The sequence below is a fragment of the Solanum lycopersicum genome, chromosome 9 (genome assembly GCF_036512215.1).
Source record: "Solanum lycopersicum chromosome 9, SLM_r2.1".
In the NCBI taxonomy this organism is placed as follows: Eukaryota; Viridiplantae; Streptophyta; class Magnoliopsida; order Solanales; family Solanaceae; genus Solanum; species Solanum lycopersicum.
The window spans coordinates 1,759,600-1,820,093 of NC_090808.1; the positions used below are offsets into that span (position 1 = coordinate 1,759,600).

Sequence of the window (60,494 nt, forward strand, 5' to 3'; positions counted from 1 at the left end):
TTATTATTTTTTAAAATGTTATAGGTCAACTATTTATTTAATATATTTTTGAAGTTGAGCTAAAATTATTTCTTTTGTATGTAATTAGTTGTACAAGTAGCTAGCTATTTAATTAGACTTCGCAACTATCAAATAATATGAAGAGGTGGCCAAGCTTTTTACTTTTGATAAAAATTTCGAATTTTAAAAATAGAATAACTATAGATCGAAATATAGGTTTTGTTATAATATTTTCAAATTGAATTCGAAATTAAATTTCAAATTAGAAAAAGTACTTCAAATTAAATTTTCAAACTCCATGTTTATAAATTTGAAATGACATGTTATTTTCTCAACTTTACAAAAAGTATAATCAAACATAATTCCAGAAAAATATTCTTTATGAAATATTCACTATTATTCAAATCCTATCATTTGCTGAGCTAGTTGAAATATTTAATTATATATATGAAATTGCAATTAATGGAAAAATAAAACACAATATTAGTTGGAGTAGTAGGTTAAGACAAAACATTTCAGAAAAAAGTTTGTAGTATTAAAAAGTTTTGTTCACAACAAAAACATAATTCACTTTTTTTGTTTTTCGAAAATATAATTTTAGAAAATTGTTTGAATAGAAAAATGTTAAAAATAATTTTTCCTCATAAATTTCACTCCAAACCACTCACGAAAATTATAACACAATTTCACTTTTAAAATATCACTTTCAACTAGAAAATATAGTTCTTACTTTATTTCAAATTTCATCCTTTTCGATGTCTAATCACTTGCTTAATCAATTTTTTTGAATTTAAACTCTACTAAATACTAAGTTGCATTTGTATTTAGTGCGTATCTCATGTGATCTACATATATTTAAAGATACAAGACTACCTCCCTCTCACACTCGCTCACCTCCCTATTTCGTTCGTTTCTCTTTATATTTAAGTGTATTTGATCACATAAATCTATGTTTATAGATGTATAATTCTCAATATATGATAAAAAATTCTTGATTGATTGTAAGAATCATAATTATTAGTACACATAGTATGAACATACGTCTAACAATATTGTATCGTTAAAATAAAACTTGTCGACAAATAAGAGAAATTACTCAGATAATAAATCTATCCAACCTTTAATCTTAAAATTATAATTTTGAGTCATGAAAAAACGATTGAATCCAAACTCCAAGGAAGTGGCAAAAAAGGAACTACGAAAAATAAATTTAATCGAATCTCAATATAAATAGTTGAACCAGATGCAAAATCAAACACAAAAATGTGTTGAAAGTCTTGTCTAAGAGTCAAAATATATGGGCAATGGCTTCAAATATATAATCAAAATTTAAAACTTCCCATGAAAACCTCTCCTTTGCCTTTCTCCTACTCCTAATTCTATGGAAATATTTATACAAAGTCCTATATCTTATGGGATTACAGTGGATCTGTTATTATTATTATGTATGAATAAATACATTTACATTTCAATTAATTAAAATGCGATTTTGATTTATTTACGTAGATAATATGTTATATTTAGACTACTTTCAGAATTATATCTTGCCCTTGATATGGAGTAATAATATATAAAACTAACATATCACAATAAATAACTTACATATACAATAATATTTTAGGAGAAAAAAAAAATCTTTAGTTGAGATAAATTTTTATGATTAATTAAGATCCAACTGAATTAGGTCCAGTAGGAACCTGTAGAAATAATTTGATTAGTAGTTTAACTTAACAAGATTATCATATGGATAATGATGTCTAATAAAAACAAGTAATTAATTAGTTCCTCATCTAATTTCCACATTCCAAATACGCATTCTTTTACTAAGAAAATTCTTACAATAAAACAATATAAATTAATAAAAATAATCAACTAAGTTCCAAAATAACCATCTTAATTTTTAAGGAATTCAGACAAATTCAAAGTCTTTTTTTTTACACATATTTAATGGCCTCTTGTACTAGTTAATTTTTTTTTCTTCTTCCTTAAAAACAATTTTAATATACTTTTCATGCTAGTGTGGAGTAATAAAGACATGCACGTAATAAATTAAAGATCAAGAGTATGATAAAGATTCAGCGGACGGTTTCAATAAATCGGTGACCTAAAATTAAATTTAAATAGAAGCCTTAAATTTCAATATATATTTTTTTATAAAGTTCATTATAAATAATTATTTAATTTTTCTCGAGACATAGTACTCATAATTTGTCAATCTTCTATTATTTTTTTTTACTCTTTTACGAAAAGTTTTAATTTTCTATAAATAATACTCGAAGTTTTTCAGAAAATACTTGTAACCTATTTTTTTTAAAAAAAAATGAGGCCATTCATATTTTTGAGACTTAAGGCAATTGCTTTTTTTTTCAAAGTTATATAGCCGCCCCTAATAAGATTATTGAAACTTTTCATTCATAACTAAAAATATTATATTCAAATCCAAAAAAAGGAAAATTTCTTGCATCACATTATAGTGATCGATCTAACACACAAGTTAGTTCACGTAAATTCAATAATAATTTTTATCAGTACTTACATATATGTTTAAGAAATTTAAATACTAGAAAATATCTATAACACATTTAACTATATGAACCATTTATTGTTATAATATTAATTTGAGATAATTGTAGAGATATATAAACTTCAAATAAGTTTATTGGATTCTAGTGATTTTATTATTTTTTTTTCAAAAAAAAAATATATATATATGCACGTACGCTGCAATTTCTAAAGCTTGGACTAATTATGATTATGGTCAGCTATGGCGACCTAAGATTTATTTAAATTCCTCTTCTGGAATTCTAAATTCCACATTTTTTTTCTTTTACGAAATTCCAAAATTGGTTAGAAAAATATCTATTAAAAGAATCTAAACATATTAACATGTAATGTAGGGACGGAGCTAAAAAACTTATCGTCAGATAATTACGATGTATATAAAGTTATACGTTATTTTCTTTTTGCAAGGCAAGTATATTAGATGTTAAATCAGTTTAATTTGGTGATAAACACTGGAGTTAAATTTTTCAAACAATCATTTATCAAAAAATAATATTTATCTCAAAAATAACTCGTACTTTTGTTTTATAACGTAAAATACTTCACTAAAAATAATTATCTCATAAAGTATATAAATTAATTTAATTTTGGTAATATAAAAATCACCTAGCTATTGTTAGTTGAACAACAAAATTACTCAATATTCATATTGATGATGTGAAAAGAAAAAAAAAAGTAATATTTATAAAAAAAAAAGTAATATACTTTGAGTATTTATTTTAAAACGAAATAAACTCTTATATAAAAATTATTAGTTGAGTTTTTATTCAAGAATTTAACTCAAATCCAAACATTGCTCACATGATTGAGATACAATAGATATAATCAAACCTTTTCGTAGTAATGATCTTTGATTAGATATATTTAACAGATATATTGAATTACGCGTTATAAATTAAAAAATATATATTAATAATATGATGTAAAAAAATTATTTCGATTTTTTATGATAAAGGGTGACATAAAGAGGGCGATTATAAATAAAATAATATAAGTATTCAATTGATCAAAACCTTAAACTCAATATACAAAATAATTCAATTTTGTTAACATGACTTTGATAAATGTTATTATAATGTTCCCAATGACGTGCAACAAAATCATATATACATCATAGATTTGCTTGTGTAATTAACTATTTTTATTTCCCAAAACTTATTTTTTTTCTAATTGACTTTTTATTTATACATTAAAAATGAATTTGCCAGCAGATTTCTCTAATTATGGGACTAATTAATTTAGTTGAAAAATAAAAATTGAGGGAAATTAGAGGGTAGCGGGTAAGCTATACTAACAATTACATCACAATGTATAAATATATAAAATTATATCACCTGTCTACCTAATTATTATTTTTAAAAATATTATAGGTCAATTTATTTATTTCATATATTTTTGAAGTTGAGCTAAAATTATTTCTTTTGTATGTAATTATACAAAGTAGCTAGGTATTTTATTAGACTTCACAACCATCAAATAATATGATGAGGTAGACAAACTTTTTACTTTTGATAGAAATTTCGAATTTTAAAAATAGAATAACTACGGAATCGAATACAGGGTGATTTATTTTGTTACAAAATTTTCAAATCCAAATTAGAAAAATTACTTCAAATTAAATTTTCATACTCTATCTTTATAAATTTGAAATAAAATGTTATTTTCTCATCCTTAAAAAAAGTATAACCAAAAGTAATTATATTTTTTGAAAAACATAAAAACAAGGATTTTTATTTTGAATTTATGGCCAAACGCCTACTTTATGATTGAGAGAATTCCAGAAAAATATTCTTTATGAAATATTCTCTATTATTCAAATCCTATCATTTGCTGAATTAGTTGAAGTATTTAATTACATATATGACATTGCAATTAATGGAAAAATAAAACAAAATGTTAGTTGGAGTAGGCCAAGACAAAACATTTCAGAAAAGAATTGTAGTATTAAAAAGTCTTGTTCACAATTAAAAAAAGTTCGAAAATATAATTTTAGAAAATGTTTTTGAATATAAAAATGTTAAATAAGTTTTCCTCAGAAATTTCACTCCAAACTACTCGTGAAAATTATGATACAACTTCAATTTTCAAAATATCATTTGAACTTAGAAAATATAACTCTACTTTATTTTAAATTTCACCTTTTTTAATGACTAATCGTCTATTTAATCATCATTTATGAATTTAAACTCTGCTAAATACTAAGTTATTTTTGTATCTACAGCCTATCTCATGTGATTCACGTATATTTGGAGATACAAGAATATCTCCCTCTCACACTCGCTTACCTCGCTTCTCATCTTGCTCGTCTCTCTTTCTATTTAAGCGTATATGATCGCAAAAATACATATATCTAGATGTATAATTCTCAATATATAATAGAAAACTCTTGATCAATTGTAAGATACATAATTATTGGTATATATAGTATGAATGTACGTCTAATAAAGTAGATTTCTAATATTTTATCCATAGTATAAAACTTTCTGACAAATAAGAAAAATTTCTCAGATACTAAACATATCTTACCTCCAATCTTAAAGATTACAATTTTGAGTCATAAAAAACGAATTAATCAAAACTCGTAGGAAGTGGTAAAACAAAGTTATTGAATAAGTCATGCAAATTTAATCGATCCTCAATATGAATAGCAGGAGCGGATAGAAAATCAAAGACAAAAATGTGTTGAAAGTCTTGTTTAGAGTCAAAATATATGGGCATGGCTTCAAGTATATAAACAAAATTTAAAACTTCCCATGAAAAACCTCTCCTTTGCCTTTCCCCTACTCCTAATTCTTCTTGCTTTTTTCACATTCTTTCTCCACTAATATTTTTTAAAAATTATTTCTTCATAAAAACTAAATTTCAAGAATCATGAAGTTTTCTTTTCCATTTATCTCATGTTTTAGCTCATCAGCAGATAATTTTGAAGGCAGCCAAATCCCATATGGTAAATTTCTCAAAACCCCTTTTTTGTTTTTTGCTTAAAAATCTCATCTTTTTTTTTTTTTATATATTTCTTAAGAATATCAAATTCTAAAAACAGGTGGACAAATTTCCCAGAATTTTACAGTGTACTCTTACAGTGAATTGAAAGCTGCAACTCATGGATTCAGAGCTTCAAATAAAATTGGAGAAGGAGGTTTTGGTTCTGTTTACAAGGTGAAAAAAAAGTTCTGTTTTTTTTTTTCAGTTGGGTTTGAAGAAAACGGAAAAAAGGGATGTGGGGTTTTGTTCTTTTTTATGAATTGACTATTTTTATGTTTTATTTGGGGGTTTTGTTGTAAAGGGTCGGCTGCAAGATGGAACCTTTATGGCTGTAAAAGTTCTTTCAGTTGAATTGGAATCAATGAGAGGGGAAAGGGAATTTGTATCAGAAATAGCTGCATTGTCTGATATCAAACATGAAAACCTTGTCAACCTCAGAGGATGTTGTGTTGATGGAGCACATAGACTTTTAGTCTATGATTACATGGAAAACAACAGTCTTTCCCTAACACTTTTAGGTAATTTCCTTGTTTTCATTGTCCTTGTTTTGGTTGATCCCCGACTTGTTTGAGATTGAGGCCTAGTTGTTGTTGTTTGTAGTTGTTTTAGCCTACCCCCGACTTGTTTGGAACTGAGGTTTAGTTATTGTTGTTTGCACTTGTTTTAGCCGATCCCGGCTTGTTTGAGATTGAGGTGTTGTTATTTGCCCTTGTTTTAGCCGGCCCCGATTTGTTTGTGATTGAGGCATGGATGTTGTTGTTTGCACTTATTAAAGCTGACCCCGTACTTATTTGGGACTGAGGCATAGTTGTTGTTGTTTGCACTCGTTTTAGACGACCCTCCACTTGTTTGGGACTCGGGCGTAGTTGTTGTTGTTTGAACTTGTTTTAGCCGACCCTGACTTGTTTAGTACTCAGGCGTAATTATAGTTATTTGCATTTGTTTCACTTTTGTATGTTCGTTGAGGTCGTGTCTGTTTGTTTTGACTAGCAGGTGGGGAGCAAAACAGAAGTAAATTTACATGGACGCTTAGGAAAGGAGTTTCAATAGGAATAGCAAAGGGACTTTCATATCTCCATGAAGAAGTGAGTCCACATGTCGTGCATAGAGATATTAAAACCAGCAACATACTCCTTGATGAGAATTTCACACCAAAAATTGCAGATTTCGGTTTGGCTAGGCTGTTTACAGAGAACATGTCCCATATTAGTACCCGAGTAGCCGGAACATTGTAAGTTACATAATTAAGATGTTCATTTGGAATTTTGATAGATTCGTTTGTGTCCTCCACTAGTCTTTGTTGCTGATCATGTTGTGAATTTCTTGAACTCATCTTATGCCTAAAGAGGCTATCTTTCTCCAGAATACGCCATCAGTGGACACTTAACACGCAAGTCAGATGTTTATAGCTTTGGAGTCGTGTTACTAGAAATAGTCAGCGGTTCACCAGTAGTTGCATTCGACATTACTCGAGGAGAGCATTTCCTTGTTAACAAGGTACATTTTTATTACTTTTGACTTATGTGTAGTCTACGATTAGTTTCAAACAACACTACATATATAGATGCTTATATGAAACTTATCGCTATTCGATGAAAATATGTACTATTATTATTACTATTATCAATGATTGACTTGTAACAGTCTAAAAACCAAACAAGTGGGAACCATGATTTTGACTCTTAATATAATGATAGTATTAGTTTGTTGGCTTGATATGACATGAAAGTTGTCAACTTGTGTTGTGTTTTTAGGCATGGGAAATGTACAATGCTGACCAACTGTTAGAGCTAGTAGACCCTGTTTTGGATAGAGAACTTCTGAATGACGATGAAGCTCTCCGATTCTTGAAGGTTGGCCTCCTCTGTGTGCAAGAGAACGCCAGCCTCCGCCCCAAAATGTCCATGGTCATCAAGATGTTGAGTCGTGATGGCGCGATAATAGTTGATGAAATGAAGATTACTCAGCCTGGGATTGTTGCTGATCTAATGGATGTTAAGATAGGCAGAAAACACTCTTCTCAAAGCTTTTTTTCTAAAGCTTCTACAAGCATGAGCCCAGGAAGCCCCTTCCAAATAGTTAATAGAAGAAAAAGTAATAGCTAGAAAATAGTCGAGGTACGCACAAGCTGGTTCAGACATCACGATTATAAAAAAAAAATAGAATATACTTGTACAAAGAGTATATTGTGCACACACATAGATACACTTGCACTAAGTTTGATCACTTTTTTTTTTTAATTGTTAGATCAGTTGTATATCAATGTGAGCAGCTAGGTCTTTAATTTTTTCAAATTTTTTTTCGGAATATTTGGTTCCATTTGATGTAAAAGCTACCTTTAATAACATTTTTTTTAGTTTTTCAATAATTGAGTAGGTATATAGAGCATTTTCATTTTGGTTTTCCACCCCGTATCTAGAGCTCATATTGGAGCTCCGACTAAATTCGGATCACGCACTGCAGGGCCCTTTCAGTGGTGGTGCTCCCAACAGAATTTTCTCCATATCCAGGGCTCGAACCCGAGACCTCTGGTTAAGAATGAAGCACTCCCACCAGTGCACCACGACACATATTGGTGAATTTTTCATTTTATTAGAAGGGATCAACAACTATTATCAAGTAGTACAAAAAATAACAAAATCACAAGGCATCTATTAATAAAAAAGTTTATCTACACTCGATATTTATATCAAAAACATATTAATTTACCATGTTTAAATCAAGAAAACTACCATAAAAAAGTGAGGATAGATATAAAATTACTGCTAATTGTGAAAGGGACATTAATCTATTAACCACTAATTAATTATTGATATGGTTGACAAATGATTCATTAGTGTTTAGATATGAAAAAGACATCAATATATAGTAGTAAAGGAAATTTATTAGGGGCTTGTGGCTGCTAACACCAAAAGAGTTGACATAGTATAGATAGATACGGTAGATATCGAATTATTATATTAGATTTTTATATTTTTGATACTTAGTAAGTATATTTTAAAAAAATGGAATTCAGTATACTAAAATATATAATACATATATATTATTATAATAATTGCAGATTTATATATTAGTATTAATATGAAATTAATTATTCAGACATTGAAACTTTGACTATTCTATCTTGATTGAAATATCTATTTTGTGTAATTGATTAACAAAGGGAATTCTTTGTACTATCTTTTGAATATTTTTATCTGTGTTAGTATGATATAATTGAGACGTTTCATGAAAAATCGAAATTATAAATTATTTAATTCTTTGTACTATCTTTTGAATATTTTTATCTGTGTTAGTATGATATAATTGAGATGTTTCTTGAAAAATTGAAATTACAAATTATTTAATTCTTTGTACTATCTTTTGAATATTTTTATCTGTGTTAGTATGATATAATTGAGACGTTTCTTGAAAAATCGAAATTATAAATTATTTATCATTAGATCATAATTCATTACTACACATTCTCATATGGGACAAAATTTTCTTCTCAATAGATTGTTTGTCAAAGATATTGTTTTTTATATATTTACATATAATTTACTATTATTTGTATTCAGATCAATTTAAGAGATTGTAGTGAAAGGGGGACAAACTTTTTAATTATTAAAAACAGAAAGAAAAAAAAAAGAAAAAGAACAACACAACTAAAAAACAGGTCATTTTGTTCTTATTCACCGCAAATAAAGGTGAAGTCAGAATCAAGAATTTGAGGTTCTAAATTTTCTTTAGAACTGTCAATCAATTTTGTCAAGAGTTCACAAATAAGGTACATATATATATAATTTACTTTCTAGTATAAATATTAGATCTACAAAAAAGCTAGAGGATTCGTCAAATCCCACGACTTCGCTACTGATCATAACTAACACTCTTATTCGGACTTATTTGCGAACAAAGGTGTTTTTTTCTAGTAAGAAGTGTTTTTTTTATTAGACCTAACGCGATACTTAGATATCTAAAAAAGATATACATATCATGTGGGGAAAAAAAGCTAAGGTTACATAGAATGATCACATATTTAACTAATTTAGGAACATAATTGCAATTGAAGTGTTAGAGATGTAAGTGATTAGTGACCTAACTAATTGGTAAACATAATAATCACCATTAGCATAAAATTTAGAATTAGCCTCAATTTTTGGGGTCAAAAAATATAAAAAAAAATTTAAAAAAATCTAGTACCAAAGAAAAATATTTTTTTTTGTCACTTATATTATCCTTCATTTCATAAATAATAATAGAGTCTCTTTGCCCAACAATTTTTATTGATTATTTTCAACCAAACCACCTTCAACCACTCACACAATTTATTTATTTATTTTGGAATATATTTATTATTATTTTTGTAAGAGGGATTGACCAAAGTGGAAAATGTGATGGCATGAAATTAAAGAAATATAAGTGCTACAACCCCAAATTCCAACTTTTTAGTTTTAATATTCAACCAATCAATTAATTTATGTGAATTTTTTAAATTATATCCAATCTACACTTTGGTATTAAAAAAGAAATATTGACACCCCATTTGAGTTTACATTTAATCTTGATCATAATCTTGTTTAGCTTAAAATAAGGAACACTACTAACTATACCAAGTAAATCACATTTTAAATGTTTTTATGAATACTTTGTGAATTGCTTTCTTAGTTGAAATGAATATTCATATCATTAAAATATCAGCGCAATAAAAAATTAAATGTCCATCTTATATTAAACAGTCTTAACAAAGAAAGTGTATATTCAAACCATTTAGATAACAACAAAAGTATTTTAATATATCGATTCTTTTCGTATAGTAGAGCGCAAATCTAACCCTTTTCCCTTTTATTATTACTACAAAGATTAATAAGCTGTGAGTTTTTGAATACTAAATGTCAAAAGAGGAGTCACAAAAATAAGAGAACTAGTCTAGAATCAAGACTTTGTCCTTAGTGTGACATAAATGTAAGTTTGGTCAATTGACCAAGTACCAACAAAATTAAACAATCTATGAGACCATGACTTGCTTTAAGAAAAAAGACTTTAATTTTGGACTTGGCCTTCATTAAAGTTTATAAAAAAAAAATTTCTATGACAAAATGAAATTCGCGGTTGCTATTTATTAGATGTGCACAGCGTACACTATCGCTCCTATGCAATAGCTCGCAAACTACACAAGAGAGGTAACCCGTACTAGGCTGAACTCGATCCAGAATGTAATCCCCTTGCTTTCGCTGGCAAGGGGTTTCGAGATTGAGACCTCCAATATGGAAGTTCCAAGCTCAAACCACTGGGTCATCCCAAAGGGTACTAAAGTTTATAAACTTCTATAACGATCTACGGTTAATAATACAGTATTAACCAGATTCACAATCAAATATCCAAGTATTGAGTGGATATTTTAACAAGAGAAAATTATACAATTCACTTGAACTTAAAAACCAAATAGTAAATTCACCCTTTATATGTTGAATAGTTCAAATACACACGATTGAGTGTAAGCAGATCTTATATTTCCGAGAGTAGTTCTAATATATGTTACTTTCAAGTAGGAAGATAGAATCCACTATTGACCATGATAACATGTTTTCTCCAATTTTTCTTTGCTAAGAACTGGTCATGCTAGCCCATATCTTTCTCTTTTAGAACAATTCTAGTTATAGCAATCATTTCAAACTAAAAATTGAGTGAAGGAAGAAAAAGTCTTCCAATTAGCCACTATATAAAAATTGGACCAAAATTGTCCACTTTTGCAAACTTGAGGAATATTTTATATTCAGTAGTTAAGTTTAGATAAAAGTTCAAAAAAAAAAAAACTCATACATCCATTACTTAAATGGACTATCTTGGTTTTCAATGTATAGACTAATTGAAAGAGAAAAAAAAAAAGAAACTAAGCTAGCTTGGGAGTAGATTTCGAAAAATTTATCTTCAAATATCGGTTTTGAAGTTCCCAGACCAAGTTTTGGGACTAGAAAACTTCAAGCAAAAACATAACTTCAAATTCCGAAAATCATAACTTCAAAATCTATGTTCAAACGGGAGTTTAATACATGTAAAGCATTAAAAGCATCATATTTTCTAGCCCTTAACTCACTTACTAACTGAATTGTGACAATAGACTAACGCCGCTTTCTCAAGATCTTGTGTACGGGACTTAAAAAGAGAAGCGAATCCAGAAATGGGTAGAGAAACTGTCTTTGATAGACCCTCGACTCACACTAAAAGAAGATTATGTAAGTTAACAAAAGGAATAACTTGTCTATGAAAATTTAAAGTAAATAAACAACTTTAGAAATGCTTGACATGAAACTCTATACATGCTTAGCTCCTAGAATGCCATCTGAAAAGGCCATCAATTCTTGGTGGAACAATGCAAATGGCATACAAGGAGCCAGGCATGTTGTGTTATCGATCACGAAAACAAGAAAACTTACCTTGCTGGAATTCCAGACTCGTTTAAGATCGAAATGAAACAACAACTTGACTTGATTTCCTCTATTAGCCAAGACTCTCTGCTGAAACTGCTACAATATGTTGTAGTTGAAGTGACCTCTGCAACAGAATATATAGGCAAAAGAAAAGGAAGACGCGACAAATAACTAAAATATGAAAATAACAAAGTGTAGATCATTTTGAATTTGAAACCGCCAGCTCGAAAAAAAGAGCTCCTGGTTTTCTTACTTTTCTTTTCCCCCCCTTTCATGTTGAAGTCCTAATCTTTTTACAACTTGTTTGGATGGTTGTTACATATCGTTTCATTAACTTATGTACTGTACTGTTGTATTGTTTTGATGTATATATCACTTGGATAGATTGTATTGTTTCTCGTCGTTTCACAATGTCTCACATCAACCTATCTGAAGCATAAGCTTACAGTATTATAAAGAAAAAGTAGGGCATGGGGTAGAGTTACTAACAAAAAGGGTAGGCAAAAGGATAAAATAGGATTAGTTAATAGTGCAACAAATGAAAAAAATAAGGTAACAGCACGATGATCACACAAAATGAGTCGCAGCATAACATGACACTTTCCATTGTTACGTAGTAATGGATTTGACAATACGATATAATAAAGTTTAAGTAATAATCAAAACAAACATATGATACAATACAATAGGCAATGACAATCCAGTCAACTGGTTAGTGGAGTTTCTACTCTTAAGAACAATAACAAAATACTCAGTATAGTCTCACAAAGTGGGGTCTGGGGAGGATGGAGTGTACATGACCGACCTTACCCCTATCTATGCTCAGAGGTAGAGAAGCAGTTCCCGATAGACACTCAGCTCAAAGGGTTTATGTTCTTAAGAAGCTGTCAATAAAAGCAGTTATCGACAGTCAAAAGCTAAAGGGCCATATGTTTGTTTCTTGTACCGTCCATATTTTCCAACTGTTTTGTTTTGGAAGTATTTGAATGAGAGGTGACTTGCTTAACAGTATCTCAGAATTTCAGGTAGAAAAGAATCAACTTTTTCTTTCCTTCATTTCACTTCTGTCAGTTCCTTCATGATCTCAACCTTTCGGCCACAAAAAAAGGGAAAGAAACATCGTCTAATACGATTTAACAGCTTTCCATTTTTGTCCGAAACTATAAAGGAAAAACGAGGAAAAGCATACTAGTTTCTATGTACTTTTCTTGATACTGCTTCTAACAGCTGCAACAGAGTTAACAACTAACTTGACTTCAGTTCTACACAAGAAAAAGCTTCTTCATTTATCTTTTCCACAGCCCACAGGAACAAAATTATGACTTCATTAGTTTTTGTCCCTCAATTTCTTTTACTACCAACTGTTTCTTGTTCTTTGGTTTCACATTAAATTGAAGTTGTTATCGTTCCTTTTCATGAAAAATGTATGTAATGCTTCCTCTCGTGTTTGTTATGCATTACCTTAGTTGAGAGTCTTTCGGAAACAACCTCTCTATCTCCAAGAGGTTGGAGTAAGGTATGCATACACTCTAGTCTCGACACACCCCAACTGTGGGATTACATTGTGTATGCTATTGTAGTTTGAGTAGGAAAAGCAAAGGTTCAACTATAGGACATGGCACTTTTTGATAACTAATTCCATAAAGTTATAGATATTGAATATTCTTATGAAAAAGACCATTCAATTGTAGCTTTATGGAATCACTTTTAATATTAAAAAGAAGTGTTGTGATCCTAGTGGAACCTTTGCTTTTCCTACTCATCCAATAACAACAAATTGACCATACAATTAAAGGTGCTTGATGAACTTCTGTTTGTCTTTTTAGGTCATAGCACTCATTCACAGATCCAGATCAAATCAAAGATCTATCCACTAGTAACTTCGAAGGATACAATGTTCAGGCGGTGCACGAATATCTAAGCCCCCTAAGGGTCCGTAATGTAGGCAGCTTACCTTGAAGTCCACCCCACTAGCACATGTAGCCTATACTTTACAGTAGCTCCAAGGCTCCCCTTCAAGTAACTTTGAAGAATACTATCACAAATTTATTACATAATTAGTGTCTAGGATATAAACATTAATCGGCTACAATGTCAGCAAAGCTCAATGCAGGAAATTTAAGAGGTAACTCTCCGATATTATTAGCTGGAGAACAAGCTGAAAAGAGTAATACATTTAGAAGTTAGATTTTTCCCTCAGCATCTATTCCGATCCATTTCAGTTAACATGTAAAAAAAAGGGTAGGCCAGTGCACTGCTCCCTCTATGCACAGGTCCGGAGAAGAACGAACCACAAGGTCTATTATACATAGTCTTACCCTACATTTCTACAAGAAATTGTTTCTACGGCTTGAACCCGTGACCTCTTGATTACATTGCAACAACTTTACCTTGCTATTACTCTTCTAGCATCTCAATGAGGAAAATAAGAACAGTCCGGATCTGAGACTAAATTTGAGAGCATAATAAACTCTGCTGTATACCATATTTTTATAACTCAGCCAGGCAAAATGTGGTTCTCTTGAATCTATGCCCAAATCTATGAAATGCAATGACACAACACTCATTTTTGAGTGAATTCTATGGATAAAGCTCCCTGGAAGATAACAACTCTATACGTTAAACAACAGAAAGTATCATTCTTTGGGCCTTGTTAAAATTTACCATATCGAGAATATTTTAATGCAAATCCTACAAGATATTCTATATGAGTCCATCAAGCTAACAATATTGTAACAGGAGAAATGTCACATGGGATTCAGAGACTGGCAAGGAAATTCGTTGATAGTGGTCTGTGTTGAGCAGGCTCTCTCAAGGATTCACTAACACCTCAGTTTACATCAGTTTGTGATTTCAAATCTCACAAACTCACCAAACTAGGTATGACCAATACTTTTATATGAAACACGGATAAATATATGTTGACTTTCAAACCAATAAAATTTTAACAAATATGGAGAATTTCTGAACCAATAATTTCATAAGTATAATAAGTTAACTGCTAAGAACCTTAGAGGTCAATCCCATCAAGTCTAACTTCTAGATTCAACTTTGAATGACAATATTGTATTTTCATTTGGCAATAAGCTCCACAACATCCAACTGAGAATAGCAACTGAAATAACAGAATTTTTTTGCAAAAATCAGTCACTTCAAGTGAATAATTATCGTCTAAGCATGGGGCAAATAGGAATTTGAGAGACCAGATTTCCCAGTTTATCTGCCAACCAACAGAGCAAGTACACCACACCAAATTTTATCGTGTCCTCCCATCTACTCAGTGAACAAAGAAGACTATCATTATCCAGATATGTGGGAAAACGCTTCATTACATTGATATTAAATGAAAGACAATTTGGTGCAGCATCACAGGTTTCATTGCTATAAGAAAAAGTTGAAAATTTATTGTTGACATTTGTCCAAGAATGTGGCAAATAAAAAATATAAGCACAAAATTTACAAGGAGCTCATAGAAATGTACAATTGCAGAAGAGCGTCGTTACTCACCAATATGCTATCCTCTGATTTTGTTTTCTGAAAAATTTCGATCCACCAAAAACTTAATATAAAACTCCGACACAAAGTCTATGATATCATTACATCCTTCACTAGCTGCTCTAACAGAAGTGCCAACTGTGACATATCAGGGCGCTCAGCAGGATTTTCCCGCAACGCCTGCTCTGCAATTTCAGCAAGTTTAAGCAGAGGTTCGACATTTCTTGGAAGAGCAACATAACGATCTATGATAACAGCTGCTTTCCCTTGTCTGATCAGAGGCAGTGCCCAGTCAACGATACTCGGAGGTGTGCAATCCCTGTCATAAGCTTTTCTTCCACTAAGAATCTCTAGCAGCACAATCCCAAAGTTATAGACATCCATATGCACGTCTCCATTAAGATCCTTCTCGTTAGGCGTAAGCAATCCAAAATCTGCAATTCGAGCTCCCCAATCAGCATCCAAGAGAATATTTGAACTCTTCACATCACGGTGCACGATAGGAGGAGAAACCTCCTTGTGAAGGTACTCAATCCCTTTTGCAGCCTGCATTGCGATCTTCAGCCTAAGGTTCCAGCTCACCGGAGAAAGACCCCCATGGAGGTGGTCATTAAGTGTTCCATGAGGCATGAGTTCGTAAACAAGAATCCTTTCCCCCATTTCTGCACAATAACCTAACAAATTAACTATATTGCTGTGACGAACACTGCAGAGGATCTCTAGCTCCATTTCAAACTCCCGGCTGTTGGTGTGTATTATCGTAGCAGCATTTGCCCTCTTTACTGCTACTTGCCTCCCATCCGGCAGAACAGCTTTATAAACAAATCCATAACTTCCCCTGCCAAGCTCGTTGAACTCCTTGAATCCATTAGTGGCGTCTTTCAGCTCTGAAAGTCGGAAAACCTGAGCTTCCCCAGGACACAGAGCCACGGATACAGGAGGATGAGGGTCGGTATTAGCATCAGTATCCTTCTCAGGCTTGCGAATACAGGAGGCGAATTGGTTCTTTCCGCCTTCTTTACTTTTGCTGGATATCATGCGGATTATCAAACATAATCCAGCTAAGCAGAACAAGAAACCAAAAGCAGTAGACCCGACTATGATGATCAGTTGACGCATTTGATGCTGATGCTGTTGCTTCAACTCTGCCGATATTTGGAGCTTACAAACATCAGAACAAGAGGTATTCTGGCAGAGAGAGCAAGTAGTACAAACCCTGTCAGCATTTTCAGTGCAAGAACTAGAGGGGAAGAATCCTTCAGAACAGTTCACACCACAAGGTGAACAAATCTTAAGATCTTTCCTAACACACAAATTTATCAAATCTGCCTCATTTATTAGGCTCGCATTGAACGAAAATTTCCCTTCCCCACAAGAAACAGGAGTACATAATCCTGGACTACACAGCTGCAGTGGTGGATCATAATCTACTTCTGATGAAATATTTGTATACCAGCAATCAAGAACCAAATCGCCTTCCCTAATACCACAAGTTATAAAATCAGATGAAGCAATAGCAAGAAAGCCTGCTCCTTTAGGAATCACAGATGAATTATAGTTTCCCCAACACATAATCCCATGATTATCTTTTCTAATCCCACAAAAATGCTCTTCACCAGCTGCCAACGACACGAATGGCACCCCAACCGGAGGGACACCAAACGAGACATTAGACCCCCAACATTTGACCTCACTTGACTCTTCTAAAACCCCACAAACAGAGTCAATCCCTGCAGTTAACGCATGAATATTCTCCGATAAACCTGATACACCAAGACCACTAGAATTTGGACCCCAACAAAGAACCCCTCCATCCTTAACACCCCCACAACTAAATCCATCTCCAGAAACTATCTTCTTAAAAACATACGAACTAATATACTGACTATAAAACAACGAACTCTCCCTCGATACGAAAGTGCCATTCGATCTTCGAATAATATCCCAACAATCAACACTCCCCCAATCACTCTCTGAATAATAAGGTCCCCTAATAGCACACACATGATTCCTACCAGCAGCAATATGAGAATAAGCATTAGATTTATAAACATTAGGAACAAGATCAGACCTTGATCCCATTGAGTCAAAACAAAATGCTTGTGAAGTGTTTGACAAAATGCCACAAAGAAAACCATCACCACCAGATAAAGCAGCCATGGAGGGAACATCAGTGGGGTAGTTTAGTACATCAGGACGTGAAGGATTACTAGTTTTATTACCCCAACAAATAACATCTTGTTTGCCACTAGCATCAATAGCACAAAAGAAACCATTTTTACCAAAAGCAGCTGAAATGGGTCCCATAGAACCAAATCCAGATGCAGATTTAAGGAAGATGAAGCAAATAAGATGGAAAAATGTAATCTTGATGAAAAGGGTGTTCATTATTTTGATCAGAAAAGTGTAAAGTCATGGAGCAATGAAAAAAAATGAAATCTTGATCAAGATTTGAGTGTTGTTTTTGGGGAGTATAGAGATGTACTGATTCAGCTGAAGATGATGAAACAACGTGGCTGTCGCCATTTTTACACAGTTTTCTTCTTAGACCGTTAACAAAATCCATCTACTTATTTTAAGTTAGTTACTGCTCACTGTTAAAACTTCAAAATACAGTTTGCCTGCCACTATAATATGATTTAAGTGGACTCATCGTATTATATTTCGAGTTTGAGTTTTGAATATAAATTGTTTTTCTTTGATATAATGTGTTTTATTCCGGATGAAGGATTTCCCTATATGTGTGGTAGAGAGAGAGGTAAGTGATTAGTTAGAAGTTTCGGATTTATATTCTAAAAATGAAGTTATTTTTTAAATTTGATGTATTTTTGTTATAGGTTTTATTTCGTTGATTAATTATTCAGTTGTTCGATCGGCTTTGAATTTTCATGTGTCAAAGTAGGGGTAATGTATGTGTATAACTATTCTTCTCTGATACTACTGGTAAAATTACACGAAATATATATGTTATCGTTGTGTGGTGAAACTTTGTAACACAAATTTATATTAATATTTTTTCATCCTTAGTCAAATGTTTTAAATTCGAGTGATATTTACGTAGTCACCTTAGATAAAGAACAATTTACCTCATGATGAGATTTTTGAATAATTGGAATTCACGATTCATAATCATTTGATATTTGATATGTCACTATGCATTGACGATATCCTTGATATATCATTAGGCATAATCATAATTCATAATTATTCGATATTTGAAACTCATTATTCTGAATAATTTAATTATTCAAAAACAAAGTTTTTGTATTGATAGCCTTTGATAAGCCTATTTGGTTCACCTTTTAGAGTTTCTCAATGCAAAACGAGAACTAAAATATTTGAAAAATAATTTAATAACTCCTTGTGCTTTGAAATTAAAACTTATTATATATATATATATATATTTTTTCTAATTAATTTGTCTCATGGTGGAATGCATAATGTATATTTCATAATGCCTATTTGATAAGACATAAATTTACAAGTTGTCAATTGAATTATTTTTCCTATAAAGGAAATGGTGGTGGTCATTTTTATTTTTATTTTTGGAAGGATAAGTCTAATATTTTGTGCACTACTAAAGTAGAACTCCAAAATAGTACATTTTAAATATGTCATTGGCCTAACAATTCATAAAGCAATATTTATGTCACATCTTGTGAATAAAAATATTTTTGCTTTTTATTACATAAAAATCATTTTCTTGAAATCGTTTCATTCAATCAAGGATAAAATTCATATAAATCTTTAAAACATTATAACTATTAATAGTGAGTAATACGAGATCAAGATTTTGATTATTAAATGAAAACCATGCGAATAATTCATCCTCCTCAAATAAATGAAGAAAATACAAAATAATAATAGTTATTTGTAATTTTGTATGACTTCTCTTAAATTTCGACGGAAAACCTGTGAAGTCAAGTTTTGAGAAATGAGGTAATCCATTTTCAAAATACTTTTATGATAGAAATGATAAATGCGTCAGATCAATTATTAAATAGAACAAAGTAAGAAAAAAAGAATGCTTGGATCGAAAATAAAAGAAAATATAAATACAATTCTATTTTATTTGACACAAAATTAAATTAATTAATTCATTAATTTTTAAATATTAAATAATTGAATCTAAAAAGGTGCAAGAGCATGGGATAATCATTATGGAAATAATGAAGAAAAGTTTATTTATGCAAAAGTCTTCTCATTAATCAAAGATCAAAGAATGATTAATAATGCAATTTTTATAGTATGATAAAAAATTTAATGAGGAATAATCACAAGATTATTTAAAGTAATTATAGATAGAGAATAGGGCCCCAAGTGCCTCCATTTACCAACTAACATAAAACATACCTAACTATAATTTGTTGTACATTTTATCCAAAATTATGGACCTAACAAAATAAATTGTACCAAAAACAGCTCATCAATTTTTTTATATATATTTTCTATCCAATTTTTAGTTTTCACGTCGAAGTCTGATTAATTTAAATTCGTATTGTATAAAACCATATTTGAGAGAAATAACATTTTCTATCGAATGTTTTTTTTCATAATTAAGACTTCAGTTCAATACGTTTAATTAAGAAAGAAATTACCTCATCTATTGTATTGATATTTCCGTCATTGTTCAATCACATTTAGAAGAAACATATCAAATCAAAAATCTTATTATGTTTTTGTTTGACCAAAATTGTTGAGATCTTTCATTGGCAAATGCACATGCCATTATTTCTTCACCTTTATATATTTCATAAATTTGATTTGAAAAGGAGATTTGTCACTACTTCACTTGTCTTTATTATCTCATATTTAGATTAATTGTCACATAAAAACAAACTTAGTATAAATTGCATGAATGTCATAATTCACGACATCAATTTGTGTAACAAAATTAATATTAATTCTATATTTAGTAGTAAATAAAAATAGTCAAAGATTTGAATAATTAACTAATTAAGCTTTCAACACACAAAAAAAAAATCCAAGTTATCTATTTTAAGATCTAAATTATTAAAAAATCTAAAAAAAAAATAAAAAAAAATTAATTAACAAGACCTAAAAACATAAGTTTTTTTCTAAAAAGATAAGCTTTATACACTATATATCTAAAATTGTTTCAAGTAAATCAACATTTCTAAAAGAAAAAGGCAAATATACGTAAAATAGCAATGTCCAAATAAAAATACCCCTAAAATTTTCACACTAAATCTTATCTTATAATTTTTAATCACCAAAAAGAAAATATTGGGGCGGTTTGTGGTCAATTTAATCACCATAGGATATAAAAAATGATTCGAATTAAAAATAATATGAGCACGTTTAATTTACATTATACATATTTACATAATATATATGTAAGTGACATAATTAAGATACATTTATACATCTTTCATTAATTTACACTAATTGATACTCCACTTTTGCAAGAACCAACTTTTGTTTTTGTTTTTACCCCTCCTTTTCTCCTAAAACTTTTTTTTTAATACAAAAAATCAATAAAAATAAATAAATAAAACAACACCAACTTGTTAATTTTTTTTAGTTATTAATTAATGCCTCCAAATGAATCAGAGTCCTTGAAATCTTCAACTTGTAAATTTAGCTAAATCATCACATGGTTGCTTGGTCAGCTCCTTTGGCATATTCTCTTCCCTTTTTTTTTTTTAATCACAAAAAAATTATTATTGAATTTCATGACTATGGTCAACCCCTAATTAACTTTATAAACGATCAATATAAATTGTAATAGGATAACTGAATTGATTAGAGATTTTTGATATGAGTGTTATGAGTTGAGAAAAATTTAGTAAAAATATTATCTTCAAAATTTGAATTTAATCGAATTTTACTGTAAATATCAAAACTCGAATTAAAAAAACATCACAAACCAAACACTTTTGTGTGTATATATATACTTATGTATAATGTCAAACATTTATTAAAAAATAATGAATCAGTCCAAAACTTGAGACAAATTGAATCTTCATTGGCCTCCTTTTGTAATCTGTGTGCATGTGCCTATTACTATTTGTCTAATTTTAGTGGTGGGGTGGGGGGGCAGCTATTAATTATGACCAATAGGAAAGTTCAATGTATGTTCTGTCCTTTTAGGTAAGGTCCCTTTTGTCCACTAGGGAATTCACGTAAGAATATTAATTTATTCGTATCGAGTGTTTATATTAAATAATCATACGATCAAATATAGTTGCTTATGCATCATGGTTTGTATTAAGTTCCACTTTAATGAGGCTATCTTGAATCTTTCTTTTATGAGTCTATCTTTTAAAATTGAGTTAGGTTAAATAGTTACAGAGTCGAATCTAATATTGATCTTTATTTTTGTTGTTGTGTTTATCAATGTTGAATTCTCGTAATTCGCGCTTCAGTTGCATCTCGCATATGTGGTGACTGAAATGTTATGTTTCATACTGAAATGAGTAAATGAGTTATTGTCTTTCTTATATAGTCTCGAAAATCAATTTCTCAAAAAGTAAAAGTAACAACCACGAAGTATTAATATATATTGAATTGATATAAATATACGAATAAATGTTAAAATTTTAAGCTCGTGGCAAATATAGAATCGAAAAAAACTCACTTGTAGCCGTCCAACTTCTGTTTTCACAGCCTTTTGTATGGCCAAGAAATTATTGCAATACTCTAAACAAAAATATTCAAATTAGTTTTAAATGATCCTATAAACCTAATACACAAACAAAAAAAAACAAATAAACACATGGGGTTTTACTAAACTCTATGGTCGTTTCGATTTGTTTGGCTTATTTAGATCACGTAATAAATATATTTTATGTATCTTTAGCTTAAAATTGTACGATTTTTAGAAATATATTTTACTTTTTTATATTCTGTATCATATTTTAAATCAGATATATAAATTAAAATGAGAAAAAAATATTTGAGGGTGGGGGTGGGGTTTGATAATGTGTAGATTTGGTCAGCAGAGTGGGTTGGATATGGGGATTAGAGAAAATTTGTTGTCCCACTTGCTCTGAGCTTTGATCAAACTGCATGTGATATGTTTTTGTAAACAATTTATATTTACCTACAACATTTTCTATTCACTACTCATGCAAGGAACATTTAGTTTCGTAAATTTTGATTGATATTTTAAGATGTAATTTTTTTAAAAAATATAATGTGACAATTATTATGGTGTGGCGTGGGGGTTAGGATGGAGGTGGGGTACGGAACAACCCGCTAGAAATGAGATATAGGGAGATCTTTGAAAATGACTTTTCTTTACGTATTTTTCAAGAAAATTGAGAAGAACATGTTTTAAAAAAAATACTTCTCGAGATATTTAAGATAACCAAATATGATTTTTCCTCTTCTCAAGGATGGTTGAGTTGGTTGATGAGTAACTAATCACTCGAATGAGGAGATTCAGATTTAGATTTTTATATCTTTTAGACTTTTTTTCTAAGTCATGCGCTTGTTTCATATAATTTACCTCTCTAAAAAAGTGGATCTAATTAAGATTTTTAAAACACGAACACACTATTAAAAAAGAAAATAAAAATATATTTATCAGAAAAGAATATCGTTACTCCTTTGCACAAATAACTTAGTATTCAATTAGGTGTATCAATTTATTTATTTTTGAAGAGGATGTCAATAAATTGTATCAACTTAATTCTATCAAATATGTATATAACATATCTTGTTTAGCCATTAAATAGATCGTGGATTCACGTGCACATCATAAATTTCTATATTAAATTGTTATTTACTTTTTTCTATATTATTTACGAGCTATCATACACAAAATCCACCTTATACATATACACTCAAATAATAACGATTGTGAACCTCCTAGCCAACGGAAAAAATGATTTCCTCCATGCTAAAAAAACAGTACCCTAAACTAATTAATCTATAGTTTACATATTTATTATTAAAGGAAATATTTACCTACCTTCAATATTTACATGAAATTAAACGATTTAAACTCATTTATTTATGGTTAAGTTATAAATGATTATACGCACTCCCTTCATTCCATATTATTTGTCATAATTTCTATTTGTATAGTCAAACTATAAAAATTTTGACTAACATTTTTAAGATGCATTTTTTCATCATATTAATATGCAAAAAATTACAATTTATAGTACTTTTCATATAGTTTAGAATATCTAATTTTTTTTGTTTAAAATATCGAAATTAATGTTATCTAATTCAACTTTGAAAATAATCAAATTGACTTTTGAAAAGTGCAACATGACAAATAATACCGGACAGTCGAAGTATCACATATCTTATTCATTTGTTGTAGGTCACGACTGATATATACTATACTAGCATCGGAGAAGTTGAAATACGTTATTTTTTTGGTCAACAAATTATATTTTACCATGTAAGATAGCGTTAAAGTTGAATTTTTGTATATTTTTTTTATATATATCTTAAACGATACTTAGTGAAAATTTTGATTTCGCCTATTATACATCAATGATTTTTTTTCCTACATTATATTTTTGACACATCTATCTACTACAAAAAAAAAGGAGGAGAAAAACATGTATGACACATTAATTATGAATTAAAAAAATGAAATTTTTGATGGTCAACTTGCTAATTTAATGTTTTAAAATATAAAGAGAGAAAAAAAAGCAACTATTTATTCATAAGAAATAACAGAAGAGCATGTAGACAGAAAAGCAAACAGATCTTATAGAGATGGGTAAAATGGAAGAAATTGTCTTCTTCTTCTTCAATTTTTTTTTTTAAAAATAATTTCAAAATATATTTTTTAAAGTTTTTTTTCTAAAGTATTATATTAAGGAGACAGCCAACCATGTCCAATTTTGGAGTATTAAATGATGGCTTTGTCCTTTGATATGTACTAGTGACTATACTAACAACATTAAAGGGCACATCTTGTGTTTAATAAAATTAAATACTCCGTTAATTCAGTTTTACTTGTCACTTTTTTTGACATATCAAGAAAAAATATCTCTTTTTTATGTTTTATTTTTAACATTAAATACATATTTTTTAAATCATTTTCAAGACTTAATAGTATGGGTGTGATGAATGTGTTATGATCAAATCAAACAGTGACAAGTAAAACTGAACGGAAAGAGTATTATGCGAGCTTCAATATTAGCTTTTCCTCCGACCTTCGATATATATTCATGTTTACTAGTCCACTATATATACTACCCATATATATATATTTAAAAAAAATAGTTACACAATTGATTGCTTTTAAAGTGATTAAATATGTAAATATTAGCAACATAATATATATATAGTGCAAACTACGTACATACATTGATAATATTAAAATCATACAAATATAATTTAAGTGTGGACATGAATATACTTTTGCATGTGGCTAACTAGGCAAAACGTATTTAATTAACACCAATATCTGAATATTCAACGGTCATGCAATTATAAAAATATATACAAAGAGGAAAAAAGAAGCACCTCTTATTTTATATCTATCTATATATATATATGGAATATGTTGAATTTTTAAAACTTTTTCAAGTATTTATTTCTTTATATTTTTAATGAAAATTCTGACTTTGATGTTACTGTGTGAATACATAGTATACAATTATTTATGAAGGATTAAAAAAATTTATTCTGCCGCAAATAAATAATCATTCAAATAATATTAGTTCAGTGGGCTTTTTCAGCCTCTTGTTTTGCTAATTTGAGCTTAGGCCACATTTCATAAGAAAATGAATTATTAATTGGAGAGTCAGAATAATTATTTTCTTCTATGAAGATTTAAAATATTATAAAAATACTTTAAGCAATAAAAGGTTATACTATAACAACAACGACAATATATTTATTTAATGTCATTTCGTAAAGTGGAGTTTGGGAGAGTAAAATGTACGTAGACCTTACACTTATCTTAAAATGGAGACTATTTTCGATAGATGTACAACTCAAGGAAACTAACAGTCCAAAAATTTATAGAGAAAGAAACAATTAAATAAGTGATGAAAAACTACTACAGTTATAAAAGGTTATATTTGCATTATTTATTGTAGTTTATTAAGTATTTATATTTTAGTTTAATAAAAATATAAGGATTGATTTGATATGATATACACAAAAAATGGTTGTGTTTCACTTGGTACTCTGGGCCAGATATTGTACACAAAGGCCCAGAAAGCATGCGGGCCGAATGAAAGCACTATGATTTTGGGCCGGATCTTAATTTGGGCCCATAACTTTTATGTTGATTTGTTGTATAAGTATTTAGTTGTTGCACTTATATATAATAGTCTTTAATTTTTGTCAATATTAACTATTTAGTGAAAAATTGTGGAGCAAAACTTAAAAGTACCCTTAACTATGACCTAATTCTGAATGACATGAGGTTAGATAACTATTGTCTCGTTTATTAGTTTCATCAACGAACTATTGACAATTTTAAAAATATCTTTTTATTTGATTAACTGAACTTAAATATACTTCAAAGCCAAATTTTGCAACATGAGTGAAATACACCCCTGAATCTTAGAAAAGATTGGGGTGTTTTCAACTCTTCTCTCGAACTTTTACTAAACACCCAACACTCCCACAAGAGTTTGGGGAAAACCTATGTGGGATTCAGGGAGTTCACTCGAACCCCTTTAGCAAAAAGTTACGCCGTATATATATAATTTTTATGTGTATTTCTGTAGAAATATATATCTTGAACCCCTTTAATGACCAGTAGATATTAATGGCGCAGTGTTAAGTCCCCTTAAATTTAGCTTCATGTCACCGATTCGAACCCCTATGATAGTGTTTTCATTTTTAGTTTTAGTTTCATTTTCACATTTTTTTTAATTTTTGAAAACGTGCTAAAAGTATGGTTTTAAACTCAAAAGAATATAAAATTTTCATTTCTAAATGCTTATTTACACGTTTATTTTTTTAAAAAAAAAAACTTTCTGGACGAAAATCTTGAGTTTGCCACATGTGGTAGATCAAGAGTGTATTATGCATGTATCTAAATTTAATTAGTAAAGTAAAAAGAGATAGTTTAACTTTGAAACTAATAATTTACAGCGAGTACAGAAGTATTTTCGATGCTTCTCTTATGTACTAATGTTTTGTAAGTATTCCACCTACTTAAAATACTTAGGCCTTTGATTATGCTAATCCAAAGGAGGAGGTGAGTGATTAGTGAGGCAGCTTATTTAATTAAACAGCTAAGGTTTGATGTGTGTATATATATATGAACCGACCATAATTATTATGCTTTAGAAATAATAAACCTAGTCGGTTTTCGAGAACATTCCTATAAACTTTTTTAAAAATTTAAATTAATTGTCTTTAGGTGTTAAATCGTTTTCATATGTTTAGGTAAAGTTTATTAACAAATTCAAAGTTTCAATAATTATTCTTCCTTTTTTTTTAAATACCTTCAAATCAAGCAAACCCTACCTCCCACCCCATTCACACTCAATTACTATCGACCATTCCAACTCAGCATGTTCAATTTTAAATAATTTTGAAAAAAAATGAAGGCTTAATTTTTTATAATTTGACTCTTGAAATATTTTTTTTTAAAAAAATAAAATAGTCAAGCATAAGTTACTTATCAAAATCATATCTTCATCCGTTTTGATCTAATTTAACTTGAAACGGAGTTTAAGAAAAGAAAAAAAACTTTTTAATTTTGTGTTTCTAAATTAAAGTTATGTCAAATGTACTAAAATGTTCTTTAATCTTGTGGTTATAAACATGTCACGTGGAAAGATAAAGTTAAAGTGTTGTCAAAAAAGAAAAAAGATCAATTTTTTTGAAATAAACTAAAAAGGAAATAAAGACATTTTTTTTTAAACAGAGAGAGTACGATATAATTAAAAATTAAAATAAAACAACAACATATAAATTTATAGCAATGTAGTAGGAGTATTAGTTAAACAAGTAGGGCTTGAGTAAATGTTTGTAGCAATAACATATAATTTTCACATTCAATAAGAACACACCTTTTCTCTTCCCTATAATAAGTAGTCTACGTTAAAAAATGATAAAAGTCACACATCGATGATTAATGAGATGGATGGACTCCTTATAAGGCTTGGATAATCCTCATTTCTTCGAGCTAACTTTTGTGATGTGAATTAGGCGCAGGACCTAAAACCTAATTTCAATAAATTTATCAAGTATAAATTATTATTTTTAAAGTACTTTTTTAAAAAGCTATTAAAAAAAAACAAACAGTCAAACAGACTAATATTTGGCTCGTGACACTAGATGGAATTTTAATTTATTGTTTAATGTCTAGATGTTCAATAAACTTTGCCTAATTTGGAAAGATTCCTACATTATTACCAACATTTAGAATTATGCTATTACAACTAATTATTGAGTTACTCATAATTTCATTTTCACTTTTTAAAAAGAAAAATAACTCGATGTATCAAAATTCCCAGTAAGCATGAGTACATAGAAGGAACAGATCACAACAATAATTTATTATATATAATTTATTCTGTATTTCTACAATCGCCTTTCTTCATGATTTAAACTTATGCTCTCTCAATCATATATTTATTATACATAATCTTATCATGTATTTCTACAATCGCTTCTCTTCACGATTTAATCTCATTTTCTCTTCATCATTTGACAATAACTTACCAAAAGAGACACAATGATAATAGCCTTGTTCATCATTCCATTATTTAGATACTCAAAACAAAGCATAGTGAAAAATTACAGAAACACACACCAAAAAAAAAGGAAACAAATTAAAAAGAAAAAAGTAGTAATGACATTGTTTAACAAATCTAAAACAAATGCTAAACAACTCTAATAACATTAAAAAAAAAAACATAATGTACAATTTTCAATTCTTCATGATAATTGTACTAATTAAGCATTGCTCCTGAATGAACCAAGTGCTTTAACAGCTCCAGCTCTCAAAATAAACTGATGATAAAATGCAGCAATTGCAGCACCAATAAATGGTCCAACCCAAAATATCCACTGTTCACAATTTTAATAACCAAAAATTCAATTAAATTATACCATTTCAAAATAGTAACCAAAACTCATAAATTTACTTACTTGATCATCCCAAGCTTTGTTATGTCCATAAACAACAGCAGCACCAAAACTCCTTGCAGGATTAATTCCAGTTCCAGTTACAGGAATTGTAGCCAAGTGAACCATAAACACCGCAAATCCAATGGGTAGAGGCGCAAGTACCTTAAAAAAAGGATCGGAATTGAAGTTTAATTGAACGGAACAATCATTAAATTTTTATATTTATGTATATGAAAATTATACTTACAGGAACGTGTGAGTCTCTGGCGTTCCTCTTAGGATCGGTAGCAGCAAAAACAGTGTAAACAAGAACGAATGTTCCAATGATCTCCGCACCCAAACCAGTACCAGTACTATATCCATCGTTCAACGTATTGGCACCACCGCCATATTTGACATAATAAGCTTTTTGAAAAGCTTTTACTAATCCACAACCACAAATGGCTCCTAAACATTGAGCTACAATGTACATGATAGCTCGAACCAACGATACTTTTCGAGCTAAGAAAAGGCCGAATGTAACAGCAGGGTTAATGTGTCCACCAGAAATACCCGCAGTACAGTAAACAAGTACAAAAATCATACCCCCAAATGCCCAAGCGATTCCAAGAATACCAACTCCACCACATTGATCAGTGGAGCTCTGGCTTTTGTAGCCAATAACAGTAAGGACAGTTATGTAGAGAAATAACAGAGTAGCTATGAATTCAGCAATTATAGCTCTGTAAAATGACCATTTTCCTAACTCTTCAGGGTCAATTAAGGGTGCTGGAGGTGGGTCTTGGTAGTCTTTTGGTGCATATTCAGTACCAACCTCCATATCTTTGCCCATTTTTGGGTCTCTGTTTTTTTTTTTTGGGTTGTCTCTGTTTTTTGGCTCTGTAAATTGAGAAGTGTTTGATATTTGGTTGAAGATTGATAGGGGTATTTATGGAGTTGGGAATTTACATTAACACTAATTTGATGGATTAATAAACTTATCATTTGCCGACCAATGATAATCACCCAAAGTTCTTGCATTTGTTCATCGAATCAGTGACGGAGTCAGAAATTTGACAATTACGCGTAAATTTTCTTTTCAATCATGTTATGACTTTTTTTACACTCTGTATTGTATTGTATTGTAATAATCTTCTAAACAAAGTGTAAGAGTGTTAAAAATATACAATCATACTAACTTTTAACTTCTCTATAACACATAATTTTTTATATATGAAATGATCGTACACCTCAACATGGTATCAGAGTAGATAGAGGTTTTAGGGTCGAAGCTCATCGCCACATGCTTGGTCCATGAAAAAAAATAAATTTACACATGAAGAGATATAACTAATAAAGATATGCTCTTTCTAATAACTTAATTTTTTAGATGAAATGAACGCACGCTTCAAATACCAGACCATTTTTCATTGTTAATGATGCTCCGCCCAATATTCCTAATATCCAATAAAGGGTGGATCATAAAAGTTTTAGGTTAAATTTAGAATATCTAATTAAGAAAAAATAGTGTTAATTAGTTTGTCGCAAATATTTAATAATTATGATTAAGTATTCACTAAAAATTTAAAAATCTGAATCCAAATCTTATAGAGATAAGAAGGGACAGGATATATACACACATATTAGACTTATTTTAATCTAAATATTCACTTTAAACGAAAAATTATCTTTATTAAAAAATATTTTATTTTTATATAATATTTATAAATATAAAATTAAATTAAATTAATTTCAATATATATATCGAATATCGAACGTAAATTGAGCACCGTCCATTCCAACTCAGCCCACCTTGTTGATTCCTTCAACCACTCATGTCTCACAATCTCAGCAAAGGCCCCATCTTCAACCCTTAATATTGAGAAAAAAAATGCTTTTCTATTTCAATTCATAAATATTTTTTTAGTTTTATATAAGGAAAAGGTATATTATTTTTTAGATAGTACAAAACAAAAAATTCAATTATTGGTTAGGTAACTATAGACCTCACCCACCTTAATCAATCATTCTCCTTTTTTTAAAAAAAAAAAAATCTTATATCATAATGTGCTAATACATTATTTTGAAAATGTTAAATATGCTTTCTTCCAAAAAATCCTAGAGTAACATCGAATATGATTAGAGCTATCAATATATGCTAGCCTATCTCATTCGGGTTAACTCATACAGACTTTGACATTTACGGGTCAGGTCGAGCTAGTCAATTTTTTGTGTGAGCTAGAAAATGCTCGGCCCAACCCACAAGTACGTGGGCTACAGACTTACCAGGTCAGTCCACTTTTTAAAAAAATTATAATTATTAAATTAAATTGTAAATTATAATTTAAAATATATCATAAATATTGATAAAATAATATTACATAATGTTAATGTTACTACTTGTTAATCATATCCACAAATAAAATTATTTTTATAATATTTATGAATTTTTTTTTCAAATAAAAGTAAAAGTTTTTTTTTTTTATATAAAATCTTATATCATAATGTGCTATACATTATTTTGACAATGTTAAATATGTTTTTTTCCAAAAAATCCTAGAGTAACATCTAATATGATTAATTCTTAGGGGTGGTGTACCATCACTTGTATATTTCACTCATATTAATTCTCAATAATAACAAAACATACTACTTTCAAATATTTATCCAAGATTTATTAATAAAGAGTATTACATTTTTAGAAAGAAAATAGACATGATATGTTGATTCTTTGAGATATAATTAAGAGGCTTATGATTCGAGTTTATCTAATTTTATTTTTATTAATAGTAATATATATTGGTATCATTTCACATATTTATTTATTTTTACACAATATTAAAATAAAAATTGTAAATTTAGTAGTGGATTTTTTTTGACGAAATAATATGATGCGATTTATTTTTTGAATTGATTGTAATATATTTTTTATAATAACATTTTCGCCATAACCCCCACCCACCCTATCCTTTCTTCTTTATCTTGATAAGTTCTTTTGAAATAACTTCGATAAAAAAAATATTTAAAAACTCTCTAATTAATCCTTAGTCTATAAATCAGACAAATTAAACGACATTATTATGAAAAAAAACCATTTAATCATGCGATATAATGCTTTAATCCCAACAAAATTTATTATCATATTATGCTGTTTCTCACAACTCACAAAATTATTCATCCAGAAGGTTCATTAATAGAAGTGTGTGACACATTATTATATATATATAGATATATATATGTACTATATTATTATTAATAATAATGATATAGTAAGAAGTGAGACTAACTTTTTTTTTTTTTCAATAATCAAACTTACACAAACCTAGTGGAGGTGCATTGAATAAAGACAATATGCACACCGACCATTCAATATCATCCACAACCTAAAATTTTTATTTGCTATAATATATAATATATATATACCATATTATTGTTGTAAAGTTTTATTTTTTCTATTTGATCTCTACACGTGGCAATCTTTTTCACCACATGCTCTATTTTTCTAGTATAATTTACTTCTTTTCTAAATTGGACATCATGGACCTTTCTCTAATTTGCACATATTTTTCTTATCAACCACACTCGAAAGATATATTTTTTTTAATCATTTGTTGTTCGAAATTTATATTAGAATCTCGATTAAATATAATTAAATTTTAAAAAACCTGTTTAGGAGAGTATTTATAATATAATTTTCTCTATATTTAAAATTTAAATTTAAAATATCTGATTAAGAATGAAGTACTGCTACTAGTGCATCGCAATTCACGGTGATCAATCAAGGTCTATTGCTACTCAACTAGTGAGAGTTATCTTAGAATGGGTGAAGGACAACTAAAGGATGTTTTATTAATGTGATTATTTTCTTCTTAATTATATATTTTAAGTTTAGTACAAAAATTTATTTGATAAGAAGCGTTGTTTCTTGAATGGAGTATTAAGCGATGTGAATATTAGTTAAATTTTAATATGAATATCGGATAATTACGACTGACGTGGTGACATAATAGTGGTTAGAGGAATAAAGTTGGAGTGGGCGGTCTAAAAGGACCTACAATAAGAGAGAAAATAAAGTAATGGTTCATCATTCATGATGATGATGGTCGGTTTTGTGTGATTGAAATTATTTAGCCGTTTGATTTTGATATATTATCAAAGGTCATTTTCGTCCATGCTGCATCCAAAACCTAAATAACAAAAAAAAAACACTTTAGAAATAATTAAATATAATTTCAATCTATTTATAGTTGATTGTGTTTTTTTGGCAAAAGAATTCTATTAATATAAGATTATTCTTTTTGGTAATTGCTATTATTGGTCCACTCGAAGAACAATCTATTCCTCGTGAAAAGAATTGTGTTCGAATCTTAAAAATGAAAATTTTATAATAATATATTTAATATAATTGAATTCAGATTAACGAGATATCAGAATCAATTTCGCTAGATGGGGAAAATTATTATTGATATCAATTTTCAAAAGGTTATAATAAGAAAAATATAAAAAACATGCAAGAAAAGAAAATTAAATTAGATTTTCAAAAACAACAACCTCATTGAACGAATGTTCTAGATGTAACTTAATGTTGAGTATTAATGTCGGAAGATAAGAAAGATAAAATACAAAAACACATTACTCATTAAATATTTTACTTCAACAAAAATCATTATTTTTAAATTTTATGAAATTTATTTTCATAAAAATTATAGAGATTTAAATTAAAAAAATTAAAAATATTTTTCTTCGTATTAAACGTTTCAAATCGAAATTCGGTGCCCAACGTACCCCACAAATTTGCCGACCCACGAGTTAGAGGTAGGGGTCACTCTAACCACTAAAAAGGACAAAGAAAAATATGGAAACTACTACATACATCCACCTCCTCAATATCACTTCAATTATTGAATTTTAATTTTTTCAATTTTATCGTCTCGTACTTGATATTCGTATTAAATATTTTAATTCGAATTTATATATTATAGAATTTATTTCCAAATTGTATACTACAAAAATATTTTGGATAAGATATTGTATCCTTAAATTATGATTAAAATTCAGAGATACATTAATTAAACTACGATTTTATTACTCTTTAAGCTTTTTTTTTTTTTTTTAATTTTGTATGCATTTTTCACTTACGTAGTCTTCAAATATCTTTCACATGTCTTATTTAAGTGAAGTCACGAAACGTGCAAGGTCAATAAAATTATACAAAAAATGAGTTTTGATGATAATAAAATTTTAAATTAATTAAGATATATTTCTATAAGATTTCGATCAGATACGTGATCTCTAATTAAAGATAGAGAATTGGGACTTCAATTATTACTCTTCATACACTAGAAGGCCAATTTTTCTCCATAAATACCCCTTTCACTCCTCACTCCTCATCAATTCCACTGCACTCTGTTTTTCTCAAATCACATAATTAACCTATTCTTTATCTTTCTTTTTGGTGTACAATACAAATGGCAAAAGATATGGAGGTTGGTACTGAATATGCACCAAAAGACTACCAAGACCCACCTCCAGCACCCTTAATTGATCCTGAAGAGTTAGGAAAATGGTCATTTTACAGAGCCATAATTGCTGAATTCATAGCTACTCTGTTATTTCTCTACATAACTGTCCTTACTGTTATTGGCTACAAAAGCCAGAGCTCCACTGATCAATGTGGTGGAGTTGGTATTCTTGGAATCGCTTGGGCATTTGGGGGTATGATTTTTGTACTTGTTTACTGTACTGCGGGTATTTCTGGTGGACACATTAACCCTGCTGTTACATTCGGCCTTTTCTTAGCTCGAAAAGTATCGTTGGTTCGAGCTATCATGTACATTGTAGCTCAATGTTTAGGAGCCATTTGTGGTTGTGGATTAGTAAAAGCTTTTCAAAAAGCTTATTATGTCAAATATGGCGGTGGTGCCAATACGTTGAACGATGGATATAGTACTGGTACTGGTTTGGGTGCGGAGATCATTGGAACATTCGTTCTTGTTTACACTGTTTTTGCTGCTACCGATCCTAAGAGGAACGCCAGAGACTCACACGTTCCTGTAAGTATAATTTTCATATACATAAATATAAAAATTTAATGATTGTTTCGTTCAATTAAACTTCAATTCCGATCCTTTTTTTAAGGTACTTGCGCCTCTACCCATTGGATTTGCGGTGTTTATGGTTCACTTGGCTACAATTCCTGTAACTGGAACTGGAATTAATCCTGCAAGGAGTTTTGGTGCTGCTGTTGTTTATGGACATAACAAAGCTTGGGATGATCAAGTAAGTAAATTTATGAGTTTTGGTTACTATTTTGAAACGGTATAATTTAATTGAATTTTTGGTTATTAAAATTGTGAACAGTGGATATTTTGGGTTGGACCATTTATTGGTGCTGCAATTGCTGCATTTTATCATCAGTTTATTTTGAGAGCTGGAGCTGTTAAAGCACTTGGTTCATTCAGGAGCAATGCTTAATTAGTACAATTATCATGAAGAATTGAAAATTGTATATATAAGTATTTGAGAAGAAAAAAAGTCTCTTTGAATTATGTTGTTAGAGTTGTGTTGGATGTTTGGCACTTAATTTTAGATTTGCCAAACACTACATTTCTACTTTATTTCCCTTTTTTCTTTGTGTGTGTTTGTGTTTTTGTAATTTTTACTATGCTAATGTTTTAAGCATCTAAATAATGAAAATAGCAAGGCTATTGTCCATTTAACTTTCCCCCCTTCCCTATTATAATGAATCTTCGGTCTAATTCAATTCTAAAAATTAGTTAAAAAGCGATTATTATTTATGACCATAAATTATACACCCTTTTTATCATTTTGATGTGTGACTGGTCAATATGCAATGCCACGCTTAGATATGGACATTTCAATATGGGGCCAACATTGAGATTTTATGGATTAAGTCGCGTTAGCTCATTTTTATATGAATCAAAAAATGATCGGCCCAACCCACAAGTACGTGAGTTACAGGCTTGTTGAGACAATCCATTTTTTAAAAAATTATATTTTCTTATAATTATTAAATTAAATTATAAATTCTTAAATATTATCATAAATATCGACAAAACAATATTAGAGTTACTACTTGTTAATTAAATTTACAAATAAAATTATCTTTATAATATTTATTAAGTGTTTTTTTTTAAAAAATAGAAATATCTAAATAGAAATATTAACCACTTTGGTATTAAAAAAAAATAGAAATATCTTCTAGCCTCTTTATTTATAACTTTTGTTATGTTTAAACTAAAAAAGAAAATACTATCGTAAAATTGTTGTTATGCGATCAAAATGTCACATATTTTAAATCGTGGATATAATCTTTTCTAAAAAACGTATGTTTTTTTTAGTGACGTAGCCAAAAATTTTCATAAAGTGCATGCCTAAGATACTTTTGAGCCCAATTTCCACTGAGCTACTAGCAAACTGCTGCTGCAGTTCACAGGGGCATCATGTAGTTTCATACATAATACTGTTCAAAATATTATATGTACCAATATAAAGTATAATTTAACCTATATATATATAACGTAATTTTTTGACGAAGAATATTCAAATGAACATCTTATAATAACATAGCTCGCCCTTACTTTTTTTCGTGTTATTAGTTTACATCTACTATAAAATAGTAAATAGTGTTTATTGGTATCCCCAAGCTCGCTACGATCTTGTTAGTAATTACATCAATTTCAATTAACGTAAATACTCTAAACAACCTTATCACAATTCACAACCTTCAAATTTAGCTCACATTAAGCTTACAAATTAATTCTTTTGATAAATCGCAAATATCATATAAATTGAAACGAAGTGAGTGTGCAACTAATCCTCAAACTCAATTAGGTATATGTTTTAGGGGGAAAAAAAAAACAGATGTAGAGTTATTTCAATTCTTAACAATACTCAAATACAAAATCACATATCTAATTAATTAAACCAAAATTTTTAGGGAAAATAAAATAAAAAACAGAATTCCCCTACCTAGAAATATTATTAAATCAATCGTCAAAATCATAATCTTCATCTTCTTCTGCTTCTTCAAATATAGTGTCCAGTTTGGGAGAAACTGAAATCTTATTTGGTGCCTTTACTACTACTGGAACAGCAACTTCCATCCAACATTTTGCTTCCCTTTTAATCGCCATTTCTTTTTCTGAGACTCTACTCGTGAAATTACACGAAATAGAGTGTTCAGTACTACTCTGCTCTGTTTTATTTTGATTGTATTTTTGTTGTTGGGTTTGATTGAAGTGAGAAAAGAGCTATATTTAAAGGCCAAGTGTCGGTAGAAAGGCAGTGGAAACATCGCCGCAGTGAATATTGTCGTGTTCGATGTTTGCTCAATTTCGGGGTAAAAGGCATAAAACATGTGGGAATTACGCACGCGCTTTAAAAATTACTATGGTTACGAGTATAATAACCACGTGACTAAGTTTACGTGATAATCTAAATTATAATAAGAGGTCTTGGTTGATGTACAATAAAAAAAATAAAAGTATTGTTTATATAAATGATGTGATGTTGGCCGTTTGATTACGTTATTCGTTTATTATTTTTTAAAATTATAAGAATTTTATGAAATTTATGGTTCTGAGATATTATTAGACTACCAGATACATTACAAACATTTAGATTAATATATTCGAGAAGGAATAATGTATACGACATTCTAATACATAAGGGATGAATGTATTAGAAAGAGATATATATGAGAGGCAAGGGATGTATCGTAGAAGGCATAGTACATCCAAATACATAAAGGAAGAATGTATTAGAGAGGGGAGTGATGTATCAGAGAGGGAACGGATGTATCCGAGAGGGAGATAGGAATATGTATAAGCGAGAGGAGAGTGATGTATTTAAAATGAGATTCTTGAAAATTTTAAAATGATAGAAAATTTTAGAAATTATGGCAAATCAAAATGTGGATTTAGATAATTTTTTCTTAAAGCGATAAAAAGTTTGGTTCATGTATGATCTCATAATTAGTGGCTAACGACGCTTTTGATCCAATTGTAACAAAAACAAAAAATATAGAGATATATGAATGTAAAAAGAAAATGAAAAAAAGTCGATCTAATGTAATAGCAGATAATTGATTTATATTATTTTTTTAATAAAATTATGAATTTTTATTTAAGCGTATAACCATCCCAAATAATTGGGATGGTCTTTCTAATTTATCAAAAAATTTCCATATCGACCCGAATAATAATATGTATGTAAATATATATTATATATTAACAATATGTTAAATTATATATATTTTATTAAATATAAATATGACCTAGGTCATAAACGTGTACTGACGGAATGACTTTGTATTTTTGTTCTTTAATTAACCTTCGATTAACTAGGTGTATAATTAAAAGATAAAATAGTAGATACTCAATAGAAGAATACGACAAAACTTATGTAAACACTCTTATAAATTTTGAAGCTCAAATAATATACGATAATAATATTTTACCTTCATGACTTTTTTGTGAAGAATTTAAAGTATTTCTTTAAAACTATACTTACAAGATCAATATTTCAATAACAATATATTTAAGGTGATACTTCAAAAGTAAAAAATCAAAACTATGATCATGATTCTTACTAGTGAAGGATCTTACAACTTTTAGCATGCTCCCAATTTTTCATAAAGTAACTAACTTTTAATGAATACTTTGCTATATAATAGTGTTAAATTGTTAGTAATATATTAGACATGAGTAAATTGTAACCAAAATCTCTTTACACATGCATCCTTTTTTTTCTCATCTTTATTTAATTTTAATCGTCTAGTGGAAGATGAGAACTGTGATTAAAATAAAAATAGATTTTAAAATTATTTAACAATAATAATATAATTATCTTTATATTATATTTAGCAATTTTTATATTATATATATGTCATAATCAACATTCTATATAAATGTCGTTAAAGGTTTTAGTGATTCTGAATATAAATAACACTAATACAATTACGATTAGACGAGAAAATCTATTGCAACTAAATTACATTCTAAATCATTTCAACTTCAATGATCTCAACAATTTAGGATATAAAACACATTACCCTATCCAAGAAAAGATTTCATAAAAGTTAGAATTTTCAAAATCTATTTCTTCAAATATAGTTTCTAGCTGAGGAGAAATTGAAATCCTTTTAGCTTCAATAAGAACAGCAGGAACAACAATCTCCATCCAACATTTTTTGTTATTCTCAGTCAAATTATCCGTTAGATACTATTGACACGCAGTATGATCCTACAAGTAAAGTCTGAAGATGATAGCGAGTATGCAAATCTGACCCCTATCTTAAAAAATAAATAAATTATTCATCTGAATTCATATTTTTAATACATAGTACAAATATGCATAATAGAATATTAAAGTTTCAAATTTATGATTTGCCTTAAAAGAAATATTTAAAATCTTAATAAACAAACACATTAACTCTAAATACTGAATTCGTATCCTAAAAAATTAGTAAATCTATAAGTTTCTCCTTTTTTCTTTTAATTGATTGAGATATTGTACCTAATTACCGAGTAAAGACGTGGAACATGTGGGAAATAAGCACACTTGTGATAAATAATTTTTTATTTCTCTAATCTTATTATATATTTTTATATTACTCCTCATTTACGCAACATCCTCTCATTGGATCCAAGTTTTAATAATAATTTCTTTTATAAAAATCAAAATAAAGGTCATGTGGGGTTAATTAAAATAGGGAAACTACGTAGATAAAGAAACTATATATTAGTTAATTACTTAATATAGTAATAGTTTGTCTTAATTATAATTTGCAATCAATTTTTAGCTATAATTATGTGGCTCAGATTTTTAGTTTTTTATAATTTGAAATTTATATAATTTTGTATTATTCAAAATTTGTATATTATAATTTGTATATCTTTTTACATTTTTTATGTTTGTATTTGTATAAAAAAAAAGTTCAAGTTTATAAAAGAATAACTCAACTATACAAATATACCCGTGAGTTATACTAACCTACGTATTATTCGAAATTGTAAAATATATAAACGAGACAAATTAAATTATAACTAAAACTCATAAATATACATATTGTAACAATAAAAATATAATTAAATTTATTATAATCGCTATTTACGAAAATCCTGTATTAAAATATTTTAGCGTGTGAGACACTAACGTGAAAGGTGAAATATTAAAGAAAAAACAGAGATAAGATCAATGATTGTTAGATGTACCTAATTTCTCACGTGCAACATGGGGTTTGAAGATTATATTCAAATTTAAAACATATAAATTTTTATGACCAAATTAATATTAATATCCAAAGAGGAGTAACACTTTTTTTTTTTTTTGTGATAAAGTAATACAAAAATTATCTCATGTGAAAGGTTGATTCTGAACTTCAATCATCTGTTTTGAGTGAAAGTAAAAATAATGATTCAGTTTTATAGATAAGTTTATAATTATAACTAAGATTTATGATCAAATATTTATAAATTCAAAATGATCTAATTATGTAACTAATTATTATACGATATCTTTATGAGATTATCAAAAAACTTCAAGAATAAATTAAAATGACAAAATAAAATGTCGTTAATATTCTTTAAAATAATAATGTTACACTTCCTGAATTTGTAGTGGAGGGCTAAAATTTCATCGACCTCTCAATTAAAAGATCTATAATCAAAGTACATTTGAGCTATAATTTCAAATCATGATTAATTTCGACGTTGCAATTGAAGGGAGAAAATTTGGTGTTGTTGTGTTTCATCATCACACCCTTCATTGATTTCTTCTCTAATGGTTTCCAATCCTGGTGTATTTGAAGACTTTCGTCGATTATTGATTATTAGGTCATGAGGAGCAACCTCCATCCAAGAACGTACGTTTCTAGTTTCCCTTGTCATTTTTCTCGAACCTGTAAGCTCCTGATCACAATGTAATAACTTTACCAGTTGAACAATATTAGCACGTTTTTGAATGATAAGTAAGCTAAACAAAGATTAGATCAATGAAATAGCAATATATTTAACAAAGTTGGACTAATTTGCTCCCCTCCTCCCTTTGACTTTTAGGAAGAAAGAGAGATTAAGTCTTTTCAAGAAGATTAAATTCTTTTAATTAAATTGTTTTTAATGATTTGAGAGGAATGTTAATATTGGGAATTTATAGATGTGGTAGCTAGGAATTGGGAGGTTGAGAATAGACAAGTGCTAAAAACAAGGACAAAGGCTCACTAAAAAAAAAAGGGAGCCCTTTAATTTTGATCATCGATTTTTATTTTTTATTGATCGACTTTGATTTCGATGAATAAAGTTTTTTCTAAATCGATATAAATAGCCATTTAATTTAATTGTTTCTTTAACTAAAAAAGGAACATTGTTGTATAGTTTTAAATTTCACAATCGTAAATCTAGTATAGTATAACGAAGCTAATTTGACCTATACAACTTGAAATTTTAGTGATTAATTTTCAAAACAAGATCGAATATTAGTTAAAATTCAATATTAAAATTTATAAGGAAGATGTTTATGATCATATACCGTTAGTCAGTAATGTGGGTTGACTTGGATTACTTATTATCACCATTTATTATCTATATATATTGACTAGGAAAAGTAAATTGTGAATCCGATTTATTAACGATTCCCACTTTTGTGGAAGAACTTGTATTGGGCCAAATGCTACATGAGTTTGTGGCTTGGTGGCCCATTAAAACCTATTGCAATGCCGAGTTGGGCCAGTTAATTTAAAGCCCATTTCCATAAACTCATTGTACGGTTCAATTGGAAATTGTATCAACCCGGTAACCCGTCAATAAATAAATACGTATATTCGGAAAATTTTGTATATATACGTATATATATACACCTTGAGATAGATATATATTTTACTAGGCACCCAAAGATATAAAAGTCAGTTAGGTTAACTTATTTAGACGCAGAACTTCATTTAGGAGGGAATGGTTTCGAATCCCCACCTGTTCTTTACAATCATCGCTCCATTAGAGTCGTCTAATTTTTTTTTTTGGTTTCCCACCCGGTGTTTGGAGCCCATATTGGAGCTCCGACTAAATTCAGATCGCGCACTGCAGGGCTCAACAAGATTTTCTCCATATCCAGGGCTCGATAGAGTCGTCTAATTTATTTTATACATATTGGGTACATACTATAACTAACATGCATTATCGTTGGTGGTGCACCAGTTGTCTTCAGATTCTGAGTTCGCCTCATGTGAAAAGTTTAAAGCATTTCGAGGAAAACAAAAAACATTTTTCTCATCCCGAATGCTTATTTCACTAAGAAATTTTGTAAGATAATATAATACCCCGTAAAGTTGGTTAGGAGTCGATTCCCCTACAATCAATATCTTCTCAGTCAAACACGTCTCATCGAATTTATCCTGTGTCATAATATAGTTTACATCTTCTCTATATTATGCATGCTATTAACTAGGGATAGATTTATCATCTAATGCCCATTAAAAGAATATAAATTTTCAAATTTTCTAAAGCTCCAAAAATTATAATTAGCTTATAATTTGTTCTAAACATCATTATTGGATATTACTGTTTATATTAAATTGCAAGCTAAGGTGTAGGATAATCCCCACAAGCTAGCCAAGGAATTTTTGTAAGTTTTTGTTTTTTAGTCTTAAAGTTGAAACATATCCCACAATATATTTAGCATATCCCCATTTTTCAAGATTCTACTTTAATTATTTTAATTGGCTTATATGATGTTTGAATAAATATATAATATAAGTAACCAAATTATTTTATAAATACTTTTTTAAATTTATGTGTTCCATAATTAATATCTTGACAAACATTTGATGCAAGTGTAAGTAGGTTAGATAAACTAACTTATAATTTTATGGATTATTTATATATTTGTATAATAAGTTTCTAACACTTACAATTGATTATCAAAAAGCTCTTACTTGTTACGTCTAGACAAAATAATATTTAATGTCCGATTAGTACTCATCATTATTTATTTGTCCCCACTTCATGATCGATACTAATCTTGAAATCACACTATTTTAATTAAGGCAATCCATTTTATGTCTGCATGTTCGATACTTGCTTTGAAGCTACACTATCTAATTGAGGCAATTTAATTTGTCCTCATATGAAAATTAATTTTTTTTTATCAAACAACATTACGATCCTTGCATGATTGATTCCAAGAAATAAGGAACAAACTATTTTATTTCATTGACAATAATTGGTTATATGATGAGGGAAAAAAGTATATTATTGAGCCTATTATGAGGCATGGAAGAAAATAGTTTATGCTAATTTTTTTAATCACAAAAATACATTACATATGGCTTATATAGTAAAAGTCTTATACAATTATTCATATCATGAAGTAAAGTGAGACTTTTTCTAGCATAAATTAATTTTCTCTGCATTAAAATCCACATGATTTTGTTTTGGTCAATGAATTTATTTGTCAAGTTACAAAAATTGCATAGAATATAAACGAGTTATACTAGTTCAAAATGTGTTAAACATCTCATTAATCAATTGCTCTTAGAATACTTATATTACAAAGTTACTCGATATTTGTTCTGATAAAGTAAAATATATTAAACAAATTATGATACGTACAAGCTGACCTGAACATCACAATAAAAAAAATAAAAACCACAAATATATACTTTGTGTTTGTACATACGTCAAAAGAGACATGGTGATTACAACTTTAATTTGCCTTTTGAATGAAAGGTGTACTCTATAAACCCTTCATTTCAATTTCTATTTATTTTAAGGTCTGTTTTCCAAAAGAACAATAACTCTTTAATTTTAACGTTTTATATAATTGTTTATGATTATAGGATTTAAACACATTTTAATACGTATATTTAATTTAAGCCTGTAAAAATTAAATGTATTTTTATTTTATTAAAATTTTATATCACATTGAAAATCATATAAATAAATTAAAATAAAAGAAGTAATAATTAATAAAAACACGTGAATAAAAAAGTGAAGGTAAAAAGAGAGTTTCTTTTTTTTTTAATTAAAAAAAAATGTAGTAGTCAAATATATTGCATTGACTTGCCTAACCATATTGAATTTTGACTTTATAATTACTTTCATCCTTATGGTCGAGAGGATAAAATTAACCACGCAGCTTGTAAAATAGTTTTTCAATTAATTAATTAAAATTGATATGCAATTGGATTGGATAAAATTTCAGTCTCATCTTTATTTAATTTTTAAGAGTCCAAAACATATTTAAAATATTTTAATTTCTTAAGGTCCATACCTTATCTATCTTGTATGTGAGTTTAATTCCTTTCATAACGATTGTCAAAATGTTTATTGAAATATGCCTTTAGCAAATATTTTTATATAAAATATCATCATCATTCAGATAAAAAAAGAGATGATATAACTAATAATCAATTGAGTTATGTTTAGATAAAATATTTTTGTGATAGTTTTAAAAGAAAAAAACTTATGTTCACGTAAATTTGATAAATTTAGCAATAAGACTCAAAAAATAAAGATATTTTAAATGTGTTTTTAACGTTTTACCGTATTTTATTATATATAAAGTTAGATATATGATGCAATTACTAGTGTTCAACATTCATGAATGTTGTATACTAAATAATTGAAACACATGTGATTTTTTTAAAGAAATTTTTATTATTTATATTTATAAATGAAGTTGTTAGTTGCCCATGTTTCACACGAGAACTTGCTTTAATTTTGCATGCATGCATAGACCATATTTCTCTTTAATTGAAATAAAATAAATAAATGCCCACCTCCCTACTATGTTTTCCTAGTCAATAATAATAAATTTGAATTTTATATTTATATTATTTTATTTATTTTTTTAAAATTATATACGACCTCTTAAAGTGGTTATTCATAGTATTTATATATACAATTTTAGCCTTAGAATATCGATTTTCAATAACAAAAATTTAAATGTCAAATGGATCAAATTAATATTTTATATCAACTTTTTTATAACACGATAATCATCATCTCGAAATTCTAGACGTACCTCTCACTAAAAAGTCAAAGGTGGAGCTTAATTTCTATCAATAAAATTGATGATAAACCCTATATAATTAGTGTTCTCTAACTATAAATATTGACATCTTGTTATTACTCAAAATTTCAAAATTCTAGTTGTTTACCCTTTGTCCTTTTATTTTATAAAAAGTTTGGCATTAACAAGAGATTATAATAAAGAAAACATATTTAAGGCCTTTTACGGCATGATTTTTTTTTATTAAACACAATTAAAATAATAACTTTAAATTAAAAACAACTTAAACCAAATAAATTGGATAAAAACAAAGTCTTTTTCCTAGACAAAGTTGGTGGCACGTACATACATATCCACTTTGATATATATACACACGGCCATTAATTAACATTATTTACTTGGAACTTATTATAAAAACTTAATTGATATTTTTTCGGATCATATATTTATCTTAAGAAATTTATATATATTACAGTCTGTAATAATAAACCTGATTATTATTGTCGATATTTTATATAAATTCTATTTAAATTATCATACTTTTAAAAAAAAAAAAACTCAAAATTAATAATATGGCACTCAATTGCTGTCAAAACATGATATGTACTATGACATTTGTATTAGTTGGAACTTATTAATTAATCTTATCACGTAAAGAAACTTAACAAAAAATAAGAGATTACTTGTAGGTTTAGAAGTTTCCATAGAAAAATTATACTAAAGGTAGTATGAGTAATTTTTGTAAACATGACGTGTCTTGATAAGAATATTTTTTTTGTTTTTTCGTTCGATTATCTCATATTGAGGTTTCATTAAATTCAAATTTACATTAAAAAAAAATTACATACGGAAGAAGTATAGAGTGTTAATTTCTCTCAAACGAAAAGTTCTTCACGTCTGAGAAAACTTGCACGATGATAAAAATGAAGAAATATTTATCATTACCAACGCGATTTTTCGACGACGATAAAGAACGTTTTTCTATGTGTTGTAAAAGTCATAGTGATGTTGATGAAATAAACAAGAATAACCCACAGAAATAAAGTCCATCATTATATATTATTGGCTTCTGATTGGTCCACGTTTTTTCACTTATTATTTTCTTTGATAAACTATGATATCTTCTTTTGTAGCAATTTAAATATTTATAATAAATTTTCATTATCAATGATTGATCTTACAAATACTCGACGTGTCATCCTATGAGCACAAATTAAAAAAAGAAAAAAGAAAAAAAAAGCACTTGTGGTTGAAAATTTTTTAAATGACATTTTTGTGATGATTAAAGGTAAATTAAAAAGAAATTAGAGTTAAATTATATGGTTCATATCATGAATAATTCGATATGACAAATTAAGGACATTTGATATTATCGCACTATATATACTAATTTTCTATAAATATTTTTTTTATTGAAAGGACATAAAAAAATATGAAATAATGATAAATGTTTTTAATATTATAATCAATAGCTTCGTACATTTTGACATTTTGTCGAAATTTGATTGGTCAAATAAATATCTAATTTTCTGGTTATATGGAAAGTTTGATGATTCATTGTACTGAAAATTATAATTCAAAATCACAGTGCATGTCAGAAGCTTTATATTTATTTTCCCAAATAACGTAATTATATTTTTTCAATTTTAAATGGTTAAAAAAAGTATTGTTTTATTTATATAAGTTGGGTCGAAATCTATCAAATCTGAAACACAATTAAAGCAAGGAACCACATTTTATGAAATTTATACACAAGTATAATTATAATGGATAATTTTATTTTATAATCTACTATTTGTGTCATCTTTGTCTTATCCTAATTAATCTTACAAAATAATTATCACCTTTGTAATATGTATCAAATAGTTTTATCTATATTCAAAATTACGATAGCATAAAAAATTACTTAATGTCTTTATTTCTATTAATTTTACAGAATATTTATCACCTTTGTAATATGTATCAAATAGTTTTTTCTATATGCAAAATTACGATAGCATAAAAAATCACTTATTATATCGTTATTTCTATTAATATTAAACCTAAAACTTAATAATTCTGAATGAATTTATATGGATAGAATTTCGATAGTTTTTATAACATTATTAGATTTCAAATTAGTACACTACTAAACTAGTAGGTTATAGATTCATGCTCTATTATTGTTGCTTTTATTTAAATTATTACATAATCTTATAACCTTATCTTATTAGACATAAAATTATATTGGGAAAATAAAGAGACACATAAAATAAAAGATCATAGGCAGCTGCTAATAAACTATATAAACCCATCCCATAATTTTATTGGGATCCTCCATTTGATACTTTTTATGAAGGATCACGTGTACACTAAATATTTTTTTTTTTGTGCAAATGAAATTTAAATAAATAAAATAAAAAGAAGAGTCATAAGAAGTAAAAGTCAATTTATTTGAATTTTATTCTATCTAAAACAGCTAGCATTCAACTTATTTCATCCATAAAAAAGTCCATCATACCAAGTCAGATCTACCATATAATAATAAGTATCAATATTTTGAATTAATTCTAATAAAAGTTTTGAAATACAAGTGTATGTATCTTAAATCTTAGGGTTAGCATAGGTTTATAAAGTAATTTACACTAATTTTTTTTTTGTGATAATTATTGTTAACTTATATAAGATTTTCCTCTTGAATTATTGGTATGGATCAAGAATTTTAAACTCAGTTAATAGTGAGTTTTTCGTGTTAAAGAAAATGGTGTTTTGATGCATAACTATATACATTTTTTGAGTTATAAGAAGCTTAAGCCTTAATAAGTCATAAAATCTTAAACATGTTATGATCAAAATTAATCAGTATAACTTAATATTTCATGTGGTGAATGTATCCATAAAGAGGGCGACCAACTCCATTTTTCAAGGAGACCCATATGCATTTTTTAAAAAAATTGCGCTCGCTACGTACTTGACCATGTTGTGTCAGTTCAAGTTATGAATTGTCGTATTTGATTAAGAGATTCTTCTGAACTATCTTTTAAAAAGAAATGCGTTCGTTATACTTCCTTTATTCACAATTATTTGACAATTATATTAAAAATAGATGTCCAAGATTAATTGTCAATTTAAATAATCAAGAAACAATTAGTTACTTTACTCCAAATTTGCCCTTAATAATAGTATAGTTCAATTCAAAAGTTATGTAAACTTTTGATATTCTTGATATAGCAAGGTTATATTAATCAAATTACATATTGTATTAAATTTTCGTTAAGAAATGTGCACGACCTTAACATGACAAACAATTGTAGACGGAGGAAGTACATGATTATAATTACTTATATATATATATATATATACTGAACACCCTTCAAACTTTTGCTTATCTTAAAAAGTTTTTAATGAAAATTCCGACTCTGTTATTTTTACGATAATCAAATTCTTTATAATTGTATATACAACTAATGATGGTAAAGTGTTATCTAGTACTACCAACAATAGTACAAAAACCAAAAAAATTAATTAATTAAAACAAAGCTTATCCAATAGTACAACTCAATTATATATATACCCCTTGACTTCAATCAAAATAAGAACAATCTTTTAACTACTCACACACCTAACAAATAACAAACCAAAACACTCTTTTCTTTTTCTTCATCTTTTTCTCAATATTTTCTTCTTTTTAACAACTATGGCAACAACAAGAAAAACCAAAAATTTCCTCTTCTTAGGTGGAAAAGACAAAATTACCCCTCTTCCATCAAGCACAAATACCCTCCAATTTGAATTTGATGAAGCTGAAATGTGGAGTAATTCGGAAGAAATTAACAATTTTGAACCAAAATTATCAATACCAAGTTCAAGATTATCGAAAAAAATGACGAAAAAGGGCGAAAGAAAGGCGATCAATGCGACGTCGTTGCCTGTGAATATACCTGATTGGTCGAAAATATTAGGTGATGATGAGAAGGGTAATTTGGGAAAAAATATTATGTTTGATGATGATGGAGATTTTGATAATGAAAATAGAATCCCACCACATGAATATTTAGCAAGAACAAGAGTTGCTTCATTTTCAGTACATGAAGGAATTGGAAGGACATTAAAAGGAAGAGATTTAAGTAGAGTTAGAAATGCTATTTGGAAAAAAATTGGTTTTGAAGATTAATATATTACGTTTCGTATCGTAGACTATCGATGCTGGAACGAAACGAAACGAAAGTTTAAAATTATTGGATTAATGAGTTAATTTTTTGTTTTTTAGGGTTAGAATAGATTTGATTTTATGTGTATTGATGTTCACCTTTTAGTTGTGGACTTCAATGAGGATTTAATGTAAGTTTGTGTTATTAGATTTTCTAAATTAGTAATTTGTACAACTTGATGAGTTTTTGGGATTTGTATTGGATTTTATTGACTATGTAGTAATTTGATTTAATTTGTTTTTTTTTTCTCATATAAAATGAGAAATCGAATTGTCACTTTGATGATTTTAAAAAGCAAATCAAGAGCTAGTAGTGATGATTGTTTGAAAAGTTTTAGTTGTATTAAACAAATGGTGAATCATCATTTAATGTAGTTTTCTTCTTGGTTCTATAGTTGTTTCTTGTAATTGTATTTTGGGTGAATGATAGAATTTAAGGAGATGAAATTTCGAAGGAATGATGAAATTATTTTTATATGATTAGATTAAAATTTCAAACAATGAATCAAGACTTTCATGTTTGCATTAGACAACCTTTGGGTATGATTCTTTTATGATATAAGTTGTATTTTAAGAAAAGATTGAAATAACGATAAAATTATTTTTTTAGTTATAAATAAATTCAATTCGTAAGATAAATTATATTTCTTAAAAAATTTATTTCATTTATAAATATTATATGAATAAAGTTATTTTGTAGATCGAACTGTGTTTTCCGATAATTTACGATGGTAGGTAAGAAAACAACATATTATTAGCTTTGGACAATCCTTTGAAGCAAAAATCACATCACACGGCACCTAAGGAGGGAATTTTTCTTATTTTGTTTAATCTTTAAAGAAATGGTAACTTGACTTGTTTGTTTGGATATGGACAAATTTTGTATCATATTATGTACCAATAAATTGACCTTATGTATTTGTATGATATAATATAATCAAATAACTATTTGAAGTCATATTCAAAGTATTTTAGATCATTGTGAATACTCTTTTTATTACATTATTCTCTGATGTTATTTACTTGTCAAATATTTTCATAAGTTATGAGAGAATATATTATTTTTTTATTTATTATATTAAAATATATTGGGTAAATATATTTCTCATTATATTAATTATTATTTTCTTAATAGGTGTGTTATGTTAAATTTGACAAATAAAAAGGTACAAAGGAAGTGTATTTTCTTAATTGATAATTAATATATAAGTATGTGTTAAAGTTAGACTAATTTAAATTTTTCTTATTAAAGATTTTTTATATTCAAGATTGGAACACGAAAAATGATTTTATTTTAAAATATCTGATTATAAAAAAAAAAATAATAAACTGCACCGTATTTTTTGATGGTATATTTCTATCATTTTCACATTGCTCTATCTTGTTTTAATTAGACAATGGTTTTTCTTATTTTTCTATTGGCTGGTATATTAGTTGTATTATTTATTATTAGAATTAGTAAGACAATCAAAGAAAAGCTATTGAATGTAAAATCTTGATACAAGATTCTTTTGTGTTATTAGAAGGCCTAATTAGATCATGACACTCTTTCTAGAAGATGATTATGAAATTAGATGTTTTTTAGGTGTATTAATTTTAAAATAATATATAATAATAATAAGTGAATCGTAAGATTTGAAAATGTACGATAAACGTAAAATTTATCACTATCTTGTGAAGATAGCGAAACTGTCTCAAAAGATTTCTCGACTTAAATGCAACAAATTAAAGTATAAGGAAGAAAAAAACAGTGTAAAAAACATAGCAACTAATAAGGGAGTAGAGCAAATTTTACAAGAAAAGAAAAAAAAAACAAAATAATTCGTGTCGTCCATATATGCCTATCTAAGATTATTCACGATAACCTAAAAGTTATTTATAACAATATTTATATTTATTATCAAAAATAATTATCAATTATATAGTTCTAACTTCAAAGTGAAAATAAAAAAACTGAATACGAGTAAAGTTGATAGTAGTAATTAAAGTTAAACTCTTCTTTCTAAAACTCACTTAATTAATATATAATTTGTAATAATTTGTTTGGTGACTTTAATTTGTCCATGTTTAAAATAATAGAGACCATTTTTAATTGATACCTGATCTAGTCATGAAATTAATTATTAGATAATTAACCTTTACATTAGTTACACAAATTTGACAAGACTTATGCTTAATTAACCTAAACATATTAACCAGGTGCTAATTAAACAATGGGCGCTGCTTGTTTGTGTTGTATTAATCAAAGGTTAATTAGGTAGATTTACATTAACTATTAATTTGAAAGAAAAAAAACATCTAATACTTCTAAATTTACCTCTAATAGTATATATCATGTTCAATTTATATTGATATATTTATATACTTGCTGATTTATTTGTCCAAAATCTATTTTGAGTGCATGATGGAATTGAAAGGACACTTGAAAGGAACAAACGTAGACGTGTCAAAATGTGCAGATTGAGCTGAATTTAGACAAATTAAAACGAAATGAAAAAATTATGAATAGAGTGGGTTGGGTTAAAATAAGTTATCATAGCCTAATTTGTTCAATTTTTATTCAATTTATCTTTTATAATAATCTTTAAAGTAAGTAATAAGAGTAAAATTTATTAAAAAATAAAACTTTGTTTCTTTGTTTGGCCTAATCTTTTAAGTGAGTATAATTGAACAAATAAAAATAGAAGATAAATGCTATTTGAAAATAACACTGGCTATATTTTAAATACTTTGTGGATATTACATAGAAGATAAATCTTAAACAACAATCCTAAAAGTGGTTATTAGTGTACATAGTCCAACTCTACAATTCTTTAAGCCCAATTCTTTTTCCACCTTGTGTGGATCATATAGATTAAAAATAAAGCTTATTGAAATCTTACTAGTTTAGGATCTAATTATATAGATTTAATATTACAAATCTTACTAGATTTTATGCATCCATTTACGTTTGGAAATATGTATATCGGGATATACGAGTCAAAATGAGGTTAATTTGTTCTAGATACACTCTATTCATAATAAATCTCGCTCACTTCCCTCCTATCTTCCCACTCTCATATGCATTGAATATCCTAGATACATGCGAATCAAATCTGTTATGTACAAATACATGTATCTTGGTATATCTGATATGATTCGCATGTATATACCAATACATGACTATCTCGCTCGCCTTCCTTCTCATTTCACTCAGCTATCTCCCTACTTTAGTATATTTGATAGTAAAAATAAATGTTCTAAGTATATCTTTCTCAATACAGATAGAAAATTCTTAATAAGTAGTAAGATATGTAAATATTTGAAAGTAGAAGTAGAATTAATATAGTATGGTATGGTATGTATGTATGTTTAACAATATATGACAACAATATCCAAACCATAATTTTTGAAGTGGGGTTCAAAAATGATATGACGTGTGAAGATCTTACTCATATTTCTATGGAATAGAAAGATTGTTTTGACATATACTGAACTTAAATAATGTCAAAAAGCAGTATCAATTTCTTGAGAAGAATCAGTATATGTCACCCATTTTTAGTTGTATGTTTCTCTAGACTCTAATTATATTTATAAATTCATTTATATGATATTTTGCATGAAATTTAACTTGATAGAACTTTAGAGTCTTCAATTTTAAACTCGAAATCTAACCATTCAACTTGGTCAATTCCAAACTTTAGATTCAAAAGATTGTAGTTAGATATTCAAATATCTCAAATATAATTTTATGTGATAAAAATTTAAATAAATCATGCTGATAATTAGTTGGCCTCATGAATATATATCTACATTTCACTTGTTTTGAAATACAAAGAAAATGCCACCATGACACATACTATAGAAAAAAATTTCAATTGCCTTAAAAAGTAGTTAGTTCCTAGGCATTTTATTAAAACTAGTAAATGAATAACAATTATTCCTTCATTTTCATAAAAAAAAATTAAAATATATTACTTCACACCGTATAAATAATATCGAGGATATGAAATCTCTTGCCCTTTTTAATATCAGAATTAAAAAAAAAAAATCTTTTCTTTATCATTATATAAAATAACAAAAATCTTTTATAAAATAAAGTAAAAACTAAAAAAAAAATGTTGCATAAAACTAGAAAATTACTCACTCTTCCGCTTTATATTGTCATTATTTCTTTTTTAAAGTTAAATGATAAGAAGTTTGATTAATATTTTATAATATACAAAAAATTACAATTTATAATACTTTTCATATCGTTTTTGAATATCTAAATTTTCTGTTTAAAATATTAAATTAATATAACATAATTTAATTTTTGAAATTTTTCTTTCGAAAGAAATTGACCAATCAATTACCATTACCTTAATATCTTATTTAAGTCAAAAATTAAACCAATTACCATCATTAATCCCAAATTACAGACAGTAGTTAAGTTTTTTTTTTTTTTGAGAAACCTAGAAATCAGCAAATGCAGAGGTTTGGGAGAAAGAAGGAGAAGATGGGAGGAGGAAGAAAGCAAATATTTTTGGGACTTGGTCTTGTTATGGTGATGGGTTTAGCTGTTTACTTAAGGCTTTGGACCATTGACTACAATTTCTCATCTAATGAAACTGAATTACTCAGGTACCTCTCTTCTTCTTGTTTCTTGTTTATTTTACCTCAAAAAGATCATGTTTTTGCACCAAGAAATGGATTTTCACTTTTGTTTGGTTGGTGGGGGGAAATGGGTGTAGGCTAAGAAACTGGAGGACTGATTGGGGATGTTGAAAAATCAATTATCTTTACTTGGGATGTAACTAAAAGTAAAAAAGATCATGTCTTTGAAACAAGAAAATGGTTGGGAATGGATTTTCACTTTGTTTGGTTTGTTGGGAAAATTGGGTGTAGTTCAAAAACTGGAGGACTAATTGGGGATGTTGATTAATTTTATGATTTTGAGCAAGAACATTGAAAAAGCAATCACCTTTACTTGTATGTAGATCACAAAGATAATGTCTTTGAATCAAGAAAATGTTTGGAGTGATTGAGGATGTTGATTAATCTTAACTTTAAGCATAACATTGGGAAAAAAGAACAAACACCTTTACTTTTATCCAAGTATTGGACTGTACCTCAAAAAAGTCATGTTTTTGCACCAAGGTAATGGATTTTCACTTTGTTTGGGTGGTGGGAAAACTGGGTGTGGTTCAAGAAACAGAAAGGACTAGTTGGGGTCTTTTGGGGATGTTGATTAGTTTTAGTTTTAAGCAAGAACATTAAAAAGAAGGAAAAAAAGAAGCAGTCAGTCACCCTTGTATCCGGCATTGGAATTAGAGAGCCATGATTTTAGAACGACCAAATATTTGAGTTTTAAACATAATGTATGTTGAATTTCTTAGCATAAATACACAATCTGAGCAAAAGCCTCCCAAGGTAGGGGCCCCAAACCCCATTCGTGAGATTACACTAGGTAAGTTGTTGTAGCTATTTGAGCAAAAACTATTGGTAATTGGGTTTCTAACTCCGCCCATGATTGGAATGTACCTAAAAAAGATGATGTTTTTGCACCCAAAAATGGATCAGCAAAATAATTGGAAATGGTTCTTCACTTTATTCGTTTTGTTGGGAAAAATTGGGAGTAGTTCAAGAATTAGAAGGACTAGTTGGGAATTTTTGATTACTCTTAACACTCAATCATGAAAATTAACCTTTGTTTTAATGTTCTTGCTTAATCTTTTGTATGTACCTCAAAAAGATCATGTCTTTGCACTCAGAAATGGGTTAAAACATTGATTAGAAATGGAATTTCACTTTGTTTGGTTGCTGGGAAAAGTGGGGTTGTTGATTAATCTTAATTTGAAGCAAAAAAAATCAAAAAAAAAAAGTAAGCAAAATCACCTTTACTTGTATCCAGCATTGTAATGTACCTAAAAAAGATTATGTCTTTGCACCCGTCCTGGTTCTTGGTTTACCCGATGTTTGCCCTCATATTATGTTGTCCATGCTCCAATTGCAGGCCTAGGCATGCGGGAGTGTTGGAAGTCCCACATATATGGGGGATAGTTCAATTAGTCTCTTTATATGGTTTTGGGCAATCCTCATTGCATAAACTAGCTTTTGAAGTTGAGTTAGGCCCAATGTTTATTTTCTTTAGCAGGTGAAAATCATGTGAACTCTATTGTAAATGCTTTAATAGGTGACTTGACATGGGGTTTGACTATAGAGGTGGTTTTTATTGGCATATATCAAACTATTAGAACTAGTTTCTACTAGAATGTTATGAAAACATTGCACTGTTTTCTCTAAGTTGCCGATGCAAAACCGCTTCCAACTTGAGTAGTGATTCAAATAAATACGAAACTTTGTTTTCAGGACCAAGGTTTTTAATCATTCCACATTCCCAGCACGAGTCTAAAGATGGCAATCAAACATATGTTCGATGCCATTTAATGCTTGGCTAAGTATATTCTTCTTGGATTCTTGTAGGAGACAGTTCGATCTTGCCAGTAGAGAAGCAATGGACGAATCTGCAGTGTGGAGAAAAAGATATGATGACGAGGAAAAGATATCTTCCGCCTGCCAAAAGGAACTGATTAAGGTAGGCATGTTTTCATTCAGAATCTATACCATAGATGTTTGATCAAGTATTTAAAATACATATAAAAAGTAAACATTCACCTTTTCTTCTAGTTTGATACATCTGCCTAGAAAAAATGATTGTATCGATGACCCTATGTCTAAAAAAAGAAGTAAAGCATAATGAACAACATTATATACATGGATTGGGCTGAATGGTCCACACGGACTGACCATCAGTCCATATGTCAGATGCTATGCTAAGTTCTACCCGAGTAACCTGCTCCTTACACAAGGACGTCCAGGAATGAGGTGAAAACAATCTCTCCTGGAATCCTAAATATGTTAGTAATAAATAATTATTACTAAGTCAATATTCGACTCATTTAAAAAATAGTCGATTTTTAATCCCTTAATAAGCAATATTTGACTCGATCTGTGAAAGAAATTTTGCATACTATGTGCTCAATGTAGTTCTTTCACACTCTATAGTTTGTAGGTAAAAAGAATACAATCAAAGTTGATGTAAGGGCCTTAGCTACTACTCTGACCATGCTGAATAAGTAGAATCAGTTTGCTGAGTTCTAGTGTGGTTAAAGATCTTATCTAAAATTTAAGATGAATAGACATAAGTTTTGAAGTTTCTCCAACTTAATCAAATTAGTTGTTGAAGGATCAGTCTCTCTACCAGGTCCTGTTGTGATCTTTACTACAATAACTACGTCTTAGTCCAGAGAAGTTGGGTTTGTCTATATGGATCATAACTGACGCTATTTCTCCATTTAAGCTCATCTCATGTCATATTACCGAATAAAAAGTGATGTTATCCTCAAATGTAAAACTAGAATATTTCCTATTGTGTTTGCCAAACTTATTTGATATTTTTTTAGTTTAATAAAAAGATAATATTCAAAAAAGTGGGCAGACAGAACAGAAAAAATAAATTAACCCAGATTGAAAGGGACTTGTGTCTTTTCGGTCACAAGTTTGATCCCAATGCCAAGTGAACGAACAAAGTCTAGTATTTAAGTGGAAAATGACCTGAAGGGTGGCTTCAGTCCAACTTCTCAGTCATAAAAAAGAAATAATATAATAGGTTGGGCCAATGTTGAAGTCCCTTATTGTTCCTAATATCCTTGAGAAAATGGTCGAATGCACCCTCAAGCTTTAGCCGTATTTCCAACTGCAAAATCTTTACGGGAGTCCTATTACCCCGGAAACTTTTCTTTTTAATATTTGTTCATCCTTATAGGCTGGTGTGTCCACAAGCGTGAACTCACCTCCGTGAAGCGCGTAAGAACCAAATAAAATGCACATTGGAAGCTTATTTGGACTCCAGATGTACACATTTATTTGGTTCTTACATCCCTCACGGAGGTGAGTTCACGTTTGTGGACACATTAGCCTATAAGGGTGACCTAATATATAAAAAAAACGTTCAGGGGGTAATAGGACTTCCGTGAAGATTAAGTTGGAATTTGGAGCATGTCAGATCCTCCAAAAGTAGGATCCGACACAGGGGCAACAACATTTTTATAGAGTCCGAGCAATGTAGTTGCACCTCATTTGCTAGTCTTTTAACTTGTGGCCTTTCATGCAGATTAAGCAGTTGTTGAAGGAGGATGGTGCTGCTGGCATTAAGAAGAAAATGGACCTGCTGCAAAAGGTGAACGTTTGATGTCTTTTCGTTAATCTTTCTCTTCTTCTTCCCCTCTTTGACGCCTTTCACATGAGAAATGCAAAGTTTGTAGACCGTGTTGATACAGTTTAATTTTATACTTCTTTCTCTGATGTTCGATTACACCAGGAAAACATTGATTTACTTGAACGACTCGAGTCTTTGAAACAAGAGCTTGAATCAGAGAAGTTGAAATGTAGCATGAAACAGATATGACTTCACCAGAACCCTAATGGTCCGGGGATCAGTCGGAAGTTGAACTTACCAAATCAATCTAACTCAAACATGGCAAGGAGGATTATGCTTCAGAATTCGCGCTACATTATGCTTTTCGAGAGGCATGAGAGAGCATCTTCTATCCAAATTTTTGGCCTCCCTTAGAATACTCTCTTTTGTTAAGTGATGGATGGTTTTCATATATTTCTAAGTCCCCATACAGCATTTTGTTAAATCTTGAATTGTATATATTTGAATTTTTTCACAGTTTTTTGGCCTCCCTAGCATGCAAGTATCATGAACAAGAAATTTGATTTTTTTCACAGTTTTTCGTCTGTATTAGCCTATAAATATTTGGTAATATTACAAATCTGATCTTTTTTGTTGAATTTTTTTTGATTGACAGGTGAACAATACCATAGTTTACAAGATTCACACCACATTTTTTTGTGTGTGTTTTTGAGTCAGGAAACAAAAATTCAAGATTTTTAAATCAAGGTGTTTTTAGCCAATATATATAATCGGATGTTTTTAGCCAAAAATCACTTTTGTTTAGCATTTAGGGGCTACAAAACAAGAATTTGAATTTAGAATGTATTCTTTTTTAGTTTTTTCACATATATTAGTCCATGAATTTTTAAAAATTTGACCAATCATTTTTTTTCTAGGTGTTTGTGTTGCAAATAAAGCTTAACAAGGCAATTAAATGTATATTGTATTTTTCTTAATTGGGAATTAATAATAGAACAAACAAGGCAACAAAATATTTAAAGAAATACATATTACAACAATCATAAATTAAATAGTTTCAACCAAAAAAGGAAAAAAAATAAAAAAGTTTAATACTATATATTTGTTTACACAACACAAGCATTTTTCAATTTATTTCTTTTTAGAAAAATGGCCTCATCTTCTCAATTTTTATCACTTCCATTCTTGCTCTTCAACTTATTTTTTCTAATTACTTTTTCATTTGGAAATTTGATTCCAAATGTTTGCAAACAAATCAAGAATGAAAAAATTTGTGAAAAGCTTTTGGAGTCAAATCCAAAATCCAAAACATCAAATTTGGTCAGTCTTGAATATATAGCCATTAATTTTGCTATTTCTCATATTAATGCTACAAATGATAAAGTTAATTCACTTTTATTGGATGAAAAAGATTCAAAATTGAGAAACATTTATGGGAATTGTTCAATTAATTATGAAGAAGCAATGGATTTTCTACGAGAAACACAATTGTATTTGGAATATAAGCAATTTATGGATTTGGGTTATTATGCTAAAGATGCAAATTTGGATATTAATTTTTGTGAAGAATCCTTCAAAAAGGCTAAATTACCTTCCCCTCTTGCAAAAAATAATTATATTTTGAGTTTACTTATTGATATTGTTGTTGTTATCTCTAATATGCTTGTAAAAACAATATAGAAAAAGTTGTTACTTTAATTTGGGTGTATTTCTATTAAGTTGGTGTATTATTGCACTCTTTATCTTTTTCATAATATTAAAAAATGTTATGTGTTATTCAATCGCATTATATTTCATTGGCAATCGAAATAAGATTAAATTTAGAATAACACAATTTGAACAGGTTAAAATATGTTGTTTAACAAATCGATATTCAAAATCATTACATTTATATCTTTTAATCCATCAAAACAACGTATATCCAAATTTTATACGTCAAAAGTTCAAAACCACCCACGTCCACGTAAATTGCCCTTCATCAACATGGGGGCCCATTAGTTAAGCCCACTTAGTCCTTTTAATTACTGCAGTTAATGAAATGGGCCCAATAGTTAGGCCCACAATAGTCCTTTAGGCAAACTGTTGAAAGGTCATTTTCAAACAATTCATGATTGGGCCATTATTTTAGTGGACCTAATGGGCCAACTGATTAATCTCATCTACGAATCTCTGTCGGTCTGGGCCCATATAACATTCGTGGAGAGAAAAAGCCCATATATCCTCAATGGGCCGGACCCACTTCATTTGGTTTCTATCATCGCCCCCATCGTAGGTATACACCTAGACGGTAAGATAAAAAGAATTTAAGTTAAATATATCGACAATTTACTTATTTTTAGATTCTCATTATAATTTAGCATACGATAGTAATAACTATTGTCGTAAGAATCAACTTACCTAATTGTTCATTAATCAATTGCTTAAATCGAAAATGGTTAGTGAATATATGACATAATGTATTAATAGTAATACGTCTCGATTTACTGTATAATTTATGCATATCGTCTAAGAAAAAAGTAAACAATCAATTCGATCAGTTATTCGTATAAATATTTCTCAAGTCCCCATCCCTTTCGCCATAGAATTTGAAATTGAAGCTCGAAATTTTTGAGTTTCTAAAGTCTGTGTGTTGAACATGTATTTTTAATTAAAGAAATTCTCCCAAATTACCAAAATTAGTTTTGAGCCAATTTTTTAAAACTTCACGGCCAAACAGATATCTGAAGATGAAATTTCAAAATCTGACTCAAAATATATGATCGGACCTAGTTTTATCGCTCTATAAGGATTAGTTTTTTAGGTGATGGGGTGGGGTGGGGGCTTGTTGTGTTATAGGACAAACCAACCATGCTTCATAAATGTTTTTTGTTATACAAAAATTGTGTATAATAGTGAAAGGTCTTTCTCTCACCCACTATTTTTGGTGTTTGCTTTGGATCTATCAAAAGAGGAAATATGAAAAAACAAAAAAACAAACAGAACTTTTTTTTAGTTTTCTGCACTGATCGATAGATACATACATCATTTAACGTAAATTGTAAGCAAACTTAATCCCAAGACAACACATGCATGCATGCGTCCATTCCTCTCCTAAATTTCCCAACTTCTTTGTCCTTTAATTCAGCGCCCCGTCGTGTATAAATATGTCGTTTAACTTCGATTCACCTCATTATATTTTACGCCATTTTGAATATGTATACGTAAACACTTAGTATACTTGTATAAAGTTGTATAACTAAACACGCACGTTTCACGAGGAAATTTGCATGATATATACTTAGACAGATATATTATGCTACGTAGGATGCATTTTATGTAAATTTTAGTACCTACTTATGTATACTCAAAATTAAAACTGATCACTAGAATACCACAATTATCTGAGAAAAGAAATATTTAACATGCCAAATTTTAGCCTACTAATACAACTTGTATAAAGTGGAATTAATTAAAATTAAATTGATAGTTGTATTTATGGGGTAGACTTTTTTTTTTTGGGGTAAATTATTTCATAAATGGAGAGAATCAGAGAAATTAAACATGTAGCAGATATTATGGAGATCAATTCCTGGGGTGCTGAAAACTGAGTAATTAATTAAATGTTTGCTCCAAATAAATACTTTTTTTGAAA

At 28.7% G+C, this 60,494-nt stretch overlaps 6 protein-coding genes across 9 annotated transcripts; 4 read left to right on the forward strand and 2 right to left on the reverse strand.

Moving 5' to 3' along the window:
• Positions 1 to 5,273: 5,273 nt before the first annotated feature.
• LOC101248325 (putative serine/threonine-protein kinase) lies at positions 5,274 to 7,915 on the forward strand. 4 transcript variants are annotated; one of them, XM_004246614.5, is made up of 6 exons: positions 5,274 to 5,509; positions 5,606 to 5,721; positions 5,849 to 6,065; positions 6,541 to 6,778; positions 6,894 to 7,044; positions 7,302 to 7,915. In XM_004246614.5, the coding sequence occupies exons 1-6, from the start codon at positions 5,434 to 5,436 to the stop codon at positions 7,650 to 7,652; spliced, it is 1,149 nt and encodes a 382-aa protein (XP_004246662.1). In that variant the 5' UTR covers positions 5,274 to 5,433; the 3' UTR covers positions 7,653 to 7,915. The 4 variants fall into 4 exon arrangements, with proteins under 4 accessions (XP_004246662.1, XP_069144846.1, XP_010325990.1 ...); XM_069288745.1 differs by having other exon boundaries at positions 5,275 to 5,509; positions 5,623 to 5,721; XM_010327688.4 differs by having other exon boundaries at positions 5,307 to 5,509; positions 6,538 to 6,778.
• A 7,356-nt stretch (positions 7,916 to 15,271) lies between these two features.
• LOC101247249 (serine/threonine-protein kinase-like protein CCR1) lies at positions 15,272 to 18,255 on the reverse strand. The gene has a single exon (XM_004246612.5). The coding sequence runs from the start codon at positions 17,841 to 17,843 to the stop codon at positions 15,546 to 15,548; it is 2,298 nt and encodes a 765-aa protein (XP_004246660.1). The 5' UTR covers positions 17,844 to 18,255; the 3' UTR covers positions 15,272 to 15,545.
• A 9,844-nt stretch (positions 18,256 to 28,099) lies between these two features.
• LOC101248037 (aquaporin PIP2-1-like) lies at positions 28,100 to 29,630 on the reverse strand. Its single transcript, XM_069288746.1, has 3 exons — positions 28,738 to 29,630; positions 28,512 to 28,652; positions 28,100 to 28,430 (listed from the first exon to the last, which is right to left on the reverse strand). Exons 1-3 carry the CDS (start codon positions 29,320 to 29,322, stop codon positions 28,317 to 28,319), a joined length of 840 nt encoding a protein of 279 aa, XP_069144847.1. The 5' UTR covers positions 29,323 to 29,630; the 3' UTR covers positions 28,100 to 28,316.
• A 4,162-nt stretch (positions 29,631 to 33,792) lies between these two features.
• Positions 33,793 to 35,215, forward strand: PIP2-1 (aquaporin PIP2-1). The gene is given in 3 exon segments (NM_001302894.2): positions 33,793 to 34,522; positions 34,608 to 34,748; positions 34,830 to 35,215. Coding segments are annotated over 3 exon segments (840 nt in total). The 5' UTR covers positions 33,793 to 33,937; the 3' UTR covers positions 34,944 to 35,215.
• Positions 35,216 to 48,171: 12,956 nt separating this feature from the next.
• LOC101246954 (protein S40-4) lies at positions 48,172 to 48,648 on the forward strand. The gene has a single exon (XM_004246611.5). The coding sequence runs from the start codon at positions 48,172 to 48,174 to the stop codon at positions 48,646 to 48,648; it is 477 nt and encodes a 158-aa protein (XP_004246659.2).
• Positions 48,649 to 53,061: 4,413 nt separating this feature from the next.
• On the forward strand, positions 53,062 to 57,501 carry LOC101246657 (uncharacterized). Its single transcript, XM_010327685.4, has 4 exons — positions 53,062 to 53,286; positions 55,129 to 55,240; positions 56,819 to 56,884; positions 57,026 to 57,501. The coding sequence occupies exons 1-4, from the start codon at positions 53,132 to 53,134 to the stop codon at positions 57,110 to 57,112; spliced, it is 420 nt and encodes a 139-aa protein (XP_010325987.1). The 5' UTR covers positions 53,062 to 53,131; the 3' UTR covers positions 57,113 to 57,501.
• Positions 57,502 to 60,494: the final 2,993 nt, after the last annotated feature.

Coding starts and splice junctions, on each gene's coding strand:
- LOC101246657 (XM_010327685.4), top strand. CDS start 53,132: ATGCAGAGGTTTGGGAGAAAGAAGGAGAAGATGGGAGGAGGAAGAAAG. Junction 55,241..56,818: donor GCCAAAAGGAACTGATTAAG/GTAGGCATGTTT, acceptor CCTTTCATGCAG/ATTAAGCAGTTGTTGAAGGA. Junction 56,885..57,025: donor AAATGGACCTGCTGCAAAAG/GTGAACGTTTGA, acceptor CGATTACACCAG/GAAAACATTGATTTACTTGA.
- LOC101247249 (XM_004246612.5), bottom strand. CDS start 17,843: ATGAACACCCTTTTCATCAAGATTACATTTTTCCATCTTATTTGCTTC.
- LOC101248325 (XM_010327688.4), top strand. CDS start 5,434: ATGAAGTTTTCTTTTCCATTTATCTCATGTTTTAGCTCATCAGCAGAT. Junction 6,066..6,537: donor TCTTTCCCTAACACTTTTAG/GTAATTTCCTTG, acceptor TGTTTTGACTAG/CAGGTGGGGAGCAAAACAGA. Junction 7,045..7,301: donor AGCATTTCCTTGTTAACAAG/GTACATTTTTAT, acceptor TTGTGTTTTTAG/GCATGGGAAATGTACAATGC.
- LOC101246954 (XM_004246611.5), top strand. CDS start 48,172: ATGGCAACAACAAGAAAAACCAAAAATTTCCTCTTCTTAGGTGGAAAA.
- LOC101248037 (XM_069288746.1), bottom strand. CDS start 29,322: ATGGGCAAAGATATGGAGGTTGGTACTGAATATGCACCAAAAGACTAC. Junction 28,653..28,737: donor CCAGAGACTCACACGTTCCT/GTAAGTATAATT, acceptor CCTTTTTTTAAG/GTACTTGCGCCTCTACCCAT. Junction 28,431..28,511: donor ACAAAGCTTGGGATGATCAA/GTAAGTAAATTT, acceptor AATTGTGAACAG/TGGATATTTTGGGTTGGACC.